The following is a 72,089-nucleotide window of genomic DNA, read 5'->3' as shown; positions in this document are numbered from 1 at the left end:
TTCTGCAGCAGCAGATCCTGTAATTCCCAAATCCTCGTGCTGACTAACAGTCAAAAACTCTCTTCCTGGGCTGTCCCTGGCTCACTGACAGAATAGGAAGGGGTGGGGTTGGGGATTGAGGGGTGGGGCTTCAAAACATGTACAATCTCTCTTAGTCTCATTTTCAGGACTAGTATCCCTACAACCTGTTTATGATAAGTTGCTGATTGAAATACTGAAATTGGACCACCAATAGTGGTCTCCCTCTCTAAACTTTCCTCTTTCAAATCTGTCCACTGATTAAATCAGTTGACCCAGGGTATCAGTTTCATTGTGCCACTCCTTCCCTCTGAATGATTCAGATTTCCTTTACAGAATAAAGTCCAAGTTTAGTCTGACAAGACTCTACAATCTGGCCACAGCCTACCTTTCATCCTTTGTCTTTCTGCCCTTCTAGCATTTCATCTTTCATTTCCTATTCACTTAATTTACAGAACATCCTCAACAATCTAATATGAATAAAGCCCTGTGAAGGTATACCCTTAAAAACGAATAACCATACATCATTTTATTAATATAACAAATATTTCTGAGCTCCAATCTAATACTGTGCTACAAGTTGAGAACAGATTCTATCCTGCTCTCTAGCAATATAGATGACACAATATTCCCTTTTGTGAATTCTCAGTCCAGTAAAATGATTTGCCAAGTGTTTTTATTCTTCTGTGCCTTTAAACAAACTTTTCCCTGCCTGAAATACCCTCCCTCTTTCCTTTTCAAAAACCCATTTCAAAATCTACCTCTGTGATCCCCTTGCCAAAGCCTTCCAATAACTCCCACTAAAAGGAGTTAATAGCAGTGCCACAGAATTTATTTATGACTGCACTGGGTCTTCGTTGTTGCACATGGGCTTCCTCTAGCTGCAGTGCCCAGGCTTCTCATTGCGGTGACTTCCCTTGTTGTGGAACATAAGCTCTAGGCACATGGGCTTCAGTAGTTACAGCTTGTATGTAGGCTCAGTAGTTGTGGCACACGGGCTTTGTTGCTCCATAACATGTGGAATCTTCCTGGACCAGGGACTGAACCCGTGTCTCCTGCATTGGCAAGTGGATTTTATCCACTGGAACACCAGGGAATTCCTGGTGTTCCAGGAAATACTTTTAACACTGACATATCATGTCCTCCTAGCAAAGACATGTAAGCGTATTTCAAGAAAGGAGTGGTTACAGTCATTAAATAGAATGCATTTGAATCAGTTCTAATAAGGTGGACAAAACTGGAGCCTATTATAGAGTGAAGTAAATCAGAAAGAAAAACACCAATACAGTATATTAATGCATATATATGGAATTTAGAAAGATGGTAACAATGACCCTATATACGAGACAGCAAAAGAGACACATATGTAAAGAACAGTCTTTTGGACTCTGTGGGAAAAGGCAAGGGTGGGATGATTTGAGAGAATAGCATTGAAACATGTATATTATCATATATGAAACAGATCGCCAGCCCAGTTGAGGGGTGGGGCTTCAAAACATGTACAATCTCTCTTAGTCTCATTTTCAGGACAAGTATCCCTACAACCTGTTTATAAAAAGTTGCTGTTTGAAATACTGTAATTGGACCACCGATAGTGGTCTCCCTCTTTAAACTTTCCTGTTTCAGATCTGTCCACTGATTAAGTCAGCTGACCCAGGGTATCAATTTCATGGTGCCACTCCTTCCCTTGATGCATGAGACAAGGTGCTCAGGGCTGGTGCACTGGGATGACCCTGAGGGATGGGATGAGGAGGGAGGTGGGAGGGGGATTCAGGATGGGGAACACATGTACACCCATGGCTGATTCACGTCAGTTCAGTTCAGCTCAGTCGCTCAATCATGTCCGACTCTTTGTGACCCCATGAATCGCAGCACGCCAGGCCTCCCTGTCCATCACCAACTCCCAGAGTTCACTCAGACTCATGTCCATCAAGTCAGTGATGCCATCCAGCCATCTCATCCTCTGTCGTCCCCTTCTCCTCCTGCCCTCAATCCCTCCCAGCATCCGAGTCTTTTCCAATGAGTCAACTCTTCACATGAGGTGGCCAAAGTACTGAAGTTCATGTCAATATATGGCAAAAACCACTACAATATTGTAAAGTAATTAGCCTCCAACTAAAATAAATAAATTTAAAATTTTTAAAAAGGAGTGGTTAAACTTGTCAGAAGGGAGAACAGAGTTCTGTACTCCCTACAGTGTTTTTTGATTTGTAATTATTGAAAAATAACATATAAACTTACAAAATTTTACTGAAATGAGTGACAAGTATAAATTAAAGGGCAAATATATTCCTGCAATAGCATATTTCCAGTTGTAAGATAATTATTCTCATGTGGATGGTACCAAAGATATCGTTTGATTTAAAAATAAGCCGTATTTAGACTTTCACGAACTTCTTCCCTAGGAGGTGTCTGTTCTGACCGGTAAATAACACTGTGACTAAAAGTCATTCTCTAGTCTTAAACATATACCCAATGAAATGATCAAATTTAACCTGCACAGGGAAGAACCAGATACCAAGCAATGGTGACCCTATTAAGATATAACAAATATTGGAACCTCCCTGGCCATCCTGTGGTTAAGCCTCCACACTTCCTATGCAGGAGGCATGGTTTCATCCCTGGTCAGGGAACTAAGATCCCATATGCCACAGCAAAAAGAAAAGAAAAAGGTATAATAACTATAATATGAAATCAAAATCTACTCTGAAACAATGCTAGCCTTATCTTTTACATTAATAACATATTTAAGAAAAAAATAACTCAAGAACATATCTTAATGTTGCTAGCTTCTGCCCAAGTTAGCACTCATTTTCACAGTTAAACATTAAAAAACTCTGTAAGGCAACAGGATAACTCAAAATCCAACAGATTTGTCATACCAACTCAAATGTAGTCATCCTGTTGCATTTAGTTTTTAAAATCTTATTTCTAATCTTTACTGACCTCCAACCTATCCTGTGCCATTAACATATCTGCCTATGAGCCAAATAATTTTTCCACTATAACCAATATACTTAGTAAATATTACATTATTTTCAATCCTTTCTTGTATGAGTATTTATCTTACATGGTATATATGCCTTAAGGAAGTAATTGATGAAATGAGATTTTAACATTTAGAAGGCAGCAGGGCAAACATGCTGTCCACCTGAGTAAGTGAGTGAGTGAGGTCGCTCAGTTGTGTCCGACTCTTTGCAACGCCATGGACTGTAGGCCACCAGGCTCCTCCATCCATGGAATTTTCTAGGCAAGAGTACTGGAGTGGGTTGCCATTTTCTTCTCCAGGGGATCTTCCCGACCCAGGGATCAAACCCAGGTCTCCTGCATTGCGGGCAGATGCTTTACTGTCTGAGCCACCAGGGAATCCCTGCTGTCCACCTGAAGAATACCAAAATCCCTGTGGTACTGTCTAAATATATATCCAAATTTGTGATTACTTATACAGGCCAAATACACATATAATAGATAGAATTGTCCATATGATTGAACAGTGAGTGTTGTGATTTTTTTAATCTGATCAATATAGTTATTACATAAATTATACCTATTAAAAGTTTTCATTAAAGTCATAGTACCTTCCAACAATGTAGATTTTTTTAAAAACAGTTTTTGTTTTGTATTGGAGTATAGCTGATTAATAATGTGAGTTTCAAGTGAACAGTGAAGGGACTGGGCCACAGATATACATGCATCCATTCTTCCCAAACTCTCCTCAAAGGGAGGATTTTTTTTACTAGCAAAATATTAGAGATTTCCTAGTCCAAATTCAATGCCTGAATTATAACAGGACTGAAATGACTCGCTAAGGCTAACTTGTTTAACCAGTCTCTTTACTTTTGGAACACTAATCTTTATCCTGTACCACATAGCTTGCTAAGGCTTCTAAATATACTTCATTAACTGCACCATTGATACTGTTAATGTGTAAAAACGTCAATTCATATAAAGTTCTGGTTACAAATTTCTAGTTTTTATTTTACCACAAGATAATTTGAAACCAAATTTTTATTGTGCTCAGTCGCTCAGCTGTATCCAACTCTTTGTGACCCCATGAACTGTAGCCCACCAGGCTCCTCTGTCCATGGGATTTTCCAGACAAGAATACTGGAGTGGGTTGCCATTACCTTCTCTAACATATGATAATAAAAACAACATGATAATAAAACAAATCTTTATTAACATTGTATAATAATATTAGTGAAAATAATCATATGGTAACATTAAATAGCAATAGCACAGTTTACATATTGAGAAACTGGACAGATTACTTTTGGGTTTTAATTTCTTTTCAATTCTAACCATGAAAGACACCTTAAATCTCTATCTACTACTTAAACAAAATATTTTAAAAGAAAAAGTACAATATTGTTAAATATTATAAATTAATCCACTGAGTCTTCTTTTAGAAATTTAAGAAAGGCTAGGATGTTTAAGAAAAAATTTACACTTTTACAAAATATGCCAAATATTAGGCTTCAAAAGAAAGGCTACATACTTCATGTTAATGTCCAGCTTAATGCTTTTAAATCTAGAAAAGAAATTTAAGAAGTTTCCCCTTCTACATTTAAGGTACACTTTTTTTTTAACAACTAGAGCACATTCAGAGCACAAATGTCATTCTTTCATTAAAACAATAATGAGCTTAAATTCTCAGCTTATTTTAAGTACACAATTTTATCTGTGTAGAGTGTTTGCAATCACTGTAAGCCTCTGTCTCAGGAGCTCTCTTTTCTGTATTAGAAAGTTTTCAATAGTATTGGCTTCTTTGAAGAGTCCATCTATCTCGTCAATATAAGATGCATCTACTGCTGCTCTCTCACTAAGGGGAAAAAAGGTTTTATGTTAAACCAGTCATAATATCTAAACATACCATCAAAATGATGTGCTTTATTATGCTATATTTGTTAGCTATTTCATTTAAATTGCTTTGTACAGTTGTTGGCTTCATTAATTTACCAACACTGCTCAATATGTTAAATTAGTTCCACAAATATTTTTGACTACCCAAAGTCCCTTGACACAGCAGAATGTGTATCTTATACATTATAATTCTAATATTAAACTACATACATTATTTTAAAAGCCACATAAACCATTATTATTAAAAGCAGTGACTGCCCAGTAGTTCTCTAAAAATACACCTTATAAAACATGATAGTTTCAGGTCAATAGAATACTTAAATTCTGTCTTCAAATATATATTGATAATGTTTAATATTTCATAAATATAAATATTTATCTTCAGTATCACTCTATTATTATGGTTAACTTCACCAAATGGTATTTTTCTGAAAATGTTTTCATAAAATTTTAAGTGTTTTATCATCAAATTAGAAAACAAAATATATCCAGCCTCATTTCAGCTCTGAGAGTATCAAAACAAAAGATATTTAGTGGAAAAGTTAGTCTTTGAAAATAACCAGCTAATTTAAGAAACTGAGGCAGAATAAAAAATTTGAAAATTATAATTACCAGATAGGTTTTTTAGACCCTGAGCTAAACTTCCCATCATGGAGCTTCCAGAAGAAAACTTCTATGTCTAAAATAAAAACTCAAAAGAATATACCATAAATACTTGCCTTAAGATCTTTGCATATGTTGACAGCATTAGATTTATTTCCTTGCTCATATCTGTTTAAAAAAATCACTAAGTTATGAACTATAATAAAGTTTCCATATTATAAAATCAATATATAGAAATATAAGCACTTTACACATCACCATTCAAGTCTTTCTCCAGAGCTTCATCTTTATAAAATAGTCCAGAGCTTTCAGACAAAGAAGAATCTGATTTTCCAAGAGAGGAGAGCTGTGGACTATCTGGCATTTGAGGCTAATATAAGAAAGTAAAGGAAATAGGCAAACAGTTAATAAGATCCTTAAGATATATACATTGTTAAAAAAAAAAAAAAAGAAAGAAAGAAAACAGCAAATAAAACATCTTTCAGAAAAAAGCAAGCATGCTGGAAATGTAGGCCTAATAATCACTTGTTCATTTTATTATAAATTTACATTAGACTTTGAAAATGCTATTAATCCCCTGATGAAAAAGTTTCCTGTAGCCAGCAGATGCTGCCATAGCAAAAGATCAAAACTTTCATTTGGGTAACAGCCATATGCTTGCAAATTTTTGCAAGCTAACATAATCTTTAAGGGAACAAATAATGTCTCAAATGTAAACAGATCAATTGGTAGGGGCAGCAGTAAAGAATGGCAGGATATAGAACTCTTTGTCAAAAAATATCAGTAGGTATAGTACCTAAGTATCCTATTTATTAATATATATCAAAATAATTATTTAAAATCCTACATATCAAAAGTCATGAGTCCACTTCTATCTCTAGATCACAAATTACCACAAAGAAACCTTCCACTAGTTTCCTGGAAGCCTATACTTAGTGAATAGGCTGCTGGAATCAACATAGTTCCTGCTGGGACACCACCAGCTCTGGGAATATGAAGACATTAAATTCCATTTATCAACAGAATTATCTTAAATGAAGAAATTTGAGAAGTATATAAAAGAGTAAAGCTCCACAAGCATAAAGATTACCTCTAACTCTCTTGGTCTCTTGCAATTTCTAGTATCAGGTTTTACAAGTTGACTTGCCATCATATTCTGGAGGCAGGAACTGCAAAGTTTAGAGCAATGCCAATTTTAGGTGCAAACTCCACAATACAGCTCTCTTGAATCCTTCCCTGTCTTTCCACTCCTCCTGTCACTGTTAGTTTAGCCTCTCATTATTCATCACTTACCTAAACTACTCAAATTATCCCTCCTCTGTTTCATCCTACCAATTGCTGTTTGGGCAATCTTTCAAAACTCTGATTACTGCATTCCTACACTTAAAAAAAAACCTTTCCTTGACCATTCTTTGCTCCAGAGGAAGTTCAAATTGTGTGGTAGAGCACCTGGGGCCAGCCTACCAGTCTGGTGATTTTCTCCTACTCCTTCTACAATCATACTAGTCTCTTTTGGCACTTTCTACTTTGTTTCAGGATTCATTAAAGATTTTTCTGCCTTCACAAAATCTTAATGTTGAAACAAATCTTGCTGATTGGTTGTTTAGTTGCTAATTCATATTTGAGACTTTCGAGATTCCATGGACTTTAGCCAGCCAGGCTTCTCTGTCCATGGAATTTCTGGGGAAGAATACTGGAGTGGGTTGCCATTGCCCTCTCCAGGGGATCTTCTGGACCCACAGTTTGATCTTCGACCCACAGATCAAACCCGCACCTCCTTCATTGGCAGGCAGATTCTTTACCACTGAGCCACCAGGGAAGCCCAAAAAATCCTATAGTTCATCTAATTCAATCTCAGTTTTACAGATGTGAAAAAATAGAGGCAGAGGTAGCTGACCAAATGCAAACATGTAAAACTAGGCCAGACTAGAAGAATCAAGATCTTTTCTAGTCTAAAAGAGACTTCTCTTTCTACTGTCCTATCTTACCTTCATATAGCATTAAATTTTAGTTCTAAATTGCTTTCTCAAAAATTCTGAAGATAATTTTGTGAGCCTGAAAGATTAAACTTGGAAAATGTTGAAACCTAGAAAGATATAATCTCTTCATCTTAATATATGTGAATTCCTGTCAACACTCAAGTTATCAATTTGCTTGCTTTTTGAGAAACTATGTGGACCTGGAATATTGTAATGAATCTGTTTGCTTAGTCATATTTAAGAATCATATATATGACAGAAAGACAGCAGCAACAAACAATAAAGATGTCTGTTCGGCAAACTCCAAACTGCGTCTACACTGCTGTCAGTATCTTTCTAATACGTAAACTTAAGCACTATACCATTAATTTGTTATTAAAAAAAAAATACTACACATGCACAGTAGTGCTCGGTTTGCCTTGGGAAGTTTGAGACTATTTCAGAGAAGCCAACATGAGATTTGTTCTTGTCTCCCTTCCTCTTTCTCGCTTCCCTTTTACACCTCTTCTCGCCTCACTCAAAGAACATACATGTATATCAAATCAAAACTCTTTTAATTAGGTAATTCTGCTTCTGTAAAAAGCAGATGACTTTTTCTGTCACAGTTTTGGGCTTCTTTGGTGGCTCAGAAGATAAAGAATGTCTGCAATGCAGGAAACCTGTGTTCCATCCCTGGGTCAAGAAGATAAGCTGGAGGACAAAATGGCAACCCACTCCAGTATTCTTGCCTGGAGAATCCCATGGAGAGAGGCGTGTGGGGGGCCAAAGTCCATGAAGTCGCAAAGAGTCCAACGTGACTAAGAGACTAACACTTTCACTACTTTCAATTTAAAGGCCTCAGCTAAACCCGGTCAAGAGACTGGGCCTTTGCCTTCAATATATAAACGTTCACAGCCCCAGACCCTGGCTGTGCAACCTGACGCGTTGGTGCCATCGTCATTACCAAGTACTACCTCTCGGCCTTAAGCAATCGTTTTCTCCTCACCCTCTCTTCCCACCGGGGCCCTCAGGCCACCACACCTACCTTGCTTCTCACCACCCACCCCACCTCCCCTTTCCTCCCCACTAGCGTTTCGGCCCCACTAGAGACCCTGCGAGGAAACATGCCCTTCTCACTGCCTCGCTGCACACCAACACCCTTTGGGCGTTCATCCTCCGCTGCCCTACTCCAACATCAGTCGGAGATCCGTACCTTCCTCCTAGGCCGAAGCGCGGGAATGAGGAGGCTGCTGCGTTGGCCTTCCCAGCGGGCAGCGCGCAGATCACGTGACACGCCCACGCCGCCTCCACTGAGAGGGGGTTTCTCCTGGCCGGCCTTTCGGCTTGGAGTCTTCGTGAGACGAAACTCCTCTCGCTTCCCCAGCACTTGTCTAGAGAAGAAGGGGGAGATCTGAGGATGGTTCCTCAAAAAGAAAGACCAAGGAAGAACTGTCAGAGGAAGGCAGTGTGTCCCAGCCTGTTGAAACCTCAGACAGGAAACACAAAACAGTAGCGCACCACCACCACTTTCCAAGTAAAAGTAACACCCTGTTGCAGATGGTCTGTTTGCCGGAACGGTATAAACCTGAGTTTCCGTGGCTTAGCAAACCAAGATTTCTGTATCCAGAACATCCGTTCCTTCACCTCCTTTTCTTTGGTGCAAGCAAACTTTGGGAATTTTAGTTTTTTAAAAAATTCCATTCTTGATGTTCAGTTTAGTCGACTTCATTGGCAGCTTCCAAAAAAATATTTTGTAACACACGTGGCTCACGTATTTGAAATTTACTCTCATTGGGCGCTTTAATGTGGTGACTTTGACCTGCAACTTAAAAGATAGACATTCTACATTTAATGTTCAGTTGTGAAGGAAAATAAAAACCATCAGTTCAGTTCAGTTCAGTCGCCCAGTCGTGTCCTACTCTGCGACTCCATGAATCGCAGCACGCCAGGCCTCCCTGTCCATCACCAACTCCAGGAGTTCACTCAGACTCACGTCCATCGAGTCAGTGATGCCATCCAGCCATCTCATCCTCTGTCATCCCCTTCTCCTCCTGCCCCCAATCCCCGCCAGCATCAGAATCTTTTCCAGTGAGTCAACTCTTCGCATGAGGTGGCCAAAGCACTGGAGTTTCAGCTTTAGCATCATTCCTTCCAAAGAAATCCCAGGGTTGATTTCCTTCAGAATGGACTGGTTGGATCTCCTTGCAGTCCAAGGGACTCTCAAGAGTCTTCTCCAACACCACAGTTCAAAAGCATCAATTCTTCGGCGCTCTGCCTTCTTCACAGTCCAACACTCACTTCCATACATGGCAAAGTAATGTCTCTGCTTTTCAATATGCTATCTATCACTTCATAAATCAAAGGTCAATAACACTTCCTGTAAATTCCAGGTCAACAGTCTTGCACCTTAGCAAATTATACTTGACGTATGCATATTATTAGTGCCCCCCCTTTGGCTTATTTAAATGTTAGCTGTTATAAAGAATTGTAAGTATTGTGTGTATATATTTATTGTTTGTGAAAAAGCCAATTGTTTCAACTCCTAGGCAAAAGGGACTCAGTTTACCTTGAGTTGCTATTATTGTGAAATGTAAGTCATTCAATAAAACTGGACCACATGATTATGTGCAGCTGAATGGTAACCCACTGGAGTACTCTTGCCTGGAAAATCCCATGGATAGAGGTGACTGGAGGGCTACAGTCGGTGGAACTGAAAAAAGAGTAGGTGCAACTGAACACAATTGATAGTCTTTTTAAAGATTCTAATCACCATCTTAGGCCTGGTAGCAATGTATATTGAAACATTCTGTATTTGTGATAAAAATGAAGGAAAACATTGTCATTCTGATGCTATGTCCTAAATTTTTTGGTGTTCAAGTGTCCTCTCAAGAAATAAAAATATAAAATTAAAAAAATTTTTTTTAAATTCCCTTAATTGGTAAAATATAAAGTTATCCAATCAATGTTTATCTTTTCATTATTATCATTACTGTGTTATTATTCTTAATGGTCCATTAAATCCAAAAGTCTGAGAGATACTGATCTAATTCCTCTCCCAGCCTTCACACTGCATGATAGCCAAACAGGTAGTTATGTACTTATTAAAATATTTCCTGGAAAAATTTGTGGTGTTGTTCAGTAGCTCAGTTGTGACTGACTCTCTGTGACCCCCATGGACTGCAGCACACTGGGCTAAGAAAAATGATTCCACCTAATACATAAATGCTTACATCAGATTAAAAGGATACCATGGACATTTTCTTTTTAAAATCTTTTTTTCATTATATAAAATACATGAGTAACAGTAAATGGGAGGGTGCACAGGGTTATAATTGTCCAGCACTTTAAAATATTCAAAGAGCTATCATCCTCTCATATAATTTTCACAAACAACCCTATGAAGTAGGTAGGACATAGACACATTTGGGTTGCTCTATGTCAAAGAAAAAAATGTTTGTCCCTAAAGTAAGAAATGGGTGAATTAGGCATTATGCATTTTTACAACTGGAGAGAAATAATTGGCAATGGGTCATTTTAAATTAACTTGCTTGGTGTTCTGCTTATTTAAATCACAGTTTGACTCTACTTAATGCTTTTGTGCTAACTGACCCAACTAAACAACACAGAGGATGAAACCCATCATCAGTTTTAGTAACACACTAAGTTTTAAAAAATTCTTTACTTATTTATGGCTGTGCTGGGTCTTCATTGCTGCGTGCAGGTTGTCTCTAGTTGTAGCCACTGGGGGTTACTCTGTAGTTGCAGTGCATGGGCTTCTTGTTGCAGCGGCTTTTCTCATTGCCAAGCACTGGCTCTAGGGTACCTGCGCTCAGTAGCTGTATGCACAGGCTTAGTTACCTCAGGGCATGTGGAATCTTCCCAGACCAGGGATTAAACCCTTGTTCCCTGCATTGGCAGGCAGATTCCTAACCACTGAACCACCAGCAAAATCCCATCATACACTTCTTTTTTGATTATTTATTTTTAATTGGAGAATAATTGCTTTACAATATTGCATTGGTTTCTTATGTGTTTTTTTTTTTCCTTCTGATAATCACTGTACCAAGCACCCTCAACCATCTTATCTTAGACTTCCTTTGTAATAACTACTGTGGACATAATGTTTCTTTGACGTTATGAAATGAAAACCCTATCTTGTTGACAACTAAAAAAACACACAAGCAACAACAACAAAAACACCTCAACTAGCTGTTTTTATAAACGTTTTGTTTCCTAATTCTAGAAGCGCTGTTTCCATACAGTCTCTGAACTGGCAAAAAAAAGCAAAAAAAAAAAAAAAAAAAATCACTGCTAATTCCCTTGCTAGCAAGGTAATACAATTTAGCACATGTTCAAGAGAAATTAGCTAAGAAACTTTGTTTCTGTTAGTTATTTTCAAGGCTGTGATAGTAACACTCTGCTCTTTACCAGTTTCATTTTAGGTGGGGTGATTACATTACAGGACTTACCCCTCCTAGGGCTGATTATTCATCACTGTTGTTCAGTTGCTAAGTCATGTTCCGCTTCTGCCATCCCATGGTATTCAGCTCTGTTAGATGAGAAAATGTGCTAAAGCCTGAATAGAAAGTCTCAGAAGAGAAAAATTAATGTGAGAAAAATGCTTCTGATTGACCAAGCAGGTGCTTTTTTTTTTTTTTTTTTTTTAAGTGTTTGGGTGTACTTCGGAAAGAGGTAGAAACTTTGAAGGGCCAGAACTGCAACAGAAGAAATGATTTCATTAACGTGATTTTATATTAAAAGAAATATCCTTATTCTCTGACACTTTGTTTCAGGTTTCACTGCCTTAGGAAACAGGCCACGTTTGAAGGCGGGTCCTAGGCGTGCCAGAATAGTCTCCTCCCTCCACCTTCTTCCTCCTTTCTCCCTAGGGCTACGCCCCCTCCTTCCCAGACGGCAGTCTGATCCGGACCGGCAAGAGTTCTGCTTTCCAATGCTTTCAGCGCTCCTGGCTGCCTGGTTCGGCTGCTGAAGGGGCTGCCGTCTTCTACAGGAAAAGAAAAGGACCTCAAACCTTTCAGATCAGGTTTCCTCTCCTAGGAAGCTACTGAGCACAGGTAAGAAATATCATTACTTGCTATGTAGAATACTCAAGCATGGAGATGACAAGTAAGTGATAAGATAGAAAAGCGATTGAGAGGAATTTTACTTCTCTCACATCACTATGATGGGAGACTAGTTGATAACAACAAAAGAAACATAGATAGCATAGTCAGAGGAAAATCTTTTTCTCTCTTTTAGCCACTCTTGGAGAGTATCACTTTAGAGGAAATGTTCTCAAACATCTTGATCCCATGACCTCTTTATACTCTTAAAAATTATTGAGGATCCTGAAGAATTTTTGTTTCTCTGGGCTATTTATTGTATTACTGTCATTTGCTATATTAGAAATTAAAACTGAGGGGAGAATGGCATTGAAACATGTATAATATCATATAATAATCGAATCGCCAGTCTATGTCCGATGCAGGATACCGCATGCTCGGGGTTGGTACACGGGGATGACCCAGAGAGATGTTGTGGGGAGGGGGGTGGGAGGGGGGTTCATGTTTGGGAACGCATGTACACCCGTGGTGGATTCATGTCAATGTATGGCAAAACCAATACAGAATTGTAAAGTAAAATAAAAAAATTAAAAAAAAAATTAAAACTGAGAAATGTAAAAAATAATGACCTGTTTATTTGAAGATAACAATAGACACATGACATGTTAGCATAAATAACTAAATAACATTTTAAATTATGGATAACTATATATTGCAAAAAAAATCTCCTGTGCAAAGTGAAATTGTTTTCATTTTTACAAATCTCTTTAACATCTGGCCTAATAAAAAAAAAAACAGGTGTATTCTCATCTGCTTCTGCATTCAGTCTATGCAATATCACACAAAATGTAGTCCCTGGTAAACTCTGTTGTATACACTTATGAAAGTGAAAATTACAAATTACATCTTAGATTCTATTTTGAAAATTTCTTTGACCTCATGAACCCTCAAGAATCATTGCTTTAGAATGTTAAAATAAATAAGCTTCTCTTTAAAGGGAGCCTCAACTCTGAATCAACTATTTTAAAAACAAACAAAAAATTATCCGAAATCTTGATGGAATCTGCACCAGCACCCTTATGCTGTGCTACATTGGACAATATTATAGCATTCCCCAGAAGAATTTTATTTCACAGCAAGGAAAGGGCTGAGTAATATCTTCATTTCTTAAATGAAGATTCTTAAATTCTTAAATTCTTCTTTATGCCATCTGTATGTGTGTGTTAATTGCTCAGTTGTGTCCGACTCTTTGTGACCCCATAGACTGTAGCCCACCCACCAAACTCCTCTCTCCTTGGAATTTCTCCAGGCAAGAATACTGGAGTGGGTTGCCATTCTCTTCTCCAGGGTATCTTCTCAACCCTGGGATTGAACCCTGGTCTCCTAAATTGCAGGCAGATTCTCTACCATCTGAGCTACCAGGAAGCCCATGCCTACATGTAACTATCTCAGTCAGTTCAGTTCAGTCCAGTTACTCAGTTGTATCTGACTCTTTGCAACCCCATGACTTGGAGCACGCCAGGCCTCCCTGTCCATCACCAACTCCCGGAGTTCACTCAAACACATCCATCGAGTCAGTGATGCCATCCAGCCATCTCATCCTCTGTTTTCCCCTTCTCCTCCTGCCCTCAATCCCTCCCAGCATCAGAGTCTTTTCCAATGAGTCAACTCTTCGCATGAGGTGGCCAAAGTATCGGAGTTTCAGCTTGAGCGTCAGTCCTTCCAAAGAAATCCCAGGGTTGATCTCCTTCAGAATGGACTGGTTGGATCTCCTTGCAGTCCAAGGGACTCTCAAGAGTCTTCTCCAACACCACAGTTCAAAAGCATCAATTCTTCGGTACTCAGCTTTCTTCACAGTCCAAGATTTAAATCTTCCTTCAAAATATCTTTTTAAATCTGGCTTGTCCATAATATCCCTATGTAAATATTATGAATTCTTATATTAATTCATTCATGAATTCTTATCATAGTTTCATAGCCTGTCTCTAATATTTTTCATGTCATTGCCAGCTCAGTAATCTGCTTTCTTATTGCCTGTGAGATTAAATATGTTCTTTGTGATTTTTCCAAGCCCTCTATAGTCTAATCCACCCTACCTTGTGTTCACTGCAGGACTGCAGAATTTCCACTACAGTCAAAAAAATAGCTCCATTCAGTCCACCTCTCACCACAGTATGGGGTTAATTATCATCTAAATGCTCTTCCTTGTACTCTATCTCTTCAATCAAGCAATCAGGATTAAATTCAATTCTCCTTTTCACACAAGCATCCAGCAGTTCTATTTGGGCTTCTTGCTTTGAGTCTGTATTTAACAGTTGATTTGTTTTGCCCAAGGTCCCAATCTCCAGAACTGAGAGAACAAGACATCCACAGCAATGCAAACGCAAAAAGAGAATTTATTGCTAGCTCGAGCCACGACCCTGACTGTATCCAACACAGTGGAATAAAGCCAGAGCCCCGAGCCCTATATTACAGTAGTATTTATAAGTTTAGGACAAAGACAGGGAATTGGCAAGGTTGGATTGGTTACAAGGGTTTCTTTGCATCTATCAATTGGCTAGATTTTCGCGCGCGCGGGCTTTCTTAGGAGATATCTATCTTCGTCCCGATTGGCACAGACCAGGCTACTGGGAGCATGCTGACAGGCTGAGTCCTCCCATCAGGGGTAATAAATTTTGATCCCGCCCGGGCAGTGACTCAGCTGCTTCTGGGATGCTTGCTCCAGCCTATTTTAGTCATGGCCTCTATCAGGCCTCAACAGATTATATACTGTACACCTTTTATCATTTAATATTTACCTAAATTTTTACCTGAGTCTTCTTCCACTCCCCACCTCTACCATGCCCACATACTTATCTTCATTAAGATGGCAAAATCTTGAAGGACAAAATGACTTATAGAACTGAAAAGTTCTATTTTGACCTTGTTGCTGTCGAGATGACTACCTACCCAATTTTAGGGAATTAGTTAGGTAACATGCTTCCTCATTTCATCCCGTACCTATTCCACAGAATTGGAATTCCACAGCAAAGATAAACATAATCATTACTGCTTTTCAATTTCAAGACATTTTGACTTTTAATCTGATAGTACGTTTTTAAATTCCCTTGGCTTAATAAAGCTAGTTAAATATTCCATTGGTATGTATTGTTTTTGAATTATGAGGAAGTGGTTACTAGGATGTTTGCCACATATAAATGCCTCTTTCTCTGCCACCTTAACTAGAATCTATAATTATAGAATGCTGGAGCTAGGTGAAAAAAAAAAAAACTCAAATATTGACCATTCAACACTCTCTTGTCCAAATGAGGAAACTAAGGCCCTCAGAATTAAATGACTTACCCCCAGAAAAGGTTGGAACATATGTGGTTTAATCACCATTTATGATAGATGAATGATTTTCTGCCATTCACTACTAGCCTCTGGCTAGTTTCCAAGGCTTGTATAACTAAAACTTTTTATTGATGCAAAGAATCAATGATCCCTGCATATTCCTGGAAGAATCTGTCTGGGGTAGTTTATAACTCTTTAAAAAGAAAAAGTTAATAATCTCAGAATCTTAGCCTGAAATATTCAAAGCATTTTTATCTGATGGGACCTATAATTTTTATAGATTAAAGAAAGCAAAGGAATATGGATGAGAAAGGAAAAGAGGAAAACTGAGGGCAGTGGGAGCAGAAGAGGAACACAATACTTGTAATCTAGATAGATGTTTTAAGATCTAACAAAAAAGAAAGTGCTAAGAAAATAAAGAATTCAAAATAAACACTTGCATGAAATAAAAGAGAAAGTAAAACTGTTAATACTAGAGAAAAAAAGAAGAAGAATATTTGAGAAATTCTATTTTTAAAAATCCGTCTTCAGATTTCCCTATTCTTTCCCTTTCTTAGTGGCTTTCGGATGGTTTAAGTTTTTTGGTGTTCTTTTTTTTTTTGGCTGTGTCAGGTCTTAGCTGCTTCGGACTCTGAAGCATGGAATCAGCAATTGTGGCACATGGATTTTGTTGCTATGCAGTCTGTGGGATCTTAGTTCCCTGACCAGGAATCAAACCCATGTCCCCTGCATTGCAAGGTGGATTCTTAACCACTGGACCACCAGGGAAGTTCCAGAGTTAGAGTTTTAAGATAGAAAAAAAATTTCTACCAGTCTCTTTACACAGTGTTGTCATGGCAACAAGGTTTATCATAGAAAACATGTATTTAACATTTTTTGAGCTCCTACTGTGTGATAAACTCTTTCCAGGTGTTGAAGATTAAAAACTCAGAAGGCATCTCATTGTCTTAAATAAACTCAGATTGAAGATGGGTAGACCTATTTGTAATCAAAGTAATCTTAATTCAGGGTAATAAGAACTATTTTAGAAGCATGAACACAGGGAGGGGGTTGTGGGCACTCATGAGAGAAGGATTAGCCAAGTGTGGAGGAGTCAGTTTTCCTGGAGGAAATGTTTGAGCTGTGACTTAAAGGATAAACAGTGAAGAAGGGTTTGGTAGGCAAAAAAGGGAGGGGAAATTTTAGCCTGATGGGAAATAACTGGCTAGACAGTGGAATGAGGGAGAGTCTGAAAGGAAGAAAAACAAGGAGAGGAAACTGAAATAGAAGATATGAGAAATGACAAAAGCTAGATTTAAAATAGTGCTGGTGGAGATGGAGAGGAGACATCAAATTCTAGGCACATTTCTGAGTTAAAATCTGTGGTATTTTTGAGACAGGAAAAGATTAAACAAAGGAATTGAGAAGAACTCCCAAGTTTCAGTTTCACTGGGTAGGTCGTTCGTGTCCAACTCTTTGCAACCTTATGGACTCCTCCCAGCCTCTTCTGTCCTCGGAATTTTCCAGGCAAGAATATTAGAGCAGGTTGCATTTCCAACTCCAGGGAATCTTCAACCCAAGGATTAAACCCACATCTCTGTGTCTCCTGCATTGGTAGGCAGGTTCTTTACCACTCTGCCACCTGGGAAGCCCAGGTTTCAGTTTGGGACAGGTTATTTGGACATACTTGAGAAGGTAATTCATTAGTACATCCTACAGTTGGGACTATGAATCTGGAGCCAGAAATTGTAATTTGCAAGTTATATATCCCCCAGTAACTGCCACCCTCTCTCTTTATAGTTAAACTTCCTAAAAGAACAGTTTATATTCAATGTCTTTACTTTTTTTTATCCCATTCTGTTCTAGATCTTTGTCCACTTGCCTTCCCTTCCTCCACTTTCCCTAAACTGTTCTAGTGATATCAAAAATTTCTAATTGCCAAATTCATTGAACAAGTTTAAGCTTGTGTCTAAATTATGGACTTTACAGCTTCTGACTCCAACCAGCTGCTTCTTGTTGAAGTTCCTTTGCTTTTTGACTTCCGTGATACTTATCTCTCAGATTTGCAAAACTGATTTAATAATTTTCTATTCAAGACTGTCTTTCATTCTGTTTTCTTAATGAGGTAATCACTCAACAAATTGCCCAGAAACTTTGAAGTCATCCTCAATTCCTCCTTTTTCCATTTGACCCGCAACTAATCAGCTAAAAAATGCTTCTTAATCTCTCTTGAATCATGCCTACAGCCACTGCCTTAGTTTGTAGCCTCATCAACTCTTAACTTGTTAAAATTGTTTCTGCAGCTGTTTTCTGGCCTCTGTCCAAATTTATTAATATCTCATCAAATCTATTTTCTATACTGGTGCCAGAGAGAGCTCTTTGAAACATAAATTTCACCATGTCTTTCTTCTACTGAAAATAAGTCAGTACTTTCAGAAAAAAAGTTCAAGTTCTTTAGCCTACTCTCCTTTTAAAGCTTTTGGCAAACTTAACTATACTGCAAATTGCATTTATCTGAACTGAACTAGGCAGAATCAAACTAATTTAAAATGAAAATAATAATCTCACTTTATAGGCAAAATGAAATATGTGAACTCCAAATTAAATAGTTTGTTTAGAATGATAGTTTCAAAGCTGGTAGGCCAAGTGAGTTGTGAACTGCTAACACTATTGCCACAGAGAAGTGTCTCTTCTACCCAGTAAAAATATCTGCTTTCACATTGGCATATTGAAAGTGAAGCTATTCTTTAAACATCTCAGAAGCTCTTGAGACAAACAGGTTATTGTGGCATTATTTTTATCATAATTTTAGATATTTATTCATTCAGCAAGCATTTATCAGATGTCTGCTACACACCAGGTTCACAAAACTGAAGCTGATGATATTCTTACTCTTATGGAATTTACATTCTAGCAGGGGAAAAAATAATAAAGGATATATTTACAAACCATGTTAAAATATTTGAGGCCATATTTTTATGAAATTGTCTAGAAAGTGTAATTTTCTTTGGAAATCTCAGCCATTTATTTTCAATATCCCCACCCCCACTTTGCCTTGATCCCTTTCATCAAGGCACTTAGATATTCCAAAAGCTCATTCTTTCTCTTGTTTTTTTCTTTAATTGGAGGATAATTACTTTACAATGTTGTGTTGCTTTCTGCTATACAGCAACATGAATCAGCCATAAGTCTATATATATAGACTCCCTCCCCTCCCTCTTGAGCCTCCCTTTTGCCTACTCCCATCCCACCAGTCTAGGTCATCACAGAGACCAGGCTAATCTCCTTGTGTTATACAGCAACTTCCCACTATCTGTTTTACACATGGTAATGCATATATTTCACTGATACCCTCTCTATTCTTGTCGTTTTTTTAATTTGAACAATGTTTATGGAGAGTCATGTGGTTCTCTAAAAAGTAAATGTAAAATAAAAAGCATACATATGTGTATATATGCATATATGTATGCTTATTTATTATATATGAACTGAATCTATATAAAAGTGTTAAATAGCCACCAAATGGACAGTCAGTTCAAGATGGTGGCCTCACAAGATCTTGAACTCACCTCCTGCCACAGACAACAGATCTACAGTTACATATAAACCATTCCCTCTGAAAAAGACCTAAAAACTAGCTGAAATTTCCTCCACAAGAAAGGATAAAAGAGCCACATTCAGATGGGTAGGAGATGGAGAAACATGGTTTCACCAAGAACCCCATTTAGGGTGCAGCAACCCACAACAGAGACTGATAACATAAAGCAGAGCTATTCCTCGAGGAGCAAAAAGTCAGTGCCCCACAGCAGGCACCCCAGCCCTGGAGAACTATACCAAAAAGATAAGCCCCCAATATATCTGGCTTTGAAAATCAGTAGAGTTTATATCCAGGAGAACCACAGGGCTGTGGGAAACAGATTCTGCTCTAAAAGGGCTTGTGTGCAGATTTATTTACCATAGGACCATCATAAAAGTAGCACTTTGAAAAGCACCCAGACCAAATGTGAAAGAAGAGTCATTTGCTAATTTTAAAGCATCTGAGGAAAGTGCAAGAGCTTGTTAGTACTCTCTCCACCTGGATGAAGACACTGGCAGGTGCTGTTTTGGCAATTTCCTTCTATCTTGCTAGCACTGGCACAGACGAGTGCCATCTTGGTACTCTCCCTATAACCTGCTAATACCTCTGGGCACACTGCACCCCCATATTTCTCTCCTGTACCTGCCAAGGCCAGGCAGGTGTACACAGCCCACATGGGGGAATGTTCCTAGACCTCTTAATTTTGGTGGCTGGAGGGAATGCATTTCTAGGTCCCATGAATCTGAGACAATCAAATGAGGAGTTCTCAGAAGACTACCACCCTCAGGGTGCTGCACAGACAGCAGACTGAAATGTACCTCCAGTGTCCCTATGAAAAAGGACTAACAACTTGTCCTTGAGCTTCAGCTGAGGAGCACACTTCACGTTTATCTCATCTAAAAGCCATGGGGGAACCATCTCTGCACTCTTCTTTGGCTTTACTGCAGTTCACTGGCACCTACAAGAAAGGATCTCACACACACTACGATAGCCCTGATTTCTGCCAACTGTAGTCAAAAGGACACCTTCAGATGGCTAGCTCTGGTGGCTAGCAGAATTTATCATTGCAGTCCCACAGGGCAATATATATTTACATACCTTAAAAACGGCTGCCTGGGAGTCTGGCTTCTAGTAAGCCTAAAGCTAGGTGCTAACTGAGGTCTCTCCCTCTGAAATACTCACAGGTCCCTCAACACTTGGGACCTATCAAGAATAAATCAGGCTACATATACAATCACAAAGGTTGAGTGACTGCCAAGAACTAGGGTAAGGTTAAATAATAAGGTTCATCTTTACACAAGATCATGCCTTTAAGACTAGGAGAGATAACTGTTTTGCCTAATATATAAAAACAAATACAGAAAGTCAAGCAAAGTGAGGAATGAGAAGAATATTTTCCAAAGGAATGAATAAGATAAAACCCCAGAAGAAAATCTTAATGAAATGGAGATAAGTAATTTACCTGATAAGTATTTTAAAGTAATGGTCATAAAGATACTCATCAAACTCAGGAGAAGAATGGATGAACTCGGTAAGAACCTCAACAAACAGAATATAGATGAAAGTACCAAACAGAAGTCACAGACTGAAGAAGACAACAACTAAATTGAAAAATACACTAGAGGGACTCAACAGCAGACTAGATGAATCAGTTATCTGAAATACAAGGCAGTAGAACTTACTCAAACAGAGCAGCAAAATAGAAAACAAATTTTAGACAGTGAAGTTAAGGAACCAGTGGGTCAAACATCAAGCAGAATTGCATTCACATTACTGGGTTCTCTAAAGGAGAAAAGAGAGAAAGGGGAGCAGAAAACTTATTTGAAAAAATAATAGCTGAAAACTTCCCTTACCTGGGGAATGAAACAGATGCCCAGATCCAGGAAATCCAGGGAGTTTCAAAAAAAGAAAAATGCAAAGACACCAAGACACATTATAATTGAAATATCAAAAGTTAAAGAGAGAATCTTGAAAACAACAAAAGGAAAAGCAATTTATTACATACAAAAGAAGCCCCATAAGAGTATCAGCAGATTTCTCAGGAGAAAGTTTGCAGGCCAGAAAAGAGTAGCATGATATATTCAAACTGGTGAAAGGAAGAAACTTCCAACCAAGAATACTCTACCTGGAAAGTTTTATCATTCAAAACTGTAAAAAAATAAATAGCTTTTCAAACAAACAAAAGCTAAAGGGGCTCATCTCCACTAAACCAGTCTTACAAAAAATGTTAAAGGGACTTTCTTAAGCTGAAAAGAAAGTGCACTAATTAGGAACAAGAAATAGGTGAAAGTAAAAATCTCATTATAGAGGTAAACATATAATAATTAGTGGATTAATCACTTACAAAGTTAATATAAAGATTAAAAGACAAAAGTAATTTTTAAAACTACAAAGCAACTAATTAAGGATTACAGAAAGTAAAAAATTTTAAGTGTGACATCAAAACATAAAAATGTAGAAATGAAAATGTAGGGTTTTATAATACATTCAAACGTCTTTAAACTTAAAATATATATTTCATGTAGAAGCTGTTTAGATATCACTCTCATGGTAATCACCAGGCAAAAATCTATAGTAGATACACACACAAAAATGAGGAAGGGATCTAAGCATAACACTATAGAAAGTCATCAAACAACAGAAAAGAAATCAAATGATGAAACAAAAAGAAATGATAAAACCGGCAGACAGGCAGAAAACTATTAACAAATTGGTGATAAGTACATACCAATCAATAATTATCTTAAAAGTAAGAGACTAGGTGGGATAATTTGGGAGAATAGCATTGAAACATGTAATTACCATATGTAAAATAGATACCAGTGCAAGTTCGATGCATGAAACAAGGCACCCAAAGCCAGTGTTCTGGGATAACCCAGAGGGATAGGGTGGGGAGGCAGGTGGGAAGGTGGTTCAGGATGGGGGTATACATGTATACCCATGATCGATTAATGTTGATGTACGGCAAAAGTCATCACAGTATTGTAAGGTAATTATCCTCCAATTAAATAAATTTTTTTCAAAGTAAGGGGACTAAACTCTCCAATCAAAAGACAGAGAGTAGCTGAATGGATAAAAATATAAGAACCATCTATATGCTGCCTACAAGATTTATTTCAAACTTAATGGATATATACAGAACATTCCAGCCAAAAACAGCAGAATATATGTTCTACTTAAGTACACCCAAGTGCATGTGGAACATTCTCCACGGTAGATCATATGTTAGGCCACAAAATAAGTTTCATGAACTTAAGATCAAAATCATGTCAAGCATCTTTTCTCATCACAGTAGTTTGAAAATAGAAATCATCTATTTAAAAAATGGAAAAATCACAAATATGTGGAGATTAAAAAGCATTCTATGAACAACCGAAGGGTCAATGAACAAATCAAAAGAGAAATTTAAAAATTACCTTGAGACAAGTGAAAATGGAAAATTAACATGCCAGAACTTATGGGATACAGCCAAAGGAACTCTAAGAGGGAAGTTTATAGTGATACAGGGCTACTTCAAGATACAAGAAAAATCTCAAATAAATGATCCTACTTTACAATTAAAGAAAAAAAGAACAAATTAAGCCCAAAGTCAGCAGAAGGAATTAAATATTGAAAATCAGAGCAGAAATAAGTGAAATACAAACTAAAAGAACAAAGTGCATGCATGTGTGCTCAGTCATGTCTTACTCTTTGCAACCCCATGGACTGTAGCCAACCAGCCTCCTCTTTTCCAGGCAAGAATACTGGAGTGGGTTGCCGTTTCCTTCTTCAGAGGATCCTTCTGACATAGGGATTGATCGAACCTGTGTCTCCTGCATCTCTTGCACTGGCAGGCTGGTTCTTCACCCCTGTGGCACCTGGGAAGCCCAAAAGATAATAGAAAAGAGCGATGAAACTAGGATCTGGTTCTTTGAAAAGATAAACAAAATTGACAAACCTTAAGGAGACAAGCAGATGACACCACCCTCATGGCAAAAAGTGAAGAGGAACTAAAAAGCCTCTTGATGAAAGCGACAGATGGAGAGTGAAAAGTTGTCTTCAAGCTCAACATTCAGAAAACGAAGATCATGGCATCTGGTCCCATCACTTCATGGGAAATAGATGGGGAAACAGTGGAAACAGTTTCAGACTTTATTTTTGGGGGCTCCAAAATCACTGCAGATGGTGACTGCAGCCATGAAATTAAAAGACACTTATTCCTTGGAAGGAAAGTTATGACCAACCTAGATAGCATATTCAAAAGCAGAGACATTACTTTGCCAACAAAGGTCCGTCTAGTCAAGGCTATGGTTTTTCCTGTGGTCATGTATGGATGTGAGAGTTGGACTGTGAAGAAAGCTGAGTGCCAAAGAATTGATGCTTTTGAACTGTGGTGTTAGAGAAGACTCTTGAGAGTCCCTTGGACTGCAAGGAGATCCAACCAGTCCATTCTGAAGGAGATCAACCCTGGGATTTCTTTGGAAGGAATGATGCTAAAGCTGAAATTCCAATACTTTGGCCACCTCATGTGAAGAGTTGACTCATTGGAAAAGACTCTGGTGCTAGGAGGGATTGGGGGCAGGAGGAGAAGGGGACGACAGAGGATGCCTGGATGGCATCCCCAACTCGATGGACATGAGTTTGAGTGAACTCCAGGAGTTGGTGATAGACAGGGAGGCCTGGTGTGCCACAATTCATGGGGTTGCAAAGAGTTGGACACGAATGAGTGACTGAACTGAACTGAAGGAGACAAGAAAAAAAGACAAAGAACTCAAACAAAAAAGATCATAAATGAAGGAGCAGAAATTACAACTGATATAGAGAAATACAAAGGATCATAAAAGAGTTATGTAAACAATTATGCAGCAACTAACCAGACAAGCTAGAAGAAATGTATAATGTCTAGAAATACTCAGTTTTAAGACTGGACTGAATCAGCTATCGAAAATCTCCCAGCAAACAAGTCTAGGATGGAAATGTTCAGTAATGAATTCTACCAAATATTCAAAGAAGATTGACATCAACCCTTTTGAAAGTGTTCCTAAAAACTAAAGAGAAGTGAGTGCTTCCAAAGTCATTTTATAAGGCTAGCATTACCTTGATACCAAAACTAGACAAGGAAACCAGAAAAAAATTATGGACTAATATCCTTCATGGGTATAAATGCAGAAATTCTTAACAAAATATTAACAAACCAAATTCAACAATACATTAATAGGATCATACAACATTATCAGCCAAAGAATTGATGCTTTTGAACTGTGGTGTTGGAGAAGACTCTTGAGAATCCCTTGGACTGCAAGGAGATCCAACCAGTCCATCCTAAAGGAGACCAGTCCTGGGTGTTCATTGGAAGGACTGATGCTGAGGCTGAAACTCCAATACTCTGGCCACCTCATGCGAAGAGTTGACTCATTGGAAAAGACCCTGATGCTGGGAGGGATTGGGGGCAGGAGGAGAAGGGGATGACAGAGGATGAGATGGCTGGATGGCATCACCGACTCAATGCACATGAGTTTGGGTGAACTCCGGGAGTTGGTGATGGACAGGGAGGCCTGGCGTGCTGCGATTGCAAAGAGTTGGACACGACTGAGTGACTGAACTGAACTGAACACCATTATCAAGTGGGATTTATTCCAGGGATGCAAGGGTTGTTCAGTTCCACAAATCAATGTGATACATTAGATTAACAAAATAAAGGATAAAAATCTTATGATCATCTCAATAAATGCAGAAAAGTATTTGACAAAATTCAATACCCTTTCACACACACACAAAAAACAATCCTCAACAAAGTGAGTATAGAGAGATCTCACCTCAACATAATAAAGGCCATATTTGACAAGCCCACAGCTAACATCGTACTCAACATCAAAAAGCTGAAAATTTTTTATTTAAGATCAGGAACAAGATAAATATACCCACTATTGCCAGTTTTATTCAACACAGTATGGGCCCTCCTAGCTAGGGTAATTCATCATGAAAAAGAAATGAAAGATGTCCAAGTTGGAAAGGAAGAAGTAGAACTGTCACTATTTGCAGAAAACAAATTTTATACATAGAAAATCCTATGACTCCACAAAAAAGTTAGAGCCAATAAATGAATACAGTAAAATTGCAGAGTACAAAATCAGCATACAAATATTGTTTTTTTATACACTAACAACAAAGAACAAGAAAGAGAAATTAAGAAAACAAGCCCATTTACAATTACATCAAAAAAATAAAATATCTAGGAATAAACTTAGTCAAAGAGGTAAAGACCTATAATGCCAAAAACTATATGACACTGATGAAAGAAATGAAAGAGATCCAAATAAATGGAAATATAGTCCATGCTCATGAATTGGAAGAAATAATATGATTTAAATGTCTGTATTACCCAAAGCAATATACAGATTCAATGCAATCCCTATTAAAACTTCAATGGCATTTTTCACAGAAATAGAACAATACATCCTAAAATTTGTATGGAACCACAAAAGATTTTGAATAACTGAAGCAATCTTGAGAAAGAAGAACAAAGCTGGAGGCATTATATCCCTGATTTCAAACTACTAATACATTGCAAGCTATAGTAATCAAAACAGTGTGTATTAGCACACACACACACCCACACACCCACACACAAAAGAACAGGCACATAGATCAATGAAACAAGACAAAGAGTCCTGAAATAAATCCACACATGTATAACCAGGTTATCTATGAAAAAGGAGGCAAGAATATACAATGGAAAACGACAGTCTCTTCAATAAATAAATATTGGGAAAACTGGTGCCATGTGCAAAAGAATTGAACTGGCCCACTGTTTTATACTTCTACCAAAAGAATAACTTAAAGTGGATTAAAGACTTAAATGTAAGACCAGAAACCATGAAACTCCTAGAAGAACACATAAGCAGACATCTCCTTGACATCAGTCCGGCAATATATATATATATATTTGGCTCCGACTCCAAATTAATGAGACTATGTCAAACAAAAAACCTGCACAGTGAAGAAAACTATCAACAAAAGTAAAATGCCACATTTGAATGGGAGAACATATTTGCAAATCATATCCAATAAGGGATTAATAGTCAAAGTGTATAAAGAACTCTTAAAACCCAATAACAGCAACAACAAAAAGAAACCTGACTTTAAAAATGGTCAGAGGATCTGAGTTGATTTTGCCAAACAAGACATACAAATGGCCAACAGGTACATAAAAAGATGTTCAGTATCACTAATCATAAGAAAGATGACTTATCATCTACATATCTCTCAAAATTATCAAAAGAATAATAAATAGCAAGTATTGGCAAAAATGTGCAGAAAAAGAAACTATGCATTGTTGGTGGAAATGTAAATTTCTGCAGACTATAAAAAAATTAAAAATAGAATTATCATATGATCTAGCAATTCTAATTCTGGGTATCTGTTGAAAACAAAAACACTAATTCAAAGAGATATATTCAAACCTATGTTTATTGCAGGATTATTCATAATAGGCAAGATATGGAAAATCCTAAAAGATAATGCTGTTAAAGTGCTATACTCAATATGCCAGCAAATTTGGAAAACTCAGCAGTGGCCACAGGACTGGAAAATTTCAGTTTTCATTCCAATTCCAAAGAAAGGCAATGCCAAAGAATGTTCAAACTACCGCACAATTGCACTCATCTCACATGCTAGTAAAGTAATGCTCAAAATTCTCCAAGCTAGGCTTCAACAGTACATGAACTAGGAACTTCCAGAAATGTTTAAGCTGGATTTAGAAAAGGCAGAGGAAACAGAGGTCAAACTGCCAACATCCACTGGATCATAGAAAAAGCAAGAGAATTTCAAAGAAAAATCTACTTCTGCTTCACTGACTAAGCTAAAGCCATTAACAGTGTGGATCACAACAAACTGTGGAAAATTCTGAAACAGATGGGAATACCAGACCACCTTACCTGCCTACTGAGAAATCTGTAAGCAGGTCAAGAAGCAACAGTTACAACCGGACTTGGAACAATGAACTGGTTCCAAATTGGGGAAGGAAAACATCAAAGCTGTATACTGTCACCCTGCTTATTTAATTTATACGCAGAGTGCATCATATGAAATGCTAAGCTGGATGAAGCACAAGCTGGAATCAAGATTGCCGGGAGAAATATCAATAGCCTCAGATATGCAGATGACACCACCCTTATGGCAGAAAGTGATAAGGAACAATAGAGCCTCTTGATGAAAGTGAAAGAGGAGAGTAAAAAAGCTGGCTTAAAACTCAACATTCAGAAAACAAAGATCATGGCATCCAGGCCCATCACTTCATGGCAAATAGTTGGGGAAACAATGGAAACAGTGAGGACTTTATTTTCTTGGGCTCCAAAATCACTCCAGATGGTGACTGCAGCCATGAAATTCAAAGATGCTTTCTCCTTGGAAGAAAAGCTATGACCAACCTAGACAGCATATTAAAAAACAGAGACGCTACTTTGCCAACGAAGATCTGTCTAGTCAAAGCTATGGTTTTTCCAATAGTCATGTACAGATGTGAGAGTTGGACCATAGAGAAAGCTGAGTGCCAAAGAATGGATGCTTTTGAACTGTGGTGTTGGAGAAGACTCTTGAGAGTCCCTTGGACTACAAGGAGATCCAACCAGTCAATCCTAAAGGGAATCAATCCTAAATATTCATTGGAAGGACAGATGCTAAAGCTGAAGCTGAAGCTCCAATACTTTGGCCACCTGATGTGAAGAACTGACTCACTGGAAAAGACCCTGATGCTAGGAAACATTGAAGGCTGGAGGAGAAGGGGACAACAGAGGATGAGATGGTTCTATGGCATCACCAACTCAATGGACATGAGTTTGAGCAAGCTCCAGGAGTTGGTGATGGACAAGGAAGCCTGGTGTGCTCCTGTCCATGGGGTTACAAAGTGTCGGATACAACTGAGCAACTGAAATGAACTGAACTGAACTGATCAGGAAACAACATAAGTATCCATCAATGGATGAATGGGTAAAGAAGATGAGGTGTATATAATGGAATCAGTTCAGTTCAGTTCAGTTCAGTCGCTGAATATCCACCTCCTCCCAGGGATGGAGGAATCTGGTGGGCTGCCGTCTATGGGGTCGCACAGAGTTGGACATGACTGAAGCAGCTTAGCAGCAGCACCAATATGAGTTAAGTGTATTCACCTGAGTTTTAATTTCCTCCTTCTTCTATATATGTTTGGCCTCTAGCAAACTGTGCTAGAAAAAATTTGAGTCACCTCTAAGTATAGGCATATAAACCAATTGACAACTTTGTCCTAACCATCTTCCTTGGAGGACCAACCATAACTGTCCTCAGGGAGCCATGGACCTCTGAAGTCTAGAGTAGAATTTCTTAATCATTTCTGTGACATGGACCCTCCCATGGCCAATCTGGTGAGTCTGTGGAGTCCTTTTCAGAATCATGTTTTTATATGCATAAAATTAAATACTTAGGATTAGAAAGGAAATCCTTCATAATTAAAGAATTACCAAAAAAAATTTAACAAATTTTAATAGATTTATATGTGAGTCTTTATTTGCACATTAAATAACAAGATGTCACATTGAAAATAATAACTTCCATATGTTTCAAAGTAGTAATGAGCCATATTTCAAGATCTCTGCAACAATTATAATACAGTAGAAAATATGTATGTCTATTAATGATAGTCACAGATACTGTGTATAATACTGTGGTTTGTTTCCTGAAGCATAATGGAAGGAACTGTTAAATTTCAGCTAGAAGTTGGTGAAAATATTTGTGTGTTTTTTTTTTCCCCATCCAAGTTCAAAGATTTCCCAGATTTAGAACCCTTGCTCAATAAACAAAGGTCTGGAAGGATACATACCATTTTGGAGTGAGGTTGGGTGGAGTGGAACAGAGGAAAAGAGCAAAAAAATTCTTAGCATTTTCAAATTCTATATTTGATTTTTTTTTAACAGAAAGATTGTATTTATGTATTACTTGTGCTAAAAGCATAACATAGTCCAGTCCAGACTCCAGATCAAAAGCTCCTCTGGCTCAGAGAGGGAGCCATCAAGATGCAGAGCCCTTCAGCCTTCTCTACCCCACCCCTACTCCAGGCAGAAACACCATTTTTAGCATTGCCTCACCTTTAGCACTTTGACAGTGAAGTCGCAGTCTTCAGTCTTTCACTCACAGAATCCTGTTGGTTGTAAGGCAGAGATGGAACCAGTCCCTAGTTAAAGGACAGGATTAGATGTGTTTCCTATGTTTATACTGATAACATATGCATATTTCTAACAAAATACTGGAATAGTAAATCAGTTCAATAATGGACAACTTATCCTCCCTTTATAACACTGTTTAATGAGAATATACTTCCATTATCTAGATTTCAAATATCTAATGGTTTGCAAGAGTACATTTGAACACATGCATTCATAAACTGAAGACTCCTGTCATTTATTAAATGTCCAGAGTGTTCATCAGCATGCTGGACTTCTGAAATTGGAGGTAGGACAGAACAAGGCTGTGAGTGGTAAAAGATTCCTTTTGTGTGAAAGGAATAATCACTACCTTTTAACAGGTGACTGTTTGCTTTCATTAGGCATAAAGATGGCTGCAGAACCAGAAGACTATTGCATCAGCTTTGTGGAAATGAAATTTATTAACAATACACTTTATTTTGTAGGTAAGTTCAAAACAGTGGGCCAAGTACAGGGTTTAGACACATGTATTCACCTAGAGTTTGAGCAAGCTCCAGGAGATGGTGAAGGACAGGGAAGCCTGGTATGCCACAGTCCATGGGGTCACAAAGAGTCAGACATGACTGAGCAACTGAACAACAACAATTCAACTAGAAAATATGTTATAGGCAAACTATTAAGTCACTTGTTTTTTGTTACCAGATTCCATTGTAATATACACACTTCTCTGGAAAAAAAATATTGGGCCTCTAGAAATTAATCGTAGTATGTCCAAGGTCCCAATACTTTGTCCTGCCACCTCTCCCAGCAATTAGTTCATAGTAGCCCACCCAGAAGGTGGCTGTCATGCAAATCCCACAAAATCAGATACATTTGGGTAATACAATTTCCCAAAGCAAACTGGCAAATTACATAAGAGATATGTATCTTAAATCTGGAGTTCTGTGAGTTATTTTATGTAAATATGTTTGACAAATAAAAACAGATTCTTATGATTAATCTTCCCTGGGCAGTTGGGCTTCACTTGAAAGCTTCATAGAAAATTCTTTGGTGACTTTCCATCGAAGCAATAAATTTAAGATTAAAATCTATCACTTTATAAAATTTCTTTTTAGCTACAAATTTAAATTTATGAATCCTAGATTTAGGTTTTATACCTACCATACCCAAGAACATACCAAGTCTAATTAGCTTCATTTTATGGAAACTTTTGGATGATTATATATTTTTATGGAGGCCAGCAAAGGCCATAAGCAGTAAGATATGGGTTAAAGAATACAGAGGGGCAGAAAAGAGTAATAAAAGGGTTTGTGAGAGGACATTCTGAGTTTAAATATAGAATTAACATATTTTGTTTCTTTTTTTCCCCCTTTAGCTGAAAATGGTGGTAAAGTATAACTTTATTTCTTTTTCTTTGCAAAATAGATAGCTACTTGAGTAAACATCCCACAGACACATCCATAATGCCATTCTCAGCTGATAGAAACTGATCCCAGTCTATTTGAGAAGCTAATATTCCCTCAAAGGAATGTGGACTCACTAGCACTGCCTCGGAATAAAGACGACTATAAGGGATACAAAAAAGAATTTCCAACAAAATATGTTTCTCCCAGCTTAGGAAATTCTCAGCTATTAGAATCTCCAAAATAGACCTTGCCTGTTATGCAGATCCTGAGATTAGCAGCAAGTCATGTGTTCTCTGGTGTATATAGGAACAGGGTACTGAAGAATGAGAATTGTTGCCTAAAATCAGGAACATCTTCCTTCTTCAACCCTCCCCTTCAGAATGGTCTGGAAAGAAGCCTGGCAGGTTCCCAGGGTGCAGGGAATTCTGGAAGTAGTGGAGAAGGGGGAGGGTAGAGCAAACAGACCAGTGAGGTTGAGTCAGTAAGTCTTCCTAAGAAGTGAATGTACCCAACCCTTGTCCCTCTGGCATTCGGAGAGGCTCATACCCATATAAAGCCTATGATCTCCTAACAGACCCCCAAATTATTAAAGGTCACCAGTTTCTCATACTTTTCCTTAAAAATAGCACTTTCCCCATTCATAGTGTGATCCCTACTAGACTAAAAATAGAAAACAGGAACTTTTGAAAAATACTATTCCTTCAGCTTTCTTTCTCCAGATTTATTGCGATACTATTGTCATATAGCTCCTCATGTTTCTGGAAGATTGCTCTACACCTCTTTACTTGATTCAGCAAGTACTGGCATCTGTATCTCTGGCACTATGTTAGGCACTCCGATACAATGGTGAGCAAAACAAAGTTCTAATGGGAGAAGCAGGCCCATTAGGAAGGCAATTGGAATGTGGAGTGTTAGAAAGGCCGGGGATGCTATGGGCGCACATAGAAGGGCACCTAACTTAGTCTAGTAGATTCTGGAAGGGCAATTTGAAGGAGGTTCAGAATTGAAAAGTCAATAGGGGTTAGCCAAGAGAAGGTATTCTGGGCAGAGAGATGAATACATGCAAATATCAAGATGCAAAAGAAAGCATGGCATGTATAAGGACTCGAATTAGTCAGAATGGGAATAGAGCAGCAGTAGGAAAATAATGAGAGAGGAATGAAAAAATAGGATGCAGATTGATAAGTTTCTCTTATTCTGATATATGGAATCTCAGCCTTATGTTTGGGTTTTGGGGATTCATTAAGCACAACATGTATGAGGTAGGATACAGATTAGTTTTTTATAACAAAGAGATCCCAAAATATAGTAACTGGATAAGATAAAAAAAAACTTCTCTTGAATATAAATCCAAGTAGGCAGCAGTTCAGTATTTTTATGGCTGGATACAGCCTGATGATATTGGAATCTAAACTTTTTCTTTTTCTCTTCCATCATCCCCTAGTTGTTGAACTCATCTACATACTTGAAAATCTTCATCACACTTTCTGAACCTATATCCCAGCTAGCAAGAAAGTGTTCAAAATAAGAGGAAGACAGGTCCACTCTTTTCAAAGAAAGGCTCTATTTAGAAGTTGTAAACATTAAGTCCACTCATATTCCATTGACTCAAATTTAGTCATATGGCCCAAACTGCAAGGGAAATATGGAAAACATAAACTTTATTCAAGGTGACCATGTCATTCATTAAAATTGAAAGATAACATGATCATATCTCTGAATGTTAACTTTAGTTAAGATTGAATTTTAATTCCTTCTAGCTTCTATTCTATAAAGAATTGCCATGTGGACAATAAAAGGGTGATGCCAATTAAGAGGCTATTATTGTAGTCCCTTTAAGAAATGATGGTGACATAAATTAAGATAGGCACAGTGGGGTGCCATTGAAGAGCTGTGAATGGATTAAAAACAAATGTGGAAAAATCAATAGGACATGTATTTTGAAGGGGATGGAAACAAAGAAAAGATGATGCTTATGTTTTTTCACATAGGCAATCTGTACTATTCAGTGAAATAGGAAACACAGGAGGAAGAGCAAGGTAGAGAGGTTTGAGAGGCAAAGAGGAAGACAGATGATAGATTTAGCTATGGTGAATGATGATCTTATCTGTATGACTTCCTAGTGGAGATGTCCAGTAGATTTTTGGACATGTGGTTCTAAACTCAGGATAAAAATTTGAGCTGCACATGACGTGAGAGACATGTAGAAATGTCATCTGGAGCTATAAGAGTAACAATGACAAATTGGAGGAAATGCATAGCATGAGAAAGTAAAAGTCATGGACTAAATTCTGAGGAATACTTATATTTAAAGGATTCAGTAGAAAGAGAACCTAATAAAGAGCAGAGCAGAGTAGCCAGAGAGGAAGAAGAAAAACAGAGAATGCCATGGAACCCCAGGAGAGCGTTTCAAGATGGAGATAATAGGCACTGTGTTGAATTTTGCAGCCTTGAAAATCAATAGCCAGAAAGCATCTATTCTAATTAGCAACAGGGAGTTTGGTGATCTTGCTGAAAGCAGTTTGATGGAAAAATGGAGCCAGTGAGTAGAAGCTTGCAATGAGTAGAACTGTGAATGGAAAGTAAGGAAATGATACAATTCTTACCAGAAGCTCAGCTACTACAAGGAGGGAAGAAACAAGACAGGATTTAGAGTGGGATTCTGTTGATGGAGGTGCTTTAAATCTCAAAATGAAAAGCTTTATGTTGTTCTGATTATAAAAATATTTGTTTATAATAAATAATTCAGGCAATGAAGATAAGAAAATTAAGAAAAATTAAAACATGAAAATAACCTCAAAATATTCATTGCTATTATTTTGATGTTTTATACATATGTATTAATAAAATACCATACTTAATCTTCTTTTTCTAATATAATATACATAGACATCTTTCCATGGCAATTAATAATTATTTTAAATTATAATTATACTAAATTCATGATAATTCATAGTAAGGAAATATCAAAATCTATTGAATCAATTCCCAACTGATGAACATTTAAGTTGTGTCCAGTTTTGTTTTGTTTTTTTTCAGTTTGTTTTTATTATTAAAGTCATCCCATAGGGACTTCCCTGGTGGTTCAGGGGCTAAGCTCCAAGCTCCCAATGCAGGGGGCCTGGGTTCAATCCCTGGTCAGCGAACTATATCCCACATGCCGCAACTAAGAGTTCCCACAATGAAGATCCTACATGGCCAAATAAATAAAAATTTTTTAAAAAGTCACCCCATAAACATTCTTGTAGATAAATATTTACACGTTTATCTGCTATTTCCTCAGGATAAAATACAGTAAGTAAAATTGCTGAGTCGACAGAAGAGAGGGAATGATTGAGTCATTGAAAGTACATGTTACACACAGATGAATTTGGCCTTAGATACCAGAAGAGGCCCCCTCTTCACATATCCCTTGGGACGAGAAGGGTAGAGGAAATAAGAGGTGATGCCCTAGTTAAGTTTGTAAGTGAAGTAGCAGGAAATCATTTGCTGAAAGTGAAAGCAGAGATGATGGTGTAGAGATCCTGAGGAGAATGAGGAAGGCTTCAAATTGCAGCTATGGACTATGGAAGAGAATGTTGAACCAGAAAAGAAGGTTCCTTATAGCACCAATTTGTACATTTGTATGACTGGTTACCAGCAGTGCATTCAGCAGCCAGGTTTAGAGTTCTGCAGTGGAAAAACAAATGAGTTTGGGATTTAAGACAGTGGCAAAAGGGTACATTTTAAATGATGAATCATGAGGTCCAGGCTGCATCGAGAAGGAAGGGAAGACAGGAAGAAAATCGAGAGTCAGGAAAAAGTGAAAGAAAAGTGTTAAGGAGACTAAAAAGATAAAAGATTGTGGTCAAAAGCAGGATATTCGAAGATTTTAAAAATAGAGTAGTTCTGAGTGATAACATGAATCAAGGGGCCCCTGGAAGTCCATTGAAAAACCCTGTACAATTTTACCTTAGCTTCTAATACAAAAAATTGTATGCCTATTTGTAAATTTGGGAAAAAAAAATTTTTAATGAGATTTCATGTGCATTTTAGAAGACCTGGAATCAGATCACTTTGGCAAGCTTGAACCTAAGCTCTCAATCATACGAAATTTGAACGACCAAGTTCTCTTCATTAGCCAGGGAAATCAACCTGTCTTTGAGGATATGCCTGATTCTGACTGTTCAGGTATTTTTTAATATACATTTGTAAATATGGAAATAACAACCTACTTCTTCTTATTCCATTTAACTGCTTACATTGTCTGTGACAGACAGTAGCTTACATGAAAAGTCATAGTGGTGTAATTTCACTGACAAGAAACTTTATAGGGAATCCATATTTTTTAGTTGGGCTGAAAAAATGATGCAATAAAGATAGTGCTGGGGTCATGCTGTTTGAACCTATCCTTGAATCATCAACCCCTTCACTATAATAGTATTAACTCTATGTGATCTTCATTGAGTTGGATCCTTAATATCTGCTGGTGATAGCTGAAACTGCTGATAACATTTTCAAAACTAAACATTAAATATAAATATATAAGCACTGCAAGTAAGTCTATCTTCCACCAGAAATTTAGAGTGCCTTAGAAAATGCGTAAGTTTACTGTGCCTTCCAGGGTATGAATTTCAAATATGAGACTTTAGGCAGAGTTGGAAAAGTGAATGGTGCACTCTTGAAAAATGCTGAATTTTTATCTTAACAGATAGAGCTTTAATATTCTATTTAGTGCTTAAAAGTTAAAGACAATCTTTTAAAATTCAGAGTATTTCTAACATACTTAAAAAGCTGCTGTATTTGTATTATAATACATACTTAAATATGTTTTAAAGAATGTATGAATCACTGTATATAGTCTCCTGCTAAGTGGCTGAATCTCAGAGTATGGGATTGGAAATGTGCCTATTAAGGATTACCTTTTGACTAACTCCTCTAAATACTTATTTGCAAAAATTCTTCTAACTAATGTTCTTATTCATTAATGTTTGTTTCAGATAATGCACCCCAGACCATATTTATCATATATATGTATAAGGACAGCCTCACTAGAGGTCTGGCCGTAACCATCTCTGTGCAGTGTAAGAAAATGTCTACTCTCTCCTGTGAGAACAAAATTGTTTCCTTTAAGGTAAGACTGAGCCTTAATTTGTTTTAGTCATACTTATGTGCAAAATTAGAAAGCCCAAATATCCACAGTCCCACCTTTTGTCTGGACAAGAATAGCAAGAAGTAGAGAACCATTAAAATTGTTACTGAAAATTGTTAAACTCTTTAACCTACTGTAGTAACATCATAGTTTTTTGGAGTTTGCCATAGGGAAAGAGGGTCTTCAACACTTGTTTCATAATCCAGGTCTTCTGAATAATCAACCTATAGATAAACAATAACAGAATAATTTATGAATTATTTTATTTTAAGAACTACATGTGATTTTCCAGAATAAGTCCTGCTACAAGAAATGAAGTTATTAGTTCTTCTGTAAACCCTCTACTGTGTAAACTATGATGATAATATTTTAACCCCTAATCATTTTTTTCCTGCTTCTTAGCCTAAGTCTTGCTATAACTTTGCAACATAACATTCAGTTGATATATATTATTTTTAATGTTAATCTAAGTGAACAAAATTAATAGGATCAGTTGTAAAGCAATGTATGATGTATCTCAAAGCCAGATATAAATTCTTTTTGGCCACTGCTTTTTTCTCTATTCTCCATCATTTTTTTTCTCTATTTTTTCCATTATTATTAGATAAACAACCAACTATAGATATGGGTTGACTCAGAAAACTTTCCTCCCAGTGAGAGCAGCCAGGGGATGCTCACATATTGGCAGTATTTCAAAAGTGAATCTCATGTCATGAAGACTTTCTGAGTGGAGATTTGCCAATAAAGAACTACAATAAAGATCACCCAGTTCCCACTGAGAGTTAAAGTAAGACCTTCACAGACATGCAAAGAAGCAACTTGGGACAGAGGGAAAAGCCACGCTAAAATATAATCCAAGTAAGATCAGTGCATCCGTAACAAATAGAGCCTCCAAAACAAAACCCTTAGCCATTCCCTTTCAAGCAAAGTACGACCCCTTCAAGTGACAGTGTGGAATCCCTGTTCCCTGATCTGACAGTCAGGAAGCTCAGTTACTGTAATGGCTTTAGAAGCCTGGAGGTAGACAGGCAGGGTGGAGAGGATTAAGCAAGTTGTTACTTAGCAACAAAATCAGAAGGGAAGGAGGGAGATGGCCAAGCTCAAGCCATGTGGGATAGAGGAAAACTAATTCAGCTGCGAGACAGAATCAGAAACTGGGAGAAGCCTGATCTATATGTAAGTGGGGGCTTCCCTGGGGGCTCAGATGGTCAAGAATCTGCCTGGAATGCAGGAGACCCAGGTTCAATCCCGGGTTTAGGAAGATCCCCTGGAGAAGGGAATGCTACCCACTCCAGTATTCTTGCCTGAGAAATCCTATGGACAGAGGAGCCTGGTGGGCTATAGTCCATGGGATCACAGAGAGTCGGACATGACTAAGCAACTAACTCTTCACTTTCACATGTAAGTAGACTCTTACTGAGCAACTGGGGGCAGTGTCAGGAAGATGAAAATAGTTCTTGACAAATAGAATGGGAGAACTAGTTTATAGTGTCATTAAATCAGATTCACACTTGTTGATAAAGGACAAAGGTCAAGAGTTATAGCTTTATAAATTCCAGTTGAGAAGTTTAGGGGGGAAATCCAGGTCCTTTCAGGCATCTAAGGAGGATACCAGGATGCTGTTTTGGGTTTGGAGGTCTCTTTGTCAGTCCTTGGTTAGGATCATGAAGATCTTTGCTACCAGAGGGTGAAAATAAAGTTCAAATATTCTACTGGTTCTGGGATTAACATGGAAAGAACCTGAAGAGGTGCTCACATTTTCTAGTCCATCCTGAAAAGTATGCCTGATTCGGTAATGGGGAAAGCACAGGCAGTACTGTCAGTTAAGTGACCAGCAGGGCTATAGTTTCAAGAGATCTAGCCATTCTTTGGAAAACCCCATTCTGCCACTGAGATGTAGGAATCACCATCTGACCTCCCAGGGCAGGGTCCAGCCAAGAGACAGACTACTTCCAGGACAGAAATTCAGGACTACTATGGAAATGAAATGCTTGGCAGGGAAGCACCAAAAGTTGCTGACCAAGACCTGGAACAAGTGACAGGTCTATTTATAGCCGGTTTCGGTTCTTGTCTCCACTGAAGGAAGCAGCTGAGATTCCTGCTCCTTCCTGTCTCTCTCACAGTTGGTTCACAAACTGGAGCTACCCTAGGCTCATGGCTGAAGGTCATCAGTGTCTACAGTTGTGAATGGTTGAAGAAGACAAGACCTGATATTAGCCTAAAAAGGCTGTGGTCTTTGCTGGAACTCAGCTTCATCTTGAGCAGATAATGGACTCCACTGAATGGGAAAGGAGAGAAGGAAATCATCTGATGGATATATTGGGAAAAACAGAGGCCTGGACCTAAATGTGCATTACATAGTGGGGAAAGCCAAAGTGGTCAAGAAGAGTGGAAGATTAGAGATTAACAGGGAGAGGAGATCAGTATTCCTACATTCAGAGATTTTTTTCCTTAATTCTTGAGAACATAAACTTCTTTAGTTCTATGCAATATTTCAAAATAAACTGCGCATATTCAAATCAGTCATGTCCTACAAAAATTAAGCAATTTTTTTCTTTATAGGAAATGAATCCTCCTGATAACATTGATAATGAAGGAAGTGACATCATATTCTTTCAGAGAAGTGTTCCAGGACATGATGATAAGATACAATTTGAGTCTTCATTGTACAAAGGGTACTTTCTAGCTTGTAAAAAAGAGAATGACCTTTTTAAACTCATTTTGAAAAAACAGGATGATAATGGAGATAAATCTGTAATGTTCACTGTTCAAAACCAGAACTAGAAATTAAAATGGCATAGTTTGAACTGTCTGAGTTTTTACCTTTCAAAAAGATTATGAGTTTGAATGTATAATTATAATGATTAAATGAATAATGATCTCAAAGATGTCACTGAAAAATTAATAATAAGCTTTTGAAAAATTAAATTGACTTCCTCTCATCCAGGTGAATATAATATCTCTATAGTGTAAAAAGAATGAATAGTTTGAAAACACATTGTACAGTGTTAACTGGAAAATAGATTATATTCAATAGAAATGTTTTGAAACTTTGGGGTTATTGGTCCTAATGATGAATAAAACTGATACTTGAATTTTCTAGTTTTCAATAAGTAATTAAAACCTTAAATGTTAATTTTTGTATTCCTTTCAAAGTCAGGATATCTTTAAAAGTCAGATTGATCCTGAATCTGGCAACATATAAAAAGGATTACACAATCTGGTGAAGTACCATTCAATCCAGGAATGCAAAGATGGTTTAATTTTTAAAATCAAGTAATATACCATATTAATAGGATAAAGGATAAAAACCCACAATCATCTGAATAAATGCAGGGAAAGCACTTACAAAATCTAGTTCATAGTAAAAGTTCTCAACAAACTTGAAAGAGAAGAGAACCTCTTCAATGTGATAAATGGCATCTATGAAAAGCTAATGCTAATATCATACTTTAATGGTAAAAAAAAATGCAAGAATTTCAGCTGTTGCAACTTCTGTTTAACATCATGCTAGAGGTTCAAGCCAATAAAATTACAAGAAAAAGAAATAAAACATATCCAGATTAGAAAGGAAGAAGGAAATGTTATTTGCAGACAGCATGATTCTAAATGTAGAAGATCCTAAGGAATATATACCCATGTGTTTACACAAACCCCTATTAAAATTAATAAACAAGTTCAGTGAGGTCACAGAATACAAGATTAGTATACAAAAATGAATTGTATTTTTATATATGAGAATGAACAATCTGAATACAAAAATAAGAAAGCAATTCCATTTACAATGATATTACAAAGAATATGACATATAAATAAAGTTAGCAAAAGAAGTATAAGTCTTAAACACTGAAAGTTTCAAAACAGTGCTGAGAAAAATTAAATATGTTCTAAATGGAGAGATGAGACATTTCATATTCACTGTTTGGAAGACTCAGTGTTGTTAAGATGGCAGTTCTCCCCCAAATTGATCATTAGATTCTACTCAATCTCCACCAAAATTCCAGCAGGTTTTTTTGCAGAAGTTGACAACCTGTGCCTAAAATGTATGTGTGTGCTCTGTGCTAAGTCACTTCAGTTGTGTCTGACTGTGACCCTATGGACTAGCCTCCCAGAACCCTCTGTCCATGGGAGTCTCCAGGCAAGGATACTGGAGTGGATTGCCTTGTCCTCCTCCAGGAGATTTTCCCAACTCAGGGATCAAACCCGTGTCTCCTGTGTCTCCTGCATTGCAGGCATATTCTTTACCTACTGAGCCACCTGGGAAGCAGGAAATCCAAAAGCATGGAATCGCCAAAATTTTTTGAAAAACAAAAAAGTTGGATAATTTTCATTTCCTAATCTTAAAATTTAATATGAGCTACAGTACTCAGAATAGGTTGGTATTGACACATGGGTAAACATATAGATCAATGGAACAAATTTGAGAGTCCAGAAATAAACCCCTATATATATGGCCAATTAATTTTTGACAAAAGCAATTTGATAGAAAAGGAGAGTTTTCAACAAATGCTGATGGAACAACTGAATATCCACATGCAAAATGAGCAAACAAAGAGACGAACTAGACCCTTCCCACTATATTCAGAAATTGATTCAAAATCAGAGATTTTAATGTAAAAACTGAAGTTGTAAAACTTTTAGAATAAAACAGGAGAAATGTCAAGAACTTTGAGTTAGGCAAAGGCTTTTTTTAGACACAACCCAAGAAGCATGATCTGTAAAAGAAAAAGTTTAATCAATTGAATTTTATCAAAATTCAAAATTTGGGAGTTAAACTGGATGAATGGTGCAGAGGACCTCTAGATAATATCTTTGCAAGGTCCTGTGATTCTTTATTATTCCAAATTTTAAATTTTTTCAAAAAATTTTTATTCAAAAGATGTCATTAAGAAAGTAAAAAAGCAAGCCACAGAGACAATATTTGTAAATCAAATGTATGGCAAAAAATTTGTATCCAGAAAATACAAGGAAGTATTCAATTCAATAAAAAGACAATCCAATTTTTTTAATGGGCATAAGATTTGAATAGAAATTTCTCCAAAGAAGATATACAAATGACTAATAAGCACATAAAATGATGCCTAACATTATTAGCCACCAGGGAAGGTGTATTAGTTATTAGGCAAATGCAAATTAAGACCCAATAAGATACCACTTCACATTCACCAGAATGGCTATGATCAAAACAATAGAAAAAGGAGGGGCAAATTAGGGGTACAGGGCTGAGATATAAAGCACTAGGTATAAAATAGCTAAGAAACAAAGACATATTAATATTATATAGCACAGAGAATTAGAGCCATTATCTCATAATAACTTTTAATAGAGTATAATCTGTAAAAATGCTTAATTACTATGCTGTACATGTCGTGTTGGATATGACTCTTGAGAGTCCCTTGGACTGCAAGGAGATCCAACCAATCCATCCTAAAGGAGATCAGTCCTAGGTGTTCATTGGAAGGACTGATGCTGAAGCTGAAACTCCATTACTTTGGCCACCTGATGTGAAGAACTGACTTATTGGAAGAGACCCTGATGCTGGGAGGGATTGGGGGCAGGAGGAGAAGGGGGCGACAGAGGATGAGATGGCTGGATGGCATCACCGACTCGATGGACATGAGTTTGAGTGAACTCTGGGAGTTGGTGATGGACAGGGAGGCCTGGCGTGCTGCAATTCATGGGGTCGCAAAGAGTTGGACACGACTGAGCGACTGAACTGAACATATAAAATTAATATATTGGGGGGCTCTGAAAAGTATTTATTTTTTAGTTTTTAAATTTTTATTGGAGTATAATTGCTTTACAATATGTGTCAGTTTCTACTGTACAGCAAAGTGAATCAGCTAACATATATCCTTTTTCTTTGGATTTCCTTCCCATTTAAGTCACCACAGAGCATTGAGTAGAGTTCCCTATGCTATACAGTAGGTTCTCATTAGGTATCTATTTTATACATAGTATCAATGATGTACATATGTCAATCCCAATCTCCCAATTTATTTCACTCCCTCTTTTGGTATCCATACATTTATTTGTTCTCTATGTCTGTGTCTCTATTTCTGTTTTGTAAATAAGATCATCTATACCAATTTTTTCAGATTTCACATATATGCATTAATATATGATATTTGTGTTCTATTTCTGATTTACTATGCTCTGCATGACAGTCTTTTGGTGTCTCTACAAAGGACCCTATTTCATTCCTTTTTATGTCTAAGTAATATTCCATTGTGTATATATACCCCATCTTCTTTATCCATTCCTCTGTTGATGAACATTTAGGTTGTTTCATGTAATAACAACACTCTAGTTGTTACAATAGCGTGTCCTGGCTACTATAAATAGTGTTGCAATAAGCATTGAGGTACATGTGTCTTTTTGAATTGTGGTTTTCTCTGGGTATATGCCCAGTTGAAGCTAATAAAGTATTTTAAGTTAACTGTATCTAATCTAATGGAAGCCTGGCATGCTGCAGTCCATGGGGTTGCAAAGCATCAGATACAACTGAACGACTGAACAACAACACAATACTTAAGTTAGTAAAAAATTAATAAATAAAAAGACAATAACAAGTGCTGACAAAAAAATCTGAAGAAACAGGAAATCCCATACACTGCTGTTAGAAATATGAAGTAGTAGAGTCACTTTGGAAAGCAATTTTGCAATTTCTTATAAGGTTAAGTATAATTTTTTCATATGGCTCAGAAATCCACTGCTACATATCTACTCAAGAAAATAAAACATATGTTTCCATGGTTATACATTAATGTATATATATTAATGCTGTTCACAGCAGCATTATTCATAATAGGCAAAAAGTGGAAAGAGCCCAAACGTCCCTCAACTAGTGAAGAGATAAATAAAATTTAGTAGTGCTGTATTGAAATATCAATACTAATTTAAAAAGTATAAAATACAGATAAATACTACAACATGAATGAACTTTAAAAATATTATGTTAAAAAAGTCAAATACAGAAGATTGTGTATTATGTGATATTCTATCTATATACAATGTCCAGAAAAGACAAATCTGTCATGACAGAAAAGTAGGTTCATGTTTGCCTAGAGTTGGGGTGGGAATGGGGATTAACTGTAAACAGATATGAAAAATCATACCGGGGAGAAGAAAATGTTCTAAAACTGGATGTGGTAGTGGTTGCACAACTTGGTAAACTTTCTAAAACTCCTTGAATTGTATCCTTAAATTTGGTGAATTTATGGTATGTAAATTATGCCTTAATAAAATTACTTTTACAAATTCCATTTGATTGACTTTTTATGTTAACTTTTATTATTTTTTCCTTACTATAAAATTAAGACATATTTGTTACAGAAATTTTAGAAAATACCGTGTAACAGAAAGAAGAAAATTCAAAGTGCCCATTGCTTCCATCTTCAGACAACCATCTCTGACATTTTGGCATAGGTCCTTAGTTTTCCTTTCTATAAAAACGTGAGCTGAAAAACTAAAAACTCCCTGCCCCTTGATCTAGACAGAATCTGCTGTACCTTTTCAATAATTTTTCAAAGCTTCACTTGAAATCTTGGACATACAAAGGGATAGCTTGAACTGAGTCTTGACATAAGGGATGGTTCTGCATAAGGAAAGAGGAGGCTCTGAGAGGGAGAGCACAATGAAAGTTCTAGCTTGAGTTTCCTGCCTTCCTACAAAAAACAGAGTCTACTACAAGGACTTGTGTGTAAGTAATTTATTTTGGATGTAATCCCAGGGAGCAAGAATGAGAAAACTAGGATGAGAAAGGGGATGTGCAAGCTAATATAAGGTGTGTTATCAAGGGTCTCACTATGGGCCTGACTTGTCCAGAACCACCTGAGAAGCATACAAAATGCCTTCCAAAATTATCTCCCTGCAGGGAGGGAGGCAAGGGTATATACCCATAAGCTCCAGACACCCGTTAGTCGAAGGTTGCCCCTGGGGATGTTAATCCCCACACTTAGCAGTGCTTGGCCAGGCAGATTTACATGTGGCAGAAAGTGAAAACACACACAGCACACTCAAGACAATATTGTTAGTATGAGCTAGCATGGCACTGTCCACTGCACTTACTGTGGAAATCAGAAGTGGGCTGAAGCAATGTGACACAGGGCACCAGACTGGATCAAGCAAGAGGGTGAAGCTTAAGTAGAAAGAAATCACCATAGCTGATTCACGTTGTTGTACGGGAAAAACCAACGCAACATTGAAAAGCAATTATCTATCGATTAAAATTTTTTGAAAATCACCAGAGGACATTTGAGCAGATGTTTTACTTCTTTCTTTCCAATCTATTTGGATTATTCTTTTCCTTATTTTACCATACGGTTACTGCTACTGCTAAATCACTTCAGTCGTGTCCGACTCTGTGCGACCCCATAGACAGCAGCCCACCAGGCTCCCCCGTCCCTGGGATTCTCCAGGCAAGAACACTGGAGTGGGTTGCCATTTCCTTCTCCATTGCATGAAAGTGAAAGTGAAGTCGCTCAGTCGTGTCCGACTCTTCGAGACCCTATGGACTGTAGCCTACCAGGCTCCTCTGTCCATGGGATTTTCCAGGCGAGAGTACTGGAGTGGGGTGCCTTTTCCAACCATATGGTTAGAACCTCGGTAAAATGTTGAATAGAAGTGATGAGAAACAGCATATTTGCCTTATTCTCAATCTTAGAAAGAAATCAATCAATATTTCATCATTATATATGATATTAAGTTCAATCGCTCAGTCATGCCTGACTATTTGCGACCCCATGGACTGCAGTGCACGCCAGGCTTCCTTGTCCATCACCAACTCCTGGAGCTTGCCCAAATTCATGTCCATTGAGTCAGTGATGCCATCTTACCATCTCATCCTCTGTTCTCCCCTTCTCCTCCTGCATTCAATCTTTCCCAGCTTCAGGGTCTTTTCCAATGAGTCACTTCTTTGTATCAGGTGGCCAAAGTATTGGAGCTTCAGCTTCAGCATGAGACCTTCCAATGAATATTCAAGACTGATTTCCTTTAGGATTGACTGGTTTGATCTCCTTGCAGTCTAAGGGACTCTCCAACACCATAGTTCGAAAGCATCAATTCTTCCATGCTCAGCTTTCTTTGCGGTCCAAATCTCACATCCATATATGACTACTGGAAAAACCATAGCTTTGACTATTCAGATCTTTGTTTGCAAAGTGATGGCTCTGCTTTTTAACACATTGTCTAGTTTTGTCAAGCATTCTTCCAAGGAGCAAACCTTTTTTAATTTCCTGGCTGCTGTCTCCATCCACATTGATTTTGGAGCCCAAGAAAATGAAATCAGACAGTTTTCACATTTTCCGCATCTATTTGCCATGAAGTGATAGGACCAGATACCATGATTTTCCTTTTTTCAATTGAGTTTTAAGCTAGCTTTTTCACTCTCCTCTTTTATCTTCATCAAGAGGTTCTTTAATTCCTCTTCACTTTCTGCCATAAGGGTGCATATCTGAGGCTGTTGATATTTCTCCCAGCAAACTTGACCACAAGCTTGTGATTCATCCAGCCTGACATCTCACATGATGTATTCTGCATATAAGTTAAATAAGCAGGGTGACAATATACACCCTTGACATACTCCTTTTCAATTTTGACCCAGTCCATTGTTCCATGTCCAGTTCTAACTGTTGCTTCTTGTCCTGCATACAGGTTTCTCAAGTTAGGCAGGCTATATGATCTTGTATTCCCATCTTATTAACAATATGCCACAATTTGTTGTGATCCATACAGTCAAAGGCTTCAGTATAGTCAATGAAACAGAAGTAGGTGTTTTTCTGAAACTTGCTTTTCCTAGGATCCAACAAATGTTGGCAATTTGATCTCTGGTTCCTCTGCCTTTTCTAAATCCAGCTTGTACATCTGAAATTTCTTGTTTCACATAATGCTGAAGCCTAGCTTGAAGGATTTTGAGCATAATCTTGCTGGCATGTGAAATGAGTGCAATTGTGCAGTAGTTTGAACATTCTTTGGCATTGCCTTTCTTTGGGATTGGAATGAAAACTGACTTTCCAGTCCTGTGGCCACTGCTGAGTTTTTCAAATTTGCTGGCATAATTAGTGCAGCACTTTAACAACATCATCTTTGAGGATTTGAAATCACTCAGCTGGAATTCCATCACCTCCACTAGCTTTGTTCGAGTAATGCTTCCTAAGGCACACTTGACTTCACACACTAGGATGTCTGGCTCTAGGTGAGTGACCACACCACTGTGGGTATCTGGGTCATTAAAAGCTTTTTGTAGAGCTCTGCTGTGTATTATTGCCACTTTTTCTTAATCTCTTCTGCTTCTGTTAGGTCCTTACCGTTTTTATCCTTTATTGTGCCTTTCTTTGTATGAAATGTTCCTTGCTGTTGCTGCTAAGGCACTTCAGTCGTGTCCAACTCTGTGTGACCCCATAGACAGCAGCCCACCAGGCTCCCCCATCCCTGGGATTCTCCAGGCAAGAACACTGGAGTGGGTTGCCATTTCCTTCTCCAATGCATGAAAGTAAAAAGTGAAAGGGAAGTCGCTCAGTCATGTCTGACTCCGCGACTCCATGGACTGAAGCCCACCAGGTTCCCCTTGTCCATGGGATTTTCCAGGCAAGAGTACTGGAGTGGGTTGCCATTGCCTTCTCCGGAATGTTCCTTAGGTATCTCCACTTTTCTTAAAGAAATCTATAATCTTTTCCCATTCTATTGTTTTCCTTTATTTTTTTGTATTTTTCACTTAAGAAGGCTTTCTTATCTTTCCTTGCTAGTCTCTGGAACTCTGCCTTCAGTTGGGTATATTTTTCCCGATCTCCTTTGCCTTTCACCTCTCTTCTTTTCTCAGCTATTTGTAAGGTCTCTTCAGACAACCACTTTTCCTTCTTGCATTTCTTTTTCTTGGGGATGGTTTTGGTCACCACCTCCTGTACAATGTTACGAACCTCTGCCCATAGTTATTCAGGCACTCTGTCTACCAGATCTAGTCCCTTGAATCTATTCATCACCTCCACTGTATAATCATAAGGGATTTTATTTAAGTAATACCTGAATGGCAGAGTGGTTTTCCATACTTTCTTCAATTTGAGACTGACTTTGTAATAATAAGCTGATAATCTGGGCCACAGTCAGCTCCTGGTGTTATTTTTGCTGTCTGTATAGAGCCTCTCCATCTTCAACTGCAAATATAATCAATCTGATTTTGGCACTGACAATCTGGTGATGTTCATGTGTAGAGTCGTCTCTTGTGTTGTTGGAAGAGAGTGTTTGCCATGACTAGTGTGTTCTCTTGGCAAAACTGTTAGTCTTTGCCCTGCTTCATTTTGTACTCCAAGGCCAAACTTGTCTGTTACTCCAGGTATCTCTTGACTTCCTACTTTTGTATTCCAGTTCCCTATGAAAAGATCTTTTTCTGGTGCTAGTTCCAGGAGGTCTTTTAGGTCTTCAGAGAATCATTTGGCTTCAGTTTTTTCAGCATCAGTGGTTGGGGCACGGACTTGAAATACTGTGGTATTTAATGGTTTGCCGTGGAAATGAACTGAGATCATTCTGTTGTTTCTGAGGTTGCACCCCAGTACTGTATTTTGGACTCTTTTGTTGACTACAAGAGATACTCCATTTCTTCTAAGATATTCTTGCCCACAGTGGTAGATATAATGGTCATCTGAATCAAATTCACCCATACCCATCCATTTTAGTTCATTGATTCCTAAAATGCTAATGTTCACTCTCACCATCTCCTGTTTGACCATACCAATTTACCTTGATTCATGGACCTAACATTCCAAATTCTTACGCAATATTGTTCTTTACAGCATGGGACTTTACTTTCACCATCAGATACAACCACAACTGAGCATTGTTTCTGCTTTGGCTCAGACTCTTCGTTCTTTCTGTAACTATTTCTCTGCTCTTCTGCAGTAGTATATTGGACACCTAGTGAACTGGGAGATTCATCTTTCAGTGTCATATCTTTTTGCCTTTTCATACTGTTCATGAGGTTTTCAAGGCAAGAATAATGGCATGGTTTGCCATTCCCTTCTCCAGTGGACCACCTTTTGTCAGGCTCTAACTATCAGGGACATGCCCTTCAGCTGCTCAATGTAGCTGGATGACATGCCGGGTGCCCTGGTTGTCTCACTGCTGGTCCTCCTTGAGCATTTGACCCTTCACTGTCCACTGGGTGTTGGTCAACATGCAGCCAGGGATCGAGGTAAAGGCCTTGCTGAAGTGACTGGGAAGAGGGTCTGGGGAAGGCTGGAGCTGATGTTAGAGGACACTCAGGATGGGAGGGCACCCCAGCCTCATCACTACCACTGGCCGCCCTGGAACCCATCCGCTGCCCAGGAGTCTCAGAGCCAATCAGCCACTCAGGAGCGGTTGGTACCCCAACCCCTCTGCTGCCGCCATCACCTGGGAACTGGGGGTGCTGGTCACTACCCTGCTTCCACCTCCAACTCTGGGTTGATCTTTGCAAAGCCACTTCCCAGGCCACCAACACCTCTTCAGGCCGCCACGATGTTATCCTGTGGCAATACTTGTTATAGGTTTAGTACCAAATATTTTTTCAGATCATAGTGAACCTGGAAAGCACTTGGGTTAGTTTTCACTATATTTCTGAGAATTTTTATGAATAATAAATTTATATAAGTGCTTACTTATTTAAGCCAATTAAACAGAGATCTTGTAGAGATTAATTTTGGTAATATTATCTGAGGTTTGAAAATACCACACAGCTACAACACACACTTGTGTACAGACACACATGAATATACAGACAGGCACAAACTGATAGTTTAATTTTTAAATTTTAACCATAAGACAGGTATGATAATGTAAAATTCACTAGTTACAAAAGAAACAGTTGGAATAAGTTAAGTTTATATGCTCAGATGGCTAAATCTTTTTCTACTAATATTTGTGAAGAAGATGTAAGATTTTTCATTCACTCAAATTTCAAATGACCTTTCAGCATTTTGTTCTTCTGATAAGAATTATCTCCCTGAAGTCTGTAGAATATGTACATCTCAAAGGCATACATTTTTATCTTTGAAGAAGAGTCCTTAAAAGGAAAAAGTTCTTATCAGGCTCCAATATGTTCTTCCAGTATCTTATCAGGTTTCAGGCAGGACAAACAGTAAATATTCCTAGGAGTATTAAATAACTTCATGGACCCAAAAGGCATTCATTCTCAAAGAGGGTTCAAAGGTTCCTACATTCCCAAGATTCAGAGTCACTCCCAAAGATAGCCAAAAGAAAGCACTGACACCTACATGTCCCAGGCAGGCAGAAAGCCAAGCCAAGCTTTTGTTTTTAAAAAGGTAACCATTTAACCTAACAGAAGAAGAAGAAATTAAGAAGAGGTGGCAAGAATACACAGAAGAACTGTACAAAAAAGATCTTCACGACGAAGATAATCATGATGATGTGATCACTAATCTAGAGCCAGACATCTTGGAATGTGAAGTCAACTGGGCCTTAGAAAGCATCACTATGAACAAAGCTAATGGAGGTGATGGAATTCCAGTTGAGCTGTTTCAAATCCTGAAAGATGATGCTGTGAAAGTGCTGCACTCAATATGCCAGCAAATTGGGAATACTCAGAAGTGGCCACAGGACTGGAAAAGGTCAGTTTTCATTCCAATTCCAAAGAAAGGCAATGCAAAAGAATGCTCAAACTACCGCACAATTGCACTCATCTCACATGCTAGTAAAGTAATGCTCAAAATTCTCCAAGCCAGGCTTCAGCAATACATGAACCATGAACTCCCTGATGTTCAAGCTGGTTTTAGAAAAGGCAGAGGAACCAGAGATCAAATTGCCAACATCTGCTGGATCATGGAAAAAGCAAGAGAGTTCCAGAAAAACATCTATTTCTGTTTTATTGACTATGCCAAAGCCTTTGACTGTGTGGATCACAATAAGCTGTGAAAATTCTGAAAAAGATGGGAATTACAGACCACCTAACCTGCCTCTTGAGAAATCTGTATGCAGGTCAGGAAGCAACAGTTAGAACTGGACATGGAACAACAGACTGGTTCCAAATAGGAAAAGGAGGACGTCAAGGCTGTATATTGTCACCCTGCTTATTTAACTTTTATGTAGAGTACATCATGAGAAATACTGGGCTGGAAGAAACACAAGCTGGAATCAAGATTGCCGGGAGAAATATCAATAACCTCAGATATGCAGATGACACCACCCTTATGGCAGAAAGTGAAGGGGAGCTAAAAAGCCTCTTGATGAAAGTGAAAGAGGAGAGTGAAAAAGTTGGCTTAAAGCTCAACATTCAGAAAATGAAGATCATGGCATCTGATCACTTCATGGGAAATAGATGGGGAAACAGTAGAAACAGTGTCAGACTTAATTTTGGGGGGCTCCAAAATCACTGCAGATGGTGAATGCAGCCATGAAATTAAAAGACGCTTACTTCTTGGAAGAAAAGTTATGACCAATCTAGATAGTATATTCAAAAGCAGAGACATTACTTTGCCGACTAAGGTCCGTCTGGTCAAGGCTATGGTTTTTCCTGTGGTCATGTATGGATGTGAGAGTTGGACTGTGAAGAAGGCTGAGCACCAAAGAATTGATTCGTTTGAACTGTGGTGTTGGAGAAGACTCTTGAGAGCCTCTTGGACTGCAAGGAGATCCAACCAGTCCATTCTGAAGGAGATCAGCCCTGGGATTTCTTTGGAAGGAATGATGCTAAAGCTGAAGCTCCAATATTTTGGCCACCACCTCATGTGAAGAGTTGACTCATTGGAAAAGACTCTGATGCTGGGAGGGATTGGGGGCAAGAGGAAAAGGGGACGACAGAAGATGAGATGGCTGGATGGCATCACAGACTCGATGGATGTGAGTCTGAGTGAACTCTGGGAGTTGGTGATGGACAGGGAGGCCTGGCGTGCTTCGATTCATGGGGTCGCAAAGAGTCAGACACGACTAAGCGACTGAACTGACTGAACCGAACCATTTAACAGTCACTTCACAGTGGAAAGGCAATTTACATGGAAGATTACTAGAACTGATGCTCAAATACCGGAAGCTAGAGTGGAGCAATAGGAATTTCATCAGTCCCATAGTCTTTTGTTTTCCTTACCTTTTAAGATATGCACATTTATTAAGACACTGCTCTTTTTTTCATCATTCTTCTGTGTATTCATTTACTTATTTTTGATTGCACTGGGCTTTGTTACTGCACTGGTTTTTTTCTGGTTGCGGTGAGCAAGGGCTACTCTCTAGTTCTGAAGCAAGGGCCTATCATGGTGGTGACTTTTCTTGCTGAGAAACACAGGCTCTAGGCATGCAGTCTTCACTAGTTGCTGCAGGTGGGATCAGTAGTCGCAGCTCCCAAGCTCTAGAGGATAGGCGTAGTCTTGTGGTGCACAGGTTTCATGGCTCTACAGCATGTGGGATCTTCTCAGACCAGGGATAGAACTCATGTCCCCTGCACTGGCAGGTAGATTTTCATCCACTGTACCACCAGGGAAGTCCTCAGCACGTTTTGTAATTTTTCATTAGCCTTTTGCAACAAAATTTTCAAAGAAACTATTTTGGAATTTTGAAGCTTTGTGGAAGCTTCAGCATGTCAATTAAAATAAGTATCTGGGTTAGGAAGACCTCCTGGAGAAGGAAGTGGCAACCCACTTCAGTATTCTTGCCTGGGAAATTGCATGGACAGAGGAGCCTGGTGGGCTACAGTCCATTGGGTCACACAAGAGTCAAACATAACTTAGCAACTAAACAACAACACTTCTTCTTTAAATGATCTTATCCAATTAGAGTGTTCTTCCTAATGACCACTGTAATTCTAGTTTGTGATTTCCAAGTGCTGGCAGCAGTTTAGAAGGACCCTAACTGTAGGAGTTTAATCCTGTCAATTAAAATTAATCAGTCAATCTAAGAAATAGAAATCTTTATTAGAGCCAAATTTGAGGATTTAACCTGGGAAGAGCACCTCAGAAAGCTCTGAGAACTGTCCCACGTTTTGGAAGTCAAGGCACAGTTATGCAAGTTTTTTAAGACTGTACATCAAATGATGTATTATTGACACTTTACATACTTCAAATCTAAGCAGCATGTGACCCCGACAACATTGTTGATGTCAACTAAAAGGATGCATAATGTGAGAGTTGTAAGTTAAGTTTTATTTGGGGGCAAATGAGGACTGCAGCCTGGGAGACAGCATCTCAGCTCTGAGAGACTTCTCCAAAGAGGCAAAGGGAGAAGGTCAATGTATAAGATTTTGGTGATGGGGGAGTTCAATGTAAAAAAGCACTCATTTTATGAAAGGTTTTTTGCTAGTCACAAGGAAATGACGTCACCATGAAAGAATTTAGTGCTTTTCTAGATATGAGGAGATGCAAGGATTTGGATCATGAAATTAGTTCCTGAAAATATCTCAGTATTTAAAGACCTGTTCCATCGGTTTCCCTAGAGCACAGAGTGCAACACTCTCCAACCTGAATTCTCTTCAGAGCTGCAGCAGCACAGGCAGATGACAAATGCCCGTGTTGTTTTTCAGTGGCTGGCAAATGCTCTTGGCAAATGCCAATTTTTAGTTGACACTAACTTGAAAAAATGCACAACATGGTGAGAGTTGAGAGTTAAGTTTCCTTGGGGCCAAAATGAGAACTGCAGCCCAGGAGATAGCACCTCAGATAGCTCTGAGAAACTGCTCCAAAAATCCAGTGGGTGAGATCAGTATATGTATGATTTTGGTGAAGGGAGAATACATGCAATGAAGCACAGATTTTTCCAGAAACTTTCTGCTAGTTTTGTGAAGTTTTTGCTAGTCACGAGGAACAGTCATCACCACGAAGGATTTTAGTGCTTTTCTACGCATGGGGAGAAATAAGAATTAGGCTCATAATATTGGCTCCTAAAAATATCTAACTCTCTGAAGACCTGTCTTGCCAGTTTTCCCCCAGCACAGAGTGCCTCATTTCTGCTCTCCACCCTGAACTCCTTTCAGGGGGTGTTGAAAATCAGCAGCTGCAGCAACACATGATTTCATCCTTGTGGAGGTCTATGGTAAGTCCCCATGGCAAGTGCCAATTTGTAGTTGACAAGATCAAGATGGAATGTTATCTTTTAAGGAGTTGTCTTGCTGGTGCTAGGAAACTGTCACTGTTCAGGGTGAGCACCTTTTTCTGCCAATGGGGGAGATTTGGTTGATGCATAATATACAAATACAATGCATGGTGTTGGGACAGAGGAAGCTAAAGGCAGAGAAATTTTTGTTTAAGTTTTTCTTGTCTTGCTGTAAAATATGAATTTTATTTCACAACCCACATTTATGTCCAGCTTATGTCTAGCCACAAATGGGGTGTAATTCTCATTTCTGTCTGGCCATATTTTGGGGCCCCTACCCTGGAGGTTTCCCTGGTGGCTCAGATGGTAAAGAATCTGCCTGCAGTGCAGGAGACCTGGGTTTCATCCCTGGATTGGGAAGATCCCCTGGAGAAGAGAATGGCTACCCACTCCAGTGTTCTTGCCTGATAAATTCCATGGACAGAGGAGCCTGGTGGGCCACAGTCCATGGGATCTCAGAGTCATACACAACTGTGCAACTAACACACAAACACATACCTTAGAGGTTACCAAGCCAAGCTCTCAGAACACAAAACAAGTTTTGTAAGATTTTGTAGATATTCAGTATCTTCCAGAACCACAGTTCTTAGACATAAAATAAGCAGATATGCTGAAAGATGGCAAAGAGTTAAATAACTCTTTGGATCTTAGGAATCCCATTTTTTACTCAAAACAAAATTTCATTCACCTAAGATCTTGCAGCACTGGACCAGTCCACTCAAATCCAATCCAGTCCAATCCAAGACAAAGTCTGGTTTTTAAACTGATCCTGTCCAACTCCAGCTGATAACTACCAACAGTTCCCATGGAACTCTGGACTAAGGGGAAAGGTTGAACCAACAGAACTCTACAATTGAGAACTGCAGGCTGGGGGCTCTGCATGGATGAGGAACTGCACACTGCCACCACCTACTGCCACATGGATCTTTAGGCAGAATCAAGAGCTGGGAATTGCAGGCTAAAACATTAGGGGCTGGTCTCTAGGTAGACCCATCTACTAGCTCAACAGGGCACCAAGCTGACCTGCCCTGTGAAGAAAAACCTATTAGATCAGGAGTTCAGGGCAAAGAGAGCAGAGCTCAGAACTTACTCATGGCCCTTGAGAATGGCAAGAAAGATAGTGAATTTAAAGAGTAACATGTCTTGTGTTTCTCATTGTCCCCAAATTCTGTCAAGTTCACTTCTAATCCACTCCTGCCTCCATATTTGTTAAATAAAAATTCATCAGTATAAATTTGAAGATTTTTGTGCTGAAAGTTTTCACTTTCATCTCAGGTTCAAAGGATATGTTAACAAAATAAGCCACTGAACTGAAGTTGCTCAGTCGTGTCCGACTCTTTGCGACCCCATGGACTGTAGCCTACTACGCTCCTCCCTCCATGGGATTTTCCAGGCAAGAGTACTGGAGTGGGTTGCCATTTCCTTCTCCAGAGGATCTTCCTAACCCAGGGATCGAACCCAGGTCTCCCGCACTGCCGGGGTCCAGCCCCGGTGGATCCAGGGTAATTCAAAGGGTGGACGGAGTTGGCAAGGAGAGATTTATTTAATTAGAAATATAAGATTAGATTAGGAAAAAATAGTGTAGTAGGAAAATGAGTGGAGAAAAGAGGCTGATTAACTTGGTTTACGTGGAAAACCAATAAAGTTCCAGACAAGGAACTTGCACCATCTACGTTGGGCCACAGGCTCCCGCTTGAATAGCAGAGGGTGCCCTGCCTTGGGCTCCCTCTCACGTGGGTCTCAGAAGCCCGGGCAAGTAAGTAGACTTGGTGAGCCTCCACGTTCCAAGGGATCAGCCTGAAAAGGAGAGAGAGGGAGAGGGAGCAAGAGAAAGAATCGACACGGGGGAGGCCAGGCTTGTGCAAAAACCCCTCCAACTTTGTTATTTAAAAGGTGTTTGAAAGTGAAATCGCTCAGTCGTGTCCGACTCTTTGCGACCCCGTGGACTGTAGCCTACCAGGCTTCTCTGTCCCTGGGATTCTCTAGGCAAGAATACTGGAGTGGGCTACCATTTTCTTCTCCAGGGGACCTTCCCGACCCAGGGATCAAACCCGGGTCTCCCACATCGGAGGCAGACGCTTTAACCTCTGAGCCACCAGGGAAGCCCCCCAAAAGGTGTTTATATACTCTACATTTTACATAATGGAAGATACAGAGTCATGCAGGGGCAGCAGTCCTGACCCTTTCTGTATATCTTTTTGTATACAAAAAGTCTCCGGTGATTTACATTATCTTTTGGCCAAGAGGCTTGTTAACACTTTTTGGCTCTCTTCCTTAATGAATGTTAATCTTGTTTCCCCTGAAGTGTTTTTCTTTAGTTTGCATCTCCTTAAAGCACTAAGGTTACATCTCTATAGAACAAAGGCGCAGTGGGTTATAACAAAGAAGATACTTAACTCAAAGATCTAATGTTGCTACTTGTTTTTTCTATATACCAACTATATCAACAAAAAAAAGATATGAAAATTTGGCAGCAAGTATTGGCTCAACAATGAAACGCTTAATCAGTTTTATTCTAATGATCTTGACATCTCAAAAGCCCCTGCATTCCTAGGATGTTTTAAGCTTCCTGTGCCTCTCGTGGTTGGGAGACTGTAAACAATTCACAAGCTGTAAAAAGTTCGGGGGAACCTGTTAGGCAAGCTAGAGAGTTATCAGAGGGGGTTTGAACTGAAACATCCCTTTCAAATGCAGAAGACTAAAGCCCTGAGTTAACTTTTTCCAGAGTGTGTCAGAAGAGTGGGAAAGCACAGTACAATAAGGCAGGCAGATTCTGGTTTTGGGGGTTACATGCTCAGGAAATTCCAGAGGGAAACCCTGAGGCCTGACTCGCCTTGTCCATCAGGCCTCTCTGCATGACCTTGTCATGGGCGGGATTCCTCACGCTGGATCCCAGCACCGCACTGTAGGCAGACACTTTACCCTCTGAGCCACCAGGGAAGTCCAAATAAGCCACTAGTTCCAGTTCTATACAAATAAATAATAGCTTCTGCTAAGTCACTTCAGTCGTGTACGATTCTGTGCAACCCCACAGACGGCAGCCTGCCAGGCTCCCCCATCCCTGAGATTCTCCAGGCAAGAACACTGGAGTGGGTTGCCATTTCCTTCTCCAATGCATGAAAGTGAGAAGTGAAAATGAAGTCGCTCCGTCGTGTCTGACTCTTTGCAACCCCATGGACTGCAGCCTACCAGGCTCCTCCATCCATGGGATTTTCCAGGCAAGGGTACTGGAGTGGTTCGCCAGTGCCTTCTCCTTAAATAATAGCAATATTTATTAAAGAATTATCTAGTTTACTTTCAATATACTAACATTAAAAGAAAAGAGAAAGAGAAACAGCAGAGGATACATTACCAAATTGGGTTTTGACCAACATCCAGACTCAAACAGCACTGGGCAGTCTCGTGACACAGCACATGTGGAGTCCCAATTGGGAAAAGGTCCCAGGTGGTGGATCTACTCCGGGGGTGAGACTTCAAAGATTGCAGGATATTGCAGTTAGGGGCTCCTGCTTATAATCGCAGGATGCAAAGTGATATCAGTGTCAATCTGTGAGCAAATAACAGCTCTGGTTTCATGTTAATACTATTTGTTTAGTCTTGCAAAACTTGGAATGTTGTTAAGCCTGGGCCTTGGTTGGCCAGGGACCCTTCAAGGGCTCAACAATTTCAAATTTTGTCCCCAGTCTTATCTATGGTGCTGCAAGTCTTAAATTCACAGCAGGTAGTCAGATCAGTGTCTAGGCAGGTTAGAAGCAAGGTCAGAGGCCTGCTCTGCTTTGTCTCTGAGGCTTAAACAAGACTATTTATTTAATTTTCCTAACAAAGATCTAATTGACTTTATTAATTTATTCATGAATTGGGCAGCATCCCACCTTAGAAAATAGAAAGAGGCTCTGTCAAGCTGCAGAAAAGGAAAGGGAGCAGAAGAAAAATAAATTATTAGCAAATTATAAAGCAAAATAATTATCATTGTTTTAGGCACAGTTCTCCTAAAGATAATAGAAGGGGCCCTTTAGGGATGGGTGGAATATCTCATTAGTGCTGACTAGGTAATTGCATATTGACTGGTTAAAGGTTACTTTCCTGGGAGAGGCTGTCACTGCAGTTAGTTTAGGTATTAAGTTTGTTTTGCTGACACAGGGCCTTAAAGCAGTGACTGTATCTGGGGCCTGTTATTTCTTCTTAATAAAATGTATGACATAATGATTTGATATTTGTTTATATTGTGAAACAATCACCACAATAAGTCTAGTTGAGCATCTGTCACCACACATAGTTACAAAACATTTTTTTCTTGTGATGTTAACTTTTAAGATCTAGTCTCTTAAAAAAAAAAAAAAAAGATCTAGTCTCTTACCAACTTTCAAATGCACTCTTTAGTTCTCTAAATTCTTTTGGTATAACTTCCTTATATTTGACTCCTGAAAATGTGGATATTTAAAGAGGCAGTATGCAGAGATGATACGAGGAGACTGACTTTTGGAGACGTGCAATCTTGTTTTGAATCTTGTCCCGTGACCAAAGTACACGACAGACATGTACTTTGGATGCATCTCTCTGAGGCTCAGTTTCCTCACATATAAAATGGGAATGGAGGGAAACACCCACTTCATAGGGTAGTTGACAGAATAAATAAGATAATATGAAGCTCTCGGTAGTATCTGGCACTGGACCATGACAGCTAATAAATTTTATTTCCCTTCTTACATTTCTCCATGTACTCACCATCCACTTCCACCCAAGCTCATACACAACACACACACACACACACACACACACACACACACACCTGTCAGAAACAGGGCCTTTTCTTCCTATAAGAAATAAACCTGGAATTTCCTTGATGGTCCAATGGCCAAGATGCCACACACCCAATGCAGGGAGCCTGGGTTCAATCCCTGGTCAGGAAACTAGATCCCACATTCCACAACTAAAATAACCCACCTGTCGCAATTAAAAAACAAAAAAGATTCCACATGCCTCAGTGAAGACCTGGTGCAACCAAATGGATAAATAAATATTTGAAAAAGAAATAAACCCATCTTGCTTTAGGTCACTTCTTTTCCCACAGTGTATAAACTCATTGCTCACTCCAGAGGAATAAAAACATCACAGCTTTCCCTACCATTCTTTCTGGCTCTTAGACATATGTTGCATATTCCCTATCTTCTTTCAACACATGTACTTTATAACTGAAAGAGAAAATGCCAGGACATAGAAGGCTACTTTGTTTTGCTTGCTTATCTTCCAAATTTTAAACTCTTGATTTTGTTGCACAAAAGAAATCCCGCTTAAATTAGACTACAGAAAATGGCAAGTCACGGCTTGGAATTTTGCTAACTCTACATAAGATTGTCTCTGGAACCACAAAACCCATATAGCAGAACAAACTTTATATTCACATTTGTAGTTATGCTCAAAATTTGGCCTTTGATTTTTCCTAAAATGGTAATGACCTTACTCATGACTGGCTCCTCACCCCCACGAATGGTACACGTTTTGTCCAGGACTTAATTATATGTCACAGAGCTCAGTTCAGGAAATGAGAGTAAAAGCAGTCAAAGGTGTGTTCTTAGTTGCTCAGTCGTGTCGGCTTCTTTGCAGCCCCGTGGACTATAAACTGCCAGGCTCCTCTGGCCATTCTTCAGGCAAAATACTGGAGTGGGCTGCCGTTTCCTTCTCCAGGAGATCTTCCTGACCCAGGGATCGAACCCGGGTCTCCTGTGTCTCCTGCATTCCAGGCAGATTTTTAATCTGCTGAGTCATCAGAGGAAGAATGTCAAAGGTATAGGCATTGAAAATCATAACATTTGGGGTGAGACGTCATGAAATTCCACCTGCCCCCAAAAGGGCTCCTCAACTGAGGTCTTTTGGGGGACACCAAAAGAGAGATATCTTCTTTTTCTGGCTCCAAGACTGCAAGATGTGTCTATAAGGTATTTTTAGAGTCATTAACTCACTTTTTACAGCCATTTGATAAAAAACAAAAATGACAGGTGGAGATATTTCCAGAAAGCTCTCAGATACCATATTCTGAACACAATGCCTTCTAAGGCCAGAGGCACACATCAGGAAAAGCCTCTGGGCCTTCCAAAGATGCCTGCAAAAGAAGGGATAAAAATGAAGGGCAGGGCAGGACTTCTGATTGGCTGGGTGGGCAGCCTTCACAGAAAAGGTTTCATTTAAGCTAAGCCTTGATGGGCAAGCAGCATCTCAACAGACTATGGGAGGAAGGAGTCTTTCATCCCTGAGCACATGGACTTGGATTTGTTAGACATTGTCTCTGAAGGTCAGAGTGCTACTTATCATAGCAGATTGGAATCTCAGTCCTTAAGCTCTGATGAGTAAGAAATGAAACCTTACTTTCTACTCTTTTTTTCTTTTTTGGCCATGCCACACGTTTACAGGATCTTAGTTCCCCGATCAGGGATTGAACCCTGGCCCCAGCAGTGAAAGTACCAAATCCTAATCACTGGACTCCAGGAAATTCCGAGAAACTTACCTTCTATATATATATTTTTTAACTTTTTTATTTTCTATTGGAGTATAGCGGGTTAACAAGGCTGTGACAGTTTTAGGTGAACAGAAAGGGGACTCAGCCAGACATATATATGTATCCATCCTCCCCCAGACTCCCCTCCCATCCAGGCTGCCACATAACATTGGGCAGTTTCCCGTGCTATACAGTAGGTCCTTGCTGGTTATCATTTTAAACATAGTGTGTACATGCCCGTCCCAAACTCCCTAACAATCCCTTCCCCTCATTCTTCCCCAAACAACCATAAGTTCATTTTCTAAATTTTAATTTTTACTCCAAGTGCTCACTATGCTGAGGTAGTAAAAACTTAATTTTAGTAATTGCTAACAGCCCCTCTGTCCCCACAGAGGGGAGAAAGACGTAGAACTATACAAATATAGAACTTGTATCTAAGTTCTGTAGCGTAAATAATACCAAGGCATGAGGGATAGGATAGATAGGAAGCAAAGAGGAATCTAAGGTTTTATCTATTGCCAGAAAGTTTATTAACAATAAGGAAAGAAAAAACAGGTCGTAAAAAGTCGTACATGACTAAGCGGCTGAGCACACACAAAGAAATAACAGAGAGAACACCTCAAGAGAGAGTGGGCCACACTGAGAGAGGCAAAAGGCCCTGGAGGGCTGAATACAGAGTTTTTAAGGCAGGATCATTTGCATTATCCAGGGATGTCATCAACTGACAACCTTGATTGACAACTGCAGGTTATATAACAAGATGCTTTACCACTCATGTGCTTCCCATAATTCAGTCTGTTATAATTAGACAATTATAATCAATAATTATGGGATTGATTATATTCTTTGCAGCCAAAGATGGAGAAGCTCTATACAGTCAGCAAAAACAAGACCAGGAGCTGACTGTGGCTCAGATCATTGCCAAATTCAGACTGAAATTGTAGGGAAAACCAATAGACCGTTCAGGTATGATCTAAATCAAATCCATTGTTATACAGTGGAAGTGAGAAATAGATTTAAGTGACTAGTTCTGATACACAGAGTGCCTGATGAACTATGGATGGAGGTTTGTGACATTGTACAGGAGACAGGGATCAAGACCATCCCCAAGAAAAAGAAATGCAAAAAAGCAAAATGCCTGTCTGAGGAGGCCTTACAAATAGCTGTGAAAAGAAGAGAAGTGAAAAGCAAAGGAGAAAAAGAAAGATATACCCATTTGAATGCAGAGTTCCAAAGAATAGCAAGGAGAGATAAGGAAAATTTCCTCAGTGATCAGTGCAAGGAAATGGAGGAAAACAATAGAATGGGAAAGACTAGAGATCTCTGCAAGAAAATTAGAGACACCAAGGATCATTTCACACAAAGATGGGCTCAATAAAGGACAGAAATAGTATGGACCTGACAGAAGCAGAAGATATTAAGAAGAGGTGGCAAGAACACACGATCTTCACAACCCAGATAATCAAGATGATGTGATCACTCACCCAGAGCCAGACATCCTGGAATGTGAAGTCAAGTGGGCCTTAGGAAACATCACTATGAGCAAAGCTAGTAAAAGTGATGGAATTCCAATTGAGCTATTTCAAATCCTAAAAGATGATGCTGTGAGTGCTGCACTCTATATGTCAGCAAATTTGGAAAATTCAACACTGGCCACAGGACTGGAAAAGGTCAGTTTTCATTCCAATCCCAGAGAAAGGCAATGCCAAAGAATGTTCAAACTACTGCACAATTGCATTCATCTCACACACTAGGAAAGTAATCGTCAAAATTCTCCAAGTCAGGCTTTAGCAATACATGAACCATGAACTTCCAGATGTTCAAGCTGGTTTTAGAAAAGGCAGAGGAGCCAGAGATCAAGCTGCCAACATCTGCTGGATCATCAAAAAAGCAAGAGAGTTCCAGAAAAAACATCTATTTCTGCTTTATTGACTATGCCAAAGCCCTTGACTGTGGATCACAACAAACTGTGGAAAATTCTGAAAGAGATGGGAATACCAGACCACCTGATCTGCCTCTTGAGAAACGTGTATGCAGGTCAGGAAGCAACAGTTAGAACTGGACATGTAACAGTACACTGGTTCCAAATAGGAAAAGGAGTATCTCAAGACTGCATATTATCACCCTGCTTATTTAATTTATATGCAGAGTACATCATGAGAAATTCTGGGCTGGAAGAAGCACAAGCTGGAATCAAGATTGCTAGGAGAAATATGAATAACGTCAGATATGAAGATGACACCAGCCTTGTGGCAGAAAATGAAGAGGAACTAAAGAGCTTCTTGATGAATGTGAAAGAGGAGAGTGAAAAAGCTGACTTAAGGCTCAACATTCAGAAAACTAAGATCATGGCATCCAGTCCCATCACTTCATGGCAAATAGATGGGGAAACAGTGGCTGAATTTATTTTTTGGGGCTCCAAAATCACTGCAGATGGTGATTGCAGCCAGGAAATTAAAAGATGCTTACTCCTTGGAAGGAAAGTTATGACCAACCTAGATAGCATATTCAAAAGCAGAGACATTGCTTTGTCAACAAATGTCCATCTAGTCAAGGCTATGGTTTTTCCAGTGATCATGTATGGATGTGAGAGTTGGACTGTAAAGAAAGCTGAGCACCGAAGAATTGATGCTTTTGAACTGTGGTGTTAGAGAAGATTCTTGAGAGTTCCTTGGACTGCAAGGAGATCCAACCAGTCCATCCTAAAGGAGATCAGTCCTGGGTGTTCATCGGAAGGACTGATTTTGAAGCTGAAACTCCAATATTTTGGCCACCTGATGTGAAGAGCTGACTCATTTGAAAAGACCCTGATGCTGGGAAAGATTGAGGGCAGGAGGAGAAGGGGATGACAAAAGATAAAATAGTTGGATGGTATCACCGATTCAATGGACATGAATTTGGGTAAACTCTGGGAGCTGGTGATGGACAGGGAGGCCTGGCGTGCAGCAGTTCATGGGATCGCAAAGAGTCGGACAGGACTGAGCAACTAAATTGAACTGAACTGATAATTAGATTTATGTGTTCATGGAATATTTATGAGCAGTTAATGAGTCCAATGGTCACCAAAGGTTACTTCAGTACAGGATATTGTGAGTACAGGATAATGGATCACCAACAAGGACCTACTGTATAGCACAGGGACGCTCCTCAATGTTATGTGGCAGCCTGGATGGGAGGGGAGTTTGGGGGAGAATCAGTTCAGTTCAGTTCAGATGCCATCCAATGATCTCATCCTCTGTCATCCCCTTCTCCTCCTGCCCTCAATCTTTCCCAGCATCAAGGTCTTTTCAAATGAGTTAGCTCTTCATATCAGGTGGCCAAAGTATTGGAGTTTCAGCTTCAACATCAGTCCTACCAATGAACAGCCTGGACTGATCTCCTTTAGAATGGACTGGTTGGATCTCCTTGCAGTCCAAGGGACTCTCAAGAGTCTTCTCCAACACCACAGATAATGGATACATGTATATGTTTGGCTGAGTCCTCTTGCTGTTCACCTGAAACTATCTCAGCATTGTTAACCCGCTATACTCCAATACAAAATGCCAGAGTAGGGCAAGTCCCAATAGTCAGTGGTGGGGTGAGGGGAGGTTTCTGGCTTCTTGACCATTTTTGGAGTACTAGTGGGGGTCTATTAGGAGCAAGGCTAATAAATTGCTTGGTGGGATTAGGCGGCTATTGTACTGTTTAGCTGAAGGGGCTACCTCCCCTTGCTCTCAGCTAACTTCCTGCCTATCAGTTGCTACCCATAAAGCCCTTTTAGGAGGAAAGCTCGCTTCATCTCCATGGTTGGGGGAGTGGGGGCCGGGCATTGTTGGTTGCTGCTCTACTCTTTCCATTAGGCAGCAGCCAGGTGAGTGGGACGGGACTGACACAAGCCACCACTCCTCCCAACCATCTCCACTAGCTGATCCTGACTGGCTCAACTCTGAGCCCATCCTTCTTGCTTTGATGGCAGTTGTTATCCTCAGTGATTATTTTTGTTTCCTTGCCTGTGTCCCGCAGCTTGTGGGATCTTAGTTCCCCAAACAAATTGAACCCAGGCCTTTGACAGTGAAAGCTCCAAGTTCTAACCACTGGTCCACTGTCGGGGATTTCTCCACAGCTGTTCTTTTAGAGATAAGTACTTCATTGAAGCTGATCCAATTGAAACCCCAGGATTATTTTCCCATAGTTGGGAAAAGAGAAGTTCTCCTTCTGGACAGACAGATATGTAAAGCCTGGAACTGATACAAGCATTTTGCTGTTAGGAGGGAAGTCAGCCTGAGAACAGAGCCAAGACCTGTAAGAGAACAGAAGTGGAGGCAGAGCCTGATCAAATCACCAGAGCCTGATCAAATGACTGTCCCTGCACTTTATTACTGAGCCAATAAAATCCATTTATTGTTTAAATCACTTTGAATTGGATTTTTTCTTTTTTTATCACTTCCATAAAAAAGCATTCTAACCAGTCTACTTTAGGGCACTCTTGAGCGCATGAAAACATTCTGTTTTTTCTGGACCCATCTGGGCTTGGAGAACTCTGAGAGGCTGTTCAGATCTTATCTATTATGTATTCCACATAACAATTTATTTTATACTATCTTGCTGTCTCCAACAGCTATACCCAGAATAGGGGGCATGCTGCTGCTGCTGCTGCTAAGTCGCTTCAGTCGTGTCCGAATCTGTGCCACCCCATAGATGGCAGCCCACCAGGCTCCCCCGTCCCTGGGATTCTCCAGGTAAGAACACTGGAGTGGGTTGCCATTTCCTTCTCCAATGCATGAAAGTAAAAAGTGAAAGCAAAGTCGCTCAGTCGTGTCTTAGCGACCCCATGGACTGCAGCCTATGAGGCTCCTCCGTCCATGGGATTTTCCAGGCAAGAGTACTGGAGTGGGGTGCCATTGACTTCTCCGAATAGGGGGCATAGTTCTCCCCTTTTCTTATATCTCACAAAGCTATTTGTTGGGACGGTCGGTTGTCAATTTATATCCCATCCTATAGAACAGTTAATCACAACCAAATTCCCTTACACTGCTTCTTCAGCTCTAACCTCTGATTTGCTTGTCAGGGCTTCCCCGGTGGCTCAGTGGGTAAAGCGTCTGCCTACAATGTGGGAGACCTGGGTTCGATCCCTGGGTCGGGAAGATCCCCTGGAGAAGGAAATGGCAACCCACTCTAGTACTCTTGCCTGGAAAATCCCATGGACTGAGAAGCCTGGTAGGCTACAGTCAGTGGGGTTGCAAAGAGTAGGACATGACTGAGCGACTTTCCCTTCACGTAGTTTTAACTTTCCTAGAGTTTCATACAAATCATACACTATGTAAATTTTGGACTGGTTTTTTCCATTCAACAAAATGCCTTGGTAATTCACCCGAGTTATTGTGTATATGCAACAACTATATGTATGTATGTACATATATATTGTTCAGTACTTTTTGCTGTTGAATTCCCCCCAAAAGCCTGTTATTCCCATCTTTGTTGATGGCAACTTTGTCCTTCTAGTTGTTCAAGCCAAAATCTTGATTCCTCCTTTTCTTTCAACCCTACATCCAATCCAGACTTCTCTGGCAGGCCAGTGGTTAAGACTCTATGCTTCCGTTGCAGGGGGCATGGGTTCCATCCCTGCTCAAGGAACTAAAATCCCACATGCCAAAAAAGAAAGAAAGAAAAAAATTTTAATAAAGAAAATCAGGTTAGCTCTACCTTTATTTTTTATTTATTTATTTTTATTTTTTTGCTTCACCATGTGGCTTGCAAGTTGTTAGTTTCCAACCAGGATATGAACACTGGCCCTGGCAGTGAAAACACAGTTATAACCACTGGAGAATCAGAGCATTCCCTAGCTCTACCTTTAAAGTATATTGAGAATTCAATCACTCCTCAGCACCTCCACTGCTACCACCCTGGTCAGATCCATATCATTTCTCACTTGGGATACTACAACAACCTCCAGTCTGGTCCCTGGGCTCTTGCCTTTGTCTTCCCTATTATCTATTTTCAATTTAGCAGCAGCAGTGGTCCTTTTGGAATCATAAGTCAAATCACGAGACATTTCTGCTCAGAATTCTGCACAGGCTCTCCGTTCCATCAGAGTGAAAGCCAAGGTCTCTCTAATGGCTTACGAAGGCCCTGCATCATCTGTCCTCTCTTACCTCTCAACTCTGTCTCCTGCTTTCCTCCTCATTCATTCTGCTCCAGCCACATTGGCCTTCTGCTTCTCAAACACACCAAGCATGAGTCCACAGATAGAATCTACCTGTTTTCTCTGCTTGAAATTCTTTCCATGCCCCCATATGTCCATTGTCTAATTCCCCACCTCCTTTAAGGATTTGATAAAATCTTCCTTTTTTGATGAGCCTAACACTGATTACTCAATTTAATAGCCAGCTCACCTCCAGGCACTATTGATCCCTCTTACACTGCATTAATTTTCATCATAGGCCCATTACCTTCTAATATACTATGTAATTAACTTACACACTATACTATTATTTTCTGTTAGATTCCTCAATATATTACTGGCTCCATGAAGGCAGGGATCTTTGTTCATTTTATTCGTGAATGTATCCCAAGCACCTAGTGCAGACCCTAAAACACAGGAAGCACTCCATATGTGAGTTAAAAATAAAGGGAATTCCATGGCAATCCTGTGGTTGGGACTTCACCTTCCAAAGTAAGAAGTTTAGATTCAATCCCTGGTCAGGGAGATGGCCACATGCCTCATGGCCAAAAAATCAAAGCATGGAACAGAAGCAATATTGTGACAAATTCAATAAAGACTTTAAAAATGATCCACATCAAAAAATATTTTTAAAAAAGAAGGGAAAATATAAATACTGGGGCTTGATAGTTTCTTACAGACAGAGTGAGTCAGTCAATTAAATGCACAAACTTCTAAGTTATCTGAAGTCTCAAGGACCCCAGTTAGCTCCCCCTTATTGAATGCCTATTATATGCTAAGTATTATTTCACTTAACTATACAGATATCCATGAACGAAGTTCCTAATGCAGAGGTTTCAATGGCTAATGTAGTCTATGACAAATGCTCACAAATTATTTAAGGAAGCAATAACAACCTGAAGTATTGGAGAGTAGGGCAGAGTATCCCTACTCCTTTACAAAATGATCAAGCATGGGCTGCCTGGCAAAGTCACAAAGCTTCCTCAGTTGATGGTTCCATAAAGATATATGCCTGGTTTCCTGGTCCGTTACCATCTTCTATCAGTCTTTCCTCTGCTACCTTACCTCCTGACCTCGTTGCTCTTCAGCCAACTGATCAAGGTTGGAAGCTATGCATGTTAGTTAGTTGCTCACTTGTATCTGATTCTTTGAGATCCCATTATAGCCTGCAAGGCTCCTCTATCCATGGGATTTCCCAGGCAAGAATACTGGAATGGGTTGCCATTCCCTTCTCCAGGGATCTTCCCGACCCAGGGATCCAACCCAAGTCTTCCACTTTACAGGCAGATTCTTTACCGTCCAAGCCACCAGGGAAGTACCTGGAAGCTATGTATTGCATCCCCAAATCTCACATGTTAGTTTCACCCACCTATCAAGGAAGACCAACTTAAAAATTATTTGAGTAAATTCCATGCATCTGACAAATACTTATTGAGCCCCCACTATAAGTCAAGCTCTTCTATAGGTATTAATGACTCAGCAAATAGGAGACACAGATCCCTGTTCCCAAGGAGATTACATTCTAGTAAAAGGGAAATGAGACTAGGCAATTTTTTTAAAGATCAAAAATATCAGATAGTGAAAAATGCAATGTGAACAGTTAAGAACATCTATGAAGAAGTGACCCTTAAAGTAAGATCTGTAGTCCAAGACAGAAGTTCCCATGCCAAGATTATGAGGAAGTACATTCTAGGCAAAGGAAACAGCTAGTACAAAAGTCTTGAGGTTGGAACAGCTTGGGGAGTGTAAGGCAGGAAAAGAGATTACTGTGGCTGAAGGAGAGTTGGCAGAAGGAAGAATGGACATGAATGGGGTGGGAGAGGTAATTGGGGCTTGGGCAGAGGCTTTGTGGACTAAAGTAAAGAGTGTGGATTTTATCTAAGTGCTAATGAAACTGAGTAGGTCTCAAGCCTTCCCAGGGAGAAATCTCCTCTGCCCCCTACCTCTTATTTGTAGAAAATTTTTAGCCTACTATACCTTCTAGGTTCCAAAGAGCAAATTTCACCAGAGAAGAAAATACAGAAAGAAAGGAAAAGTGTCAAGCAAAACAAAATAATAATAGCTTAGCCATAAAATAGTCAAAGACCTTTACTTCCTCCTCAAGGTCTATAGATTATATCCTGAGCCATATCCTTGAGTTGTTCTGCAAATATCAAAATCTCCCCCAGGTAAAGGAGGTTAACTGCATGCTGACCACCAGCAGAACCCAGACCAACTGGAACCAGAAGGTTGATGAATGAGACTCCTAAAACTTCACCCTTTGACCTCACCATCAACCAATCAGAGAATTATGCACAAGCTGAAAAGGCACTCTGCAACTGACATCCCCAACATTGCCTTTAAAAACCTTTCTTTAAAAGTCATCAGGGAGTTTAGGTCTCCTGAGTGTGAATTTCTCATTCTTATTGCTTGGCACCCTGCAATAAATGCTATACTTTGCTTCACCACAACCCAGTGTCAGTAGATTGCTGGGCATTAGGGAAAGACCCAAGTTCAGTTAAATAACAATTTTGGCAACCATGAAGGGACTCCCGTCCCAGGTAGGTGTCTGGACAGTGGCAGCTCTCAGATCCTGTCCAGCAGCTCCCTGAGTACCTTTGTCTCACGGATAGCCCTGAGCGCTTGCTTCTAACCAGGCATTGCTGGCCCATATCACTTTCAGTTTTGGGTTGAAGGAAGCAAAGCTCTGTTCCTGGTTTGTAAGATGTCTCTGCTAAGTGATGGAACCTCACACGTGATGACATTAAATTATTCTTCCCTACTGGGTTGCCTTGATTGGAACTTTTCCTTTTGAGGAAGAAAAATCATAAGACTTAGTCATCTGGGCCTGATCTCCAAGTGGAGCATCATTTTAACTTTTCCCTCTGTGCCAAGGAGCTTCTTGGTCATCCATTACCACCTGAGAAGTAATTGTGAAAGTCCCTGTTAGATCTAAACTCATCTGCACCCCCATCTGAAATAGTAGGTAGGAAATCCTCCATTCTCATGCTAGGGAACTGTGACTTTTAGAGGCTACTGTGCTTTGGGTTGCCTCATTCTGGTCTATTTCTGGTAATACAAACCATTTGAAAGAAAAAATAGGAAATTAGATCTCTATTCCATCTTGTAGGCCCCTAGGATGTATTTTACAAAATCGGGAAATTTTCAGCTCCACCTACATGAAAAGAAAGATGATTTCCTTTTAACACCATGTGGCTATAGCATTCTTAAGATTTCAGAGAAAAATGGCTTGATAAAATATATTTTCAAAACTCTGACCCCAAGAGAACAAAAGTATTCCTAGAAGAAATCTTGAAGTTAAAAGTTTTAACATTTTCTTGGAATGCAAACACAACCCACATTGCCTGAGACCTTGGGGAGCTCAGATGATAAAGAATCCACCTGTAATGCAGGAGACCTGGGTTCAGTCCCTGAGTTGGGAAGATCCCCTACAGAAGGATATGGCTACCCACTCAATATTCTTGCCTGGAGAATTCCATGGGCAGAGGTGTCTGGCAGGCTACAGTCCAGGGGTCACAGAGTCAGACATGACTGAGCAACTAACACTTTCACACAAAGCTGAATGAAAAGAGAAATAGGGTGAAGAAGCCTTTTAAACTCAAGTGAGTAAATTTAACTTATTCCAACTGTTAGTCATAAAATAATAAGTCTTGTGTTGAAATACCCGATTCATGACTAAGTTTCAAAAATGAAGCTATGAGGAAGTTCCCTGGAGGCATAGTGGTTAGGATTCCAGGCTTTCACTGCCATGGTCTGGGTTCACCCCTTGGTCAAGAAACTGAGATCCTGCAAGCCTCACATTGTAGGGGGAAAAAAGAAAGCTAAAATTAAAAATCAGTTTATAAATGAGCTTTATTCAATTGGCTTAAAGGAAATCAAGCACTTACATAAATTCTAAGAAATATTAAAGAAACTAAGCCAAATGAATTTCAGATTCATATGATCTGGGGAATATTCAGCATTAAATTGATGTCTGATATTAAAGTTAGTTTAAGCTTGTTGGTTTAATTAACATAGACATGTCTTTAGAGTCATCAACATTATGTATAATATTTCTAATGTACCTAAAGTTACTAGAAGTCAAATAAAATCTTATTATATCTGTCACAAATTTTTCAGCAAGAAAAATTACTCAAATGACAAAAAATTAAATGTAAACAAGAGAAAAGCTTTTTAATGAACTTTAGAAATAATTATGGCTTAGTTTTTCCAGTTTTTTGGTAACTTGAAACTTTACAGTTTTGCTAAATTAAGTTAAATGATGAAAATTCATTGATGGTATATATAATTTTAAATTAAGATAAAATACTATAACACTGATTGCTAGGCAAGCCTAAGTTTACATTATTTTGTATTGTTATTAAAATACTAAAGATGTTTGGGTTTATTAGACACATGTTTTGTACCACACTGAGGGGGAAAAATGTATATTTTTAGAGGTTATAGAATATGTTCATAAACTTGCCAATCAGGTAATGCTGATATTTACCTTTAAAATCTTTTACTGTCACTTTATGGTTAAGTGACTAAGTACTGTTTCACTGTGATCTATGATCATATTTGACCAGTTTTGGGGGGGGGGTTTGTTTTTTTTTTGCAAACTTCCTCAAACCAAATTCTTGAGGTCTTTTGACCTCTAGTTAACTCTGGGTTGCTTCACAGGGCCATTGAAGTATCACAGAGAGAGAGAGAAGTATTAAATTAATTGGGATTATTTAGTATGTTAAATTCCATGGGAAGCAATGTCAAATGTGTGGTGACAAACATTCGTAGGTTTTGCTGTATGAATAAATGTCATTAATATAGAAGTTCTAGAAATTATATAAAATTTCTAAAATTTGGATATGTCCTGGAATAATGTTATCAGTCATAATTTTATTTATCTCAAAATGTTGCATGTCACAGCAACTTGGTTAAAATTTATCAATTGAACTGTAATTCAATCTTTAAACATGTCTTTTAAGTCTTTTATCATTCATAACTAGTTATTGCTTCACTCCAATGCCTTTGCTGCTGGGGGCCAGCGTGAGGAATCCCACCCGTGACAAGGTCATGTGGAAGGAAGCCTGACAAAACGCAAGGACGTGATCAGACTTCAGGGGTTCCCCCTGGAATTTCCTGAGCATCCATCCCCCAAGACCAGAGTCTGACTGCTTTACTGTGTTATGCTTTCCACCTACTCTTCTGTCATTAACAGGGGGCTGTCCCCCCACCACCTTTTTCTGGAAAAAAAATTAATTTAGAGCTTTTAGATAATAAATCTCCTGGGCATAATATGAGTGTTTCAATCCAAAAACCCCTCTGATGGCTTTCTAGCCTGCCTGCAGGACTCGTACAGCTGCGCATGTGATTGTTTACAGTCTCCCAACCTTGAGAGGCACAGGAAGCTTAAAACATGCTAGGAATGCAGGGGCTTCCGAGGTGTCAAGATCATTAGAATAAAACTGATTAAGCGTTTCATTGTTGAGCCAATACTTGCTGCCAAATTTTCATATCCTTTAATTTTAGATATAGTTGGTATATAGAGAAACAAGTAGGAGACCTGGTATTAGCAACATTAGATCTTTGAGTTAAGTACCTTCTTTGTTATAACCCACTGTGCCTTTGTTCTATAGAGATGTAACCTTAATGCTTTAAGGAGATGCAGATTAAAGAAAAACACTTCAGGGGAAACGAAATTAACATTCATTTCATTAATGAATGAGAGCCAAAAAGTGTTAGCAAGCCTCTTGGCCAAAAGATAATGTAAATCACCTGAGACCTTTAGTATACAAAAAGATATACAGAAAGTGTCTGGGCTGCTAATGCTACATAATTTTGTATTACCCATTGATCTCTATGTATAATCAAAAAGGTATAAAAGGCCTTTCTAGACAATAGAGGCGGGGCCAGTCATTGGAAGGACTGGTTTCCCCCGTGTCTCCTCTTTACTCTAATTTCAGGCTGAATTCCCATCTGGGGCATGGAGGCTCACCATGTCTACTTACTTGTCCCAGCTTCTAAGATCCGTAAGAGGGAGAGCCCAAGGCGGGGCACTCTCCGATATTCAAACGGGCGCCAGCGGCCTAACGTAGATGGTGCAAGTTCCTTGTCTGGAACTTTATTAGTTTTCCACGTAAACCAAGTTAATCAGCCTCTTTTCTCCACTTAATTTTCCTACTATACTATTTCTTCCTAATCTAAACTTATGTTAATAAATAAATAAGTTTTTCCCTCGCCAACGCCGTCCCTGCTTCAAATTCCCTGGATCCACTGGGGCTGGACCCTGGCATTTTGCAAAAGAAAAT

General features: G+C 39.0%; 3 protein-coding genes across 5 annotated transcripts in view; 1 reads left to right on the top strand and 2 right to left on the bottom strand.

The window, feature by feature from the left end:
- Positions 1 to 55, bottom strand: part of BCO2 (beta-carotene oxygenase 2) — a 61,088-nt gene extending 61,033 nt beyond the window's left edge. Inside the window, exon 1 of the mRNA XM_040257993.1 lies at positions 1 to 55. This exon is cut by the window's left edge and continues 100 nt beyond it. The gene's annotated coding sequence lies outside the window, so the exon portion shown is untranslated.
- A 4,122-nt stretch (positions 56 to 4,177) lies between these two features.
- TEX12 (testis expressed 12) lies at positions 4,178 to 9,261 on the bottom strand. Its single transcript, XM_040257991.1, has 5 exons — positions 8,656 to 9,261; positions 6,575 to 6,653; positions 5,743 to 5,854; positions 5,601 to 5,652; positions 4,178 to 4,840 (listed from the first exon to the last, which is right to left on the bottom strand). The coding sequence occupies exons 2-5, from the start codon at positions 6,635 to 6,637 to the stop codon at positions 4,696 to 4,698; spliced, it is 372 nt and encodes a 123-aa protein (XP_040113925.1). The 5' UTR covers positions 6,638 to 6,653; positions 8,656 to 9,261; the 3' UTR covers positions 4,178 to 4,695.
- A 3,075-nt stretch (positions 9,262 to 12,336) lies between these two features.
- On the top strand, positions 12,337 to 40,761 carry IL18 (interleukin 18). 3 transcript variants are annotated; one of them, XM_040257988.1, is made up of 6 exons: positions 12,337 to 12,517; positions 29,950 to 30,033; positions 30,924 to 30,935; positions 34,990 to 35,124; positions 35,934 to 36,067; positions 38,648 to 40,761. In XM_040257988.1, the coding sequence occupies exons 2-6, from the start codon at positions 29,958 to 29,960 to the stop codon at positions 38,867 to 38,869; spliced, it is 579 nt and encodes a 192-aa protein (XP_040113922.1). In that variant the 5' UTR covers positions 12,337 to 12,517; positions 29,950 to 29,957; the 3' UTR covers positions 38,870 to 40,761. The 3 variants fall into 3 exon arrangements, with proteins under 3 accessions (XP_040113922.1, XP_040113924.1, XP_040113923.1); XM_040257990.1 differs by having other exon boundaries at positions 30,924 to 30,932; positions 38,648 to 38,892; XM_040257989.1 differs by having other exon boundaries at positions 34,993 to 35,124; positions 38,648 to 38,892.
- The last annotated feature ends 31,328 nt before the right edge of the window (positions 40,762 to 72,089 follow it).

Source organism: Oryx dammah, unplaced genomic scaffold (assembly GCF_014754425.2).
Source record: "Oryx dammah isolate SB20612 unplaced genomic scaffold, SCBI_Odam_1.1 HiC_scaffold_17, whole genome shotgun sequence".
Taxonomy (NCBI): domain Eukaryota; kingdom Metazoa; phylum Chordata; class Mammalia; order Artiodactyla; family Bovidae; genus Oryx; species Oryx dammah.
The sequence above is the reverse complement of the archived record's forward strand: the minus strand, read 5'-3'. Positions and strand labels throughout refer to the sequence as shown.

What these genes read in the sequence shown, in the direction of transcription:
- TEX12 (XM_040257991.1), bottom strand. Translation starts at nt 6,637, where the DNA reads ATGATGGCAAGTCAACTTGTAAAACCTGATACTAGAAATTGCAAGAGA. An exon ending in AGAGACCAAGAGAGTTAGAG is followed by an intron (nt 5,855 to 6,574) that starts GTAATCTTTATG and finishes TTCTTATATTAG; the next exon opens with CCTCAAATGCCAGATAGTCC. An exon ending in TCTGGAGAAAGACTTGAATG is followed by an intron (nt 5,653 to 5,742) that starts GTGATGTGTAAA and finishes TTTTTTAAACAG; the next exon opens with ATATGAGCAAGGAAATAAAT.
- IL18 (XM_040257988.1), top strand. Translation starts at nt 29,958, where the DNA reads ATGGCTGCAGAACCAGAAGACTATTGCATCAGCTTTGTGGAAATGAAA. An exon ending in GCCTGATTCTGACTGTTCAG is followed by an intron (nt 35,125 to 35,933) that starts GTATTTTTTAAT and finishes TGTTTGTTTCAG; the next exon opens with ATAATGCACCCCAGACCATA. An exon ending in ACAAAATTGTTTCCTTTAAG is followed by an intron (nt 36,068 to 38,647) that starts GTAAGACTGAGC and finishes TTTTCTTTATAG; the next exon opens with GAAATGAATCCTCCTGATAA.